The 72,089-nt window shown below is 47.3% G+C and overlaps 1 protein-coding gene across 1 annotated transcript; it reads right to left on the bottom strand.

Moving 5' to 3' along the window:
• Positions 1-20,426: 20,426 nt before the first annotated feature.
• Positions 20,427-67,849, bottom strand: LOC102787931 (uncharacterized). Its single transcript, XM_087844584.1, has 7 exons — positions 67,755-67,849; positions 64,848-65,057; positions 52,631-52,675; positions 51,524-51,646; positions 35,203-35,289; positions 21,356-21,451; positions 20,427-20,594 (listed from the first exon to the last, which is right to left on the bottom strand). The coding sequence occupies exons 1-7, from the start codon at positions 67,833-67,835 to the stop codon at positions 20,427-20,429; spliced, it is 810 nt and encodes a 269-aa protein (XP_087700710.1). The 5' UTR covers positions 67,836-67,849.
• Positions 67,850-72,089: the final 4,240 nt, after the last annotated feature.

Below are 72,089 nucleotides of genomic sequence, written 5' to 3'. Positions count from 1 at the left end.
AACCAAAAACCCAAGTTCAGACTCCAGATCAGCGGTCTCCAACCTTTTTTGCGCCACGGACCGGTTTATGCCCGACAATATTTTCATGGACCGGCCTTTAAGGTGTCGCGGATAAATACAACAAAATAAAACTAGTACTGGTACCGAAAAAAATTAGATTTATTCATAACACACGTGAAAAGACCCAGGAAAACCGAGTTAACGATAAAAACGATAACAAAATAACGCTGAAAACCAATAAAAACCCTGAAAACTACACATTTCACACCTGAGCCTCAACTCTCGCGCCCGGTACCAAACGACTCACGGACCGGTACCGCTCCGAGGCCCGGGGGTTGGGGACGCTGCTCCAGAACACAAAGTGTTTATAGAGGTGCTCACACCTGCTGACGATCAGCTGATCAGTGCTTTGATTATCAGCACCGAGCAGTGATGAAACATCATGTCTATGATCATGATCACAGACATGATGTGTGTCATGTGAGACATGTTATTGACCCCGAGCCGCCCTGGAGGTGTATTATATGAGCCTCACCGAGGGTCATTGAATACTCGGATACTTCCTGAGGATAAACTTTGGAAGTATAAACCCAGAACATGAGTATTCCCGCTCTTTTTATTTTCAACCTCCGATGGCGGCGATTTGGCACCAGAGAGCCGATGCAGAGACTAACCCTCTCTGCTCTCGGGACACCTGAGTCACAGGTGTGGATAAAAAAGCCGCTGATGTTTGTCAGGTGAGCGCAGAAACACGAGCACAGCCCGTCCGGAGCTGTTAACGCGGCTCGCCGGTGCCACTCACTTCCTGTCACCACCTCGGTTGTCTAATTACTCCTCCACCCCTCTCCCGCTGACGGGCAGCTAATATTCGCAGCCCCCCCTGTGATGTTGTTACCGGCCGAGTGACAGGCCTGACGACGGCGGCGAGCAGATACGAAGGGGATGGGCCACACGCCGCCTTCACGGCCCACCGATCGGGCTCTCCCCGCCTGCTCCTCGCCCGTGTGGCGGTGCATTATTAATGGCGGTGTGGTTAGACCTGGAGGAGTGCGGCGTTATTTGTAGTGGCAGTAATAAGCGGCGGGCGTGAAGATTCGGCGGGAAGAGGACGGCGGCGGTTAGAGGTTCATTACAGGCTCAGAGAGGAGCTGTCAGCGCTCGCTAATGAAATGCTTGATTTGTTTGTTTTCCCTCCCGACGCTCCTCAAATGTCACATCCGGCCCGGCGCCGGCGCCACATTAGCGGGGCTAATTATGTCTGCAACTGTCAGCTAGCCGCGGCTAACGAAAGTGACAGCGAGGAGCGGCGGCGCTGAAGGCTGCTAATAACTCAGGAGGCTAACGATGGCCGACACCGGCCCACTTGGAAGCCGAGGAGAAGAAAGGACGCCGTCGACATCAAATCGAGTTATCTCGCTGCTGGGAGGTGGAGGAGGGGGAGGCAATCTCATCTCTAATGCTGGGTTATTGGCAGCGGCGAGCAGCGCTTTGTTCCCGCCGTCTGAGCGCCTGCCTCCTCTGGCTCGCTCCGCCGCCGCTGCTAATGATGAAGAGTGGCCTGGCGAGGCAGAGGAAGATTACTCCCCCGAGAGCCCGCCGCCCTGATTTATGACATATTTATCTACATGCTGTCACTCGGAGTCGGCCTCAGGAATTATGTGGCTATAATTGTCAATCACGGTGGAGAGCGAGCGCCGCGCGAGGGCCGCGGGTGGAGGGGCGTGTATCCGCCCTGTCGTTGTTGCCCCGCGGCGTGCTGACGGAGGGCAGACCGAGAGATCACGCCTCTCAGCTTTAGGATCACGTTTTTATTTTCTAATTGGATTTAATTCGTTTCAGTTTTTGTGTTTTTAATAAGTAGAAATGTTTTTGTTTGTATCGCAGCCTCCAGTTCAACTTTTACCAAAATAAAAGCTCACAAAACTGTTTCCTTTGTTCTAAAGTCACTTTTTTATTTTCACATCTGGTTTGAGTTTTTAGTTTCAGTTTGCTGTAATAACCTCGGTGCAGACGTAGAGAGGACAAACTCGTGACCGTTCACGACACAGTCGGCTGGTTTGTGGCGCTGATGTCGGAGCCGCGTCTGCGCTCATGCGTCTCAGTAATCACGTGGTCGTGATTTAAAGAAAAGAGACGTCCTGACTGGACCGATCTGTGGCATATCCGTGTATCCATGGATACTATAGTACACCCTGAACGCCCGCACTGGTCACGTGTTCGCACCGTGTTTAACACCGCGTGATGCCCGTTTCCGTGGTGATGCCCCACAGATGTTTCCCTCCTGCAGTAATTCCTTCATTTTCTCGTTTCCTGCTCTGACACTCCTCCATCAATAAATTGGAGGCGGAGATGCTCGTCAGCCAGCGGTCTCATCGCCTCTGCCTCGCCGTGATAACCGTCCCCGTCTCGGCTGAGGCGTTTAGAGAGCTGCAGATAAGCGGCGAGCTTTGGTGGGTTTCCCTGTGCCGCCCGCAGACGCCGCCTGCTGCTTTATTTCCTTCAGATAAAGAAATAAACGACCTCGGGGGGCGTTTGGCTTCGACAGGTTGAGAAGAGGTGACGGGCGTCGGAGACAGTGATGGAGACTTTGCACACGGGCTCCATTGTTCATTAGCAGTCAGACTGATTTACCAGCGGCGAGGAGGCGTGACGAAGGACGCTCGGTTTGTCTTCATTTAGTCCGACTGACCCGACAGGCTTAGTGACGCAGTGCCGCTCCGTGATCCGCCGATGCTGTGATGAACCTCCAACACATCCAATAACCAGCGACGCTGATCGTGAAGCTCGCTGCTGTAAGTGAAGCACGTCTTTGTGTGCAGGGAGGAGAGCGAAGCTCCCGGTGTCTCGATAACAATCCCACGCTCTGACTTCTGCCTGCATCAGTGAGACTTGACCCCTGACCCCGGCTTGGTCACATGCAGACAGTGGCGGTCCTAGCCTGTTTGGCTATCCCCACAAATCCCCAACCCGAGGATCACCACAACAGACCCTAACACACCTACACCTCAGTTCACAGATTCACTTTGTCTTTATTTCTGGGATTTCACACAACCCAGGATTCAGATCATGAATCCATGATGGGCTTGATTTACATCATTATGAATGAAATGTGCTCTATTTGGAAGCCCCTCCCCTTTTCACGGGTTGTGTGAGACTTCAAATCATCAAACTGTAAATTTTAAATTGTTATTGATCCTTTACCCCGAGTCCTAAAGTGTAGATTTATTTTCTTACTCTTCTATTTATTGTTTGTTTACTTGCGCTGCTGTAACTGGAGCCTCGTCGTCTCTCTATAAACTGGACTGTATGTAGCGGAGATGACAATAAAGTTTACTTTGACTTCAGCAGCGAGCAGGCGCACCGAGGAAAAACATCGGTGCAAATTATAAGTCTGTATCATGATGTCTGGTGTTTTCATGTTTGTTTGTTTTGTTTTTATTTTGTTTTATTTTCCCCGCCCTCTCCTCTCTGTGCAGCAAGCAGCAGGCGCACCTCTCAAACGGAGGTGCCCTTACTCCCAGCAAATGGGCGATAGAAAACCGATCGGTGCCTGTGACATTCCCAGTATGCGCTGGCTGATGTCGGGGCAGCATGAGTACGAGCAATTTTTTATTTTACTTTTTTTGCCGATGCCCGTGATGCCGCCCCCCACCACGATGCCGCCCCGGGCAACCGCCCGTATCTAAAGGCTGCAGAAGAGTCTAACACGGCTCCCCGGTCCTCGCCGCAGCCTTGTCCTGATCATTACTGAGAGTTAATAACCGCTGCTTAACGGCGCCAAACGGATCCGCCTCATCGGCCGTGAAGCTGCTCGTTTATAAATCAAGTGCCGGATAATTTAGCGCGGAGCAGAGTCGAGCCGGGCTGAAGCGATGATAATCAGCGCAGAGGGAAACGAGGCTGCTGCGGCAGCCAAAGAGCTCGACGCCGTCAGGACTCTCCACCCATCTGCACACATCCGCCCGGAGACCAACAGAGCAGGGGCGGATCTAGAGAAATTTTCTTAGGGTGGCAAAATCAAAGCCCCCCCCCCCCCCAAACACTCATGCAGGTGGTTACATATGGTTAAATGATTCAAATGCAGTAAGTATACACGTTTTTCATATAAATATAGTCTATAACTTAATTATTGTCTGTAGCCCACATGATTACACACTTTAGTTACATAAACATGTGAGTTTTGATGCTATGTACTGTACAGCCTGTATGATAAATAAATATGTAGCCCAATAAGTATAAACTCCAGAAAGCTACACAACATGGGGCGCTTCATTTACAAACACAAGTCTGACTGAAGTTTCACTGTTTTTGTTAGAAAACAGTCACATTGTTACAGCTTAAATTACACAAAATGTCAGAAATCTGCACTGAACAAAAATTAAACCTAATTTTTCATGATTTGTTGGATTAACCCTCTGAGGTCTGAAATACAACCGGACATTTTTGACTCCTTTTGAGTTCACGTTTGTATTTCACCCTCAGATTGTTTCAGTTATTTTTTCTTTTCAGCTCAACTGAATTTATTTTTTTTACTTTCTTTTTATTGTTTTTCTTACAGGGGGGTAGGGGGGTAACAACAAAACAAAACAACAACAAACAGATAAATACAACAGGTAGGATAACAAACATGTTGGGTCTCCTTGTTTCTACAGTTTGATCATTTCTCATCATCAGTGTGTCTTTATTCTGTTGGGTTTATGTACTCAGTCCATTTCTCCCACTTTGTATGGTGTTGATCTTCCTGAGTCCTTATTCTGTAGCTCAGTTGTTCCATAGTTTGTATTTCATCTATAATTTTGATCCATTCGTCCTGTGATGGTGGCTCTATCTTCTTCCATTTTCTTGTAATTTTACAGGCAAAAAACAACCAAATTCATCTCAACTGACTTTATTTGTTTTCACTGACAAACTGCATCAGTGTTACTGATCTGAAATCACACAAAGAACTTTAGATCCTGGTAGTATTTTTACTGTAAAAACACAGACATGTTGAGTAAATGTTTATAACTTGAAATGTAAATATAAAATGTACATTTTGTAAACATAAACAACTATTTATCTAAAAATGCAGCCAACACACCTGCTGTTTTTTCATTTTCTACAACCATTTAAAAATATTACTAAAACTAAAACGAGAGAACAATCAGATGCTCCACAAATGATGTGTCAGTAAAACCAGTTTGTCCACCAAAACACAGAAGAGCACAGGGACTAACCTGCAGCCTGACAACAGCAGGTGTATCACTCCGCTTACTACTCAGTGACAGTGTTTACAAATGTGCCCTTCATCAGTCACTGACACACAACACGACTACACAACAGAACAACTACACAACAGAACAACTACACAACAGAACAACTACACAACACACTAAGTAAACACTAAACGTCACAAATCTCCCACATCGAACCTCCCTCTCTGTCTCTCTCTCTCTCTCTCCCTCTCTCTCTCTCTCTCTCTCTCTCTCTCTCTCTCTCTCTCCCTCTCTCTCTCTCTCGGTGTCTCTCTCTCCCTCTCTCTCTCTCCCTCTCTCGCTCTCTCTCTCTCGCTCTCTCTCTCTCTCTCACTTACTCTCTCTCTCTCACTCTCTCACTCTCTCTCGTTCTCTCACTCTCTCTCTCTCACTCTCTCTCTCTCTCTCACTTACTCTCTCTCTCTCACTCTCTCTCTCTCTCTCTCACGCTCTCTCTCTCTCTCTCGCTTGCTCTCTTTCTCTCCCTCTCTCACTCTCTCTCTCTCTCCCTCTCTCTCTCTCTCTCTCACTTGCTCTCTCTCTCTCTCTCTCTCGCTCTCTCTCTCTCTCGCTCTCTCTCTCTCTCTCGCTCTCTCTCTCTCTCTCTCTCGCTTGCTCTCTTTCTCTCCCTCTCTCACTCTCTCTCTCTCTCCCTCTCTCTCTCTCTCTCTCACTTGCTCTCTCTCTCTCTCTCTCTCGCTCTCTCTCTCTCTCGCTCTCTCTCTCTCTCTCGCTCTCTCTCTCTCTCTCTTCTCTCTCTCTCTCGCTCTCTCTCTCTCTCTCTCGCTCTCTGTCTCTCGCTCTCTCTCTCTCTCTCCCTCTCTCTCTCACTCTCTCGCTCCCTCTCTCTCTCTCTCTCTCTCTCTCTCTCTCAGTGTCTCTCTCTCTCTCTCCCTCTCTCTCTCACTCGCTCTCTCTCGCTCTCCCCGCTCACTCTCTCTCTCTGTCTCCCTTTGTCTCCCTCTCTCTCTCTCTCTCTCCCTCTCTCGCTCTCTCTCTCTCTCGCTCTCTCCCTCTCTCGCTCTCTCTCTCTCTCTCTCTCTCTCTCTCTCGCTCTCTCTCTCTCTCCCTCTCTCTCTCTCTCTCACTTGCTCTCTCCCTCTCTCTCTCTCTCCCCCTCTCTCTCTCTCTCTCTCTCTCTCTCTCTCTCTCTCTCTCGCTCTCTCTCTCTCTCTCTCTCCTGTTACCGTGACTCCCAAACTTTTCCCTCTTCCTAAACAAATCCCACATGTTGACTTTTTTTAAATTGGTCACATGGTGCATTTCTCCACCAATAGGAAAGAGGTGCTTTTTCCTTTCTTTCCTGTTTTCTGTCCGTAGAAAACTTAAAACACACAAACGTGACGACTGTTCAGAACAAAGCGAGGCTGATATTTATCATAACTCTGATTTACTGCCTGTAATTAAAATAAAAACTTTCAGTGTGGCTGAAACAGACTCAGCGCGGCTGCAGCTTGTTGCTGTGTCAGCTGACATCAGTCATGTGATTTGGAGGTGCAGCGTGTCCGTGGACCACAGAGGGTAATAACACTCACCTTCCTCCATTTCCACCTGTGTAACATCCACCCACCTGTGTAACATCCACCCACCTGTGTAACATCCCCATGGTGTTGTTCACAATGTGCTCTGGCACCCTTTGCTCTGGGGGGGGGACGACACTCTGCAATATATTCAGTGTTAGCATTTATATTCACTGCTGACTGTAACTACGCTCAAACTGTTAATGCTGTCTTATTTTAATAAACAACACTGTCACATGGCAAGGGATCATTTTAGGGTGGCACTTGCCACCCCATGCCACCCTTCTAGATCCGCCCCTGCAACAGAGCCTCAAACACACCTTTAAACCAGGTTAAATACACCATCACCATGTCTCTGCATCCCAGCAGCTCTCAGATACAACCTTAAACATGGCTGATGAAGCATTCACCCTGAAATAAACCTGAGCGCCCTGGCTCCACCTGTGAGGCCTCCACCGTGACCCACAGTATTTCTGTTTCTTCGTGTGTAAATTAGGTTAACTACTCGTTAACGCGAGCATCTGATCAGCCAATCAAACAACAACAAATCAACATATTTAATCACGTAGAGGTGATGAAGACGAGCTGCTTCATCATGACTGAACATTGTAATGATGAAGAAAGGGGAAGTAAGCGGCTTTTAGATACGGGCAACACGGGCGGTTGCCCGGGGCGGCATCGTGGTGGGGGGGGGCGGCATCACGGCCAGCGCATACTGGGAATGTCACAGGCACCGATCGGTTTTCTATCGCCCATTTGCTACGAGTAAGGACGCCCTCCGTTTGCGAGGTGCACCTGCTGCTTGCGGCGCAGGGAGGAGAGGGCGGGGCGGCGGGGGTTCACTGGCTGGCTGAAGCAGCGTCTAATAACCAACTCACAAAATGAAACAAAATAAAAACAAAACAACAAACACAAAAACACCAGACATCATGATACAGACTTATAATCTGCACCGATGTTTTTTTGAAATTCTGTACGGGAAAAGTGAGCGAGAGCCCTCGGTGCGCCTGCTCGCTGCTGAAGTCAAAGTAAACTTTATTGTCATCTCCGCTACAGACAGTCCAGTTTATAGAGAGACGAGACGACGAGGCTCCAGTTACAGCAGTGCAAGTAAACAAACAATAAATAGAAGAGTAAGAAAATAAATATACACTTTAGGACTCGGGGTAAAGGATCAATAACAATTTAAATGATGATTGATGATTTAAAGTCTCACACACAACCCGTCGAAAGGGGAGGGGCTTCCAAATAGAGCACATTTCATTCATAATGATGTAAATCCAAGCCCATCATGGATTCATGATTTGAATCCTGGGTTGTGTGAAATCCCAGAAATAAAGACAAAGTGATTCTGTGAACTGAGGTGTTGGTCTGTTAGGTTATGTTGTGGTGAACCTCGGGTTGGGGGATTTGTGTTCATACTGGAGTGCAAAATTAAAACCAAGATGGACAAGAAAAGTTCAAAGCCATCAGGTCCTCAGTTTAGAAAAAAGAGAAAAGAAGAGGAGGAGAAACGAGCAACAGATGCAGGTAAGCAGATGTGTGATTGGATAATGGCAGGTCATCCTGAACCAATCAGAGTCAGAATACTTTATTAATCTCTAAGGAAATTATGTGTGTTACAGTTGCTCCAAGAAGAAATGGTAAAAATAGCAACAGTAACAGACTAAACTCCAAACAATACATTATGTTACAGATTTTAATATTAATGAGTCATTGTTGATTTGTCCTGTTCTCATTGTGTGACGAATTATGATGACTGTTTGCATACTATGCATACTCTCTCTCTTCATATGTGTGTTTCTCTGGTTCCACCAACAGTTTTGTGTTAATGTACAATCCTTAATATGTTTTATATGTGTGTTTGTGTGTGTGTGTGTGTGTGTGTGTGTGTGGAGGAGGGGGGGGGTTAGCCGTCTCTGAGCTCACAGAGCAAGCAGCAGCTGTCGCTGAGGTCAGAGGTCAGAGGAGAATGTACACGCTGCTTTGGGCGGAACAGGAAGTCAAATAACCGCTAGAAGAGCGCTTGCTGGGCGTGAGCGAGGTCGGCGTGTTCGCAGGAACCGGGTGATATCTGTCTCGATTAACTGACTTCTGTGTGAAACCAATGACGTGAAAACATGAAAATCAAAGCAAGTGACAGGAAGTGTGGAAGAGAAGCCGCGGCGCCGGCGGGACGAGCAGGTGACGGCGCTTTAATGAAATCAGTAAGTGTTTAAACGCGGCGCCAGAGGCTCGCCGTATCAGCTCTGCATCTCCCTGCAGCAGGACGCTGCACACGGATCCTCGCTAATCTTCTTAGCGATTGTTTCCCTTTATCTCCGTTATCAGCCTCTAACATCAACCCGATAAGACTCTGGTTGGAGAAAACATGAGAGCGCTTCTTTCTTATAAACGCCACATTTCATGAAAGGCCACGTTTGCTTCCTGTTTGAGTCCCAGTTATTATTTTTAACTGAGCTCGGTTAGCTTAGCATGAAGAAAGAGGGGGAAACGGCTAGCTGCTGCTAACGCTGCCTGATCAACATGTGAAATCTCCTTTATTTAATCTCTGCAAAGCCAAAGCGGAACGAGCTGCGAGCGCGCTATAATGACCATGCACACACGCAGAGCCCTCATTGGTCAGCGTGGCCGTCACGCTGCTCAGACGCAGTTGGGCCTCCTGATGCGTGCACATCTGTGCAGGCAGGGGTCTGTGCATCATCATAACTCTGAATTTTAAATGTTTCTGATGCAGGATTGGTTTCAAACAAATATTTTCAAAATAAAGTGTTTGCTGTGACGATGGTGGTTTCTAGAATCCGAACGCTCTTTGAATGATTCCATTAAAATGTTCCTGTTTGTTTTCTTTGCCTGACATAAAACTTTCCACAGTTATGAAAGAGCGATGTTGAAATGCCCCAGGCTACTGCCGATTGGTCAGATGCGATGATGTCACCGTCTGTTTTTGACTGTTGCTTGTTTTTCTTTATCTGCATCTAATACGAGCTCAGAGCCTAAAGTCAGACTCTCTGAGTGCGGCCGCAGAGACAAAGTCTGTCCAGCACTGTGCATTTATCTCTGCATGCAGATTTAAGCAGCGAGACGATAAGCTCATTAAATATCATCAAAGTGTTTATGTGGAGTCAATTTTCTGAAAGCACAAAATGAGCAGATCTACAAAAGCGAAGCTGTTCGTGGGGAAGGAGCCAACAAAGACTGAGGGTAACGAGGCACAGCTGAAATAATCAAGACAAAAACAAAGAAGCGAAGTGAAAACACCAAAGTAAACTTTAAAATATCTGAAGGTTTTTAGGATATCACTTCTGTGCTTGATGACGATGGATCACCGTGATGTTGCAGCGTGACTCTGAAAAGAGGAAAATATTCATAGTCGAAGGTGAAATTTGGCTTCATTAAATGCTAAAGTTGGAGTAAGCGAGGCCTCGGCTGCCTGCTCTCTGTTTGTTTTCCTGTTTTGCAGCTCCACAGATGAACTTATTGAATCAAGTGTTTGGATGTTCCTGAGTGAGCAGATCAGAAGCTGTTTGTCTTCCTCTGGATGAGGAAATGTGGGAGCGAGCGCTGCGGCGCCGCGGCGACCTGAACGTGTAGAGATTCTGTTTCTCGTTAGCTCGGCGTGATATCGCTGTAAACTGGTTGAGGGGCTGAAGCGGTCGTGAAGTCAGTGTCTCGGGCTGAGCATCGTGTTGTGTAAAATCGAACATTTCATCAGCTCCACACGCCGTTTCTCTCTTTTGTTTCTGGTTTCCTGCGGTCGATTTATTTCTGTTTACAGGTTTTATTGTGAAGGGAATTTGCACCGAGTTGTTTTTCCTTTTGTACTTCCTGGAAAAACAGGATCCGTTTGCTCTCGCTCTCTCTTCATCCTCGTGTTTTCCTCCTCCTCGGGGCCGTCCTGGGACTGTTTATTGTCTGGGTGAATATTTCATGGCCTTCGCCTCTCATCCGCATGTTTCACGCTGCTGCTCAGCAACCGCATGAATAAATGAGGAGAGACAGCGGGAGAGGCCGGCTGTCTGAAAGCATGTTTTCCTCAGCAGGTGAATCCATATCGGAGTCTGCCGAGGGCTTCGGCGTCTGTAGTTGTGGGCAAAGTTCAGATGGACAGGTTGCATGAAGATCCCAGCAGCCCAGACGGGAACGACTTGGGGGATAAAGGTCACCGCGCCGACAGCAAGTGTTTCAGCACTACCTGCTCGGGGGGGGGAGGTGTGTGAGGTCACTGCAGGAAGCAGTCTGCTGATTACACACAAAAGATGAAGTTTAATGCAATGAAAAAGCCTGTAAACCTGCCTCACAGTGAGAGCGTCGCTGCTTCTTTCAGCAGGATTCACACATGAAGGCAGCGCGTCCAGCGTAGCTGCTCAAACATCAGTGGAAGAACGCCGTGCTGATGTCTGCACTGATCAACCTGCAGAGTGACGAGTGATGCAGCGGCTTTAATGAAACTTCTTTGCAGAACTCAAAACACCAGTTTCTACGTTCACACGTCGCCTAAGAGATGACGGACCGAACGGTCCTGCTGGGTTTAGGAGAGCGGCATCTTCATTCTCCCCGATACCTGAGTGCTGAAGACGACCTACAGGTTTGGATGCTTCAGAGATCGAGTGCTAACTCACATGACGGCACAGGGCTAGCCATCTTTAATATCGATCAGTCAGGTTTGTAAAACATCGAAGCGCACAGACTCAGAATCCACAAAGACAACAAACTGCTGGGAGAAAGACCGACACACATGTGAGCATCGTCTGTCAACACTGGAGGTAGACGTGCAGGTCACGGGTCCGTCTGTACCACGACCCAACATTTGAACTTTGGTCATTTATTTAGACGTCAGGTGGACGTGTATGAACACAAACACACAACTGCACCTGCTCACATATAAAACACACAATACTGTGAACAACACCCACGATCATCTCCACACATAACAGCTTTCAGTGTGACCTGAATTCAGCGTGTGGGTGGAGGATGAAGATGGAGCTGCCAGGCAGGAGGAGAGGAAGACCTCAGAGGAGGTTCATGGATGGAAGGGTTGGAGTGACAGAGGATAGGAGGAGATGATCCAAGTCTGGCTTTGGAAAACCTCAACATTCCCAGAGAAGGGAAGCTGGAGGTGGATGGAGAGAAACGAGAGGCTTCAGTGATTTCAGGGAAGTTGAGAGACGCAAAATAAAGTCCAAATGCATCTGGACATAAAGTTTCATGACGTCGTTACATCCTCCTCCTCGCTGCTGCGGTTGACTTTCATCGGCTTCGGTCAGGTAGGGTCGCAGTCTGACGTTCGCTCCTTCATTATCCGATGTTGTCGAACGCAGCAAACTTCCAGGCTCACCTGGTTTCGTGTGTTTTGTGCAAAGATGTTGAGCTGATTGTGAGCAGCAACAGAAGCCCAAATAAAGGCTTTAACCCTTTAAAGCCGGTCGGAGCAGCACGCTCTGTTTTGCGTAACTATTTTTAAATCCCGGTAGCTCTGCAACCACGTGAGCTAGCACAATCATTTTTTTTGCATATGAAACCGGAGGAGTTGTACTTACATCTTATGCCATCAGCTTGTCCTCGGTCACAGTTTCCTTCCACATATAACTTTGCAAAAACTGCATAAAAAGCACTTGCAGCAACAAAAACATAATATTCCAGAAACACTTTTGCCGATCCGATCAGCTGTTTGTAACACTTCCTACGTCCATCAGCACGATCTATCACATGTCCACCATGACCTGCCCGAAACAGGAAGTGACGTCATTTTCGTGGAAATGTAGTTTTTTACCATCAGGGCCTCATGAGCCTATACTGGTGTTTTTAAAAGTTATGTTTGACTTTATGACTTTCTGTGTGGTTTCTGGGATGCTTAGGACTCATATTGCACTGCTGGAAATAGTTTATTTTGATGCATATGCTGCTTTTTTGCAAATTTGCATTATAATATTTATTTTCGTTTTTCCTGCAGTGTATAAAAATTGGTGTATTTCAAAAATAAAACTATGAAGACACTCAAAATAAATTTCCTGTGGTGGGAAACTATTTTGTGCAACTTTTTTGTATTTACAGTTTTGAGGGATAAGCCTCTTAAATTTCTCTAACTAGAAATATATGTTAAAAAAACAAAAACAATTTTCAATTTTATTGTAGTTTATTGCACTTTTTTGCAATTTATGTAATTTCTATGCACTTAATGCAGACATATTATTAAAATCTGGGCTGTAATGGTTGTATTGATGTATAGCAACTTGAAATGCTCCCACAAATGGCTCCACAGCATGTAAACATATAATATAAGGTCTGGCGGACTTGGTTCTATGGTAGGTCTTAAAGGCTTTAAAATTCCCTCTCATCACTGCAACGCCGGCTTTCCTGCAGCTGTTTCTGCCTCACGTGGACGTCGGGTCGATACCGCTTCATATTTTATATTTCGGATGCACCTCTGCAGCCTGGACCTCAGTCGTTTTGCTTCCCTCCCAGGTTCAAGTTTTCACAACACTCTAAAGGCCGCGCGGCCAATACGCCCATTAATATTTAGACTTCCTGCCTTCCTCAGTGATGATGAAAAAGAAGAAGAGCACCAGCTGCACCTGCTGACAGCCTCAGAGGAATAAACCAGTCCACACTGGGAGCGTGTGCTTCCTCACTGTGGATGGACAGACGTTGTAAACATAATAATAAACTGGAGAAGTTCAAGTTCCAGTTTGAAAGCAGCTGCTGTAGAAATGTAGCTGACCGAGAACGAGAGTGGAGACTGCAGCACGTCCGGCCTTCCTGCCTCTCACGCCATGAACTTGTCTTTGAAGCAGTTGTCTTGACGTGTGCAGCCACTCGAACTCTTCGAGACGCAGACGGTGGCGTGCTGGCGGCCTGCTGGCTTTACGACCTCAGACAAACCTTCAGCGTCTGCCACCACGGTTTGGAGACACGCTGCCTCCCACCAGGATTGCACAGGTTGCTCAACTTTCATGAGCTCTGAGGAATTGTTTCTTTCATTTCTCTCCATTTATTCACTCACATCTTATCAATGAGAGAACAAAGACTTTCAATCAGTATCGATTATTAGTAATGAGGCTGGAGAAGCTCCATCAGCCTCTGCAGAAGAAGAGAAGCTGCGACTGCTCGACGCTGCAGACCTGAAGAAGCATCACACAGGTGAACCAACCCGTCCCAGAAGGAGGCGAGAGGTGGAGCCAACGAACGAAGCTTGAACACATGCAGACGTTTGAGCTGATTAAACACCTGAGACAGGTGAGCTGCTGCAGGTCGCTGGTCATCCTGAGAGTCCTGCAGCATTGTGTGTCTGTTCTCCAGTGAACTTATTATTAACATCAGTATTTAAAACCATCTGTGAATACAGGAGTTACATGTAGTTGTTATTATCGTTGTTATTACACATTAATAAACGGCTGACAGTCGTGAGCGTGTGCAGTCTGTGGCTGAGCGAGCGGCTGCAGACGGCGTTATCCTGGGATTTCACCTCCTCAGCAGCCAGACCTCCGTGACGTTCCTAACCTCGTGTCAGCAGCTCCCCCCTCCTCTGCCGGCCTCGGCTCAACTCAAGTCTCATCCGAGGAGCTTACGACTGTAATTAAATCATTAAATTCTCGTCTGTGCTCCACAGAGCCGGCCAGATTGACTTTCACCAACCTCATTTTCTATTTGAACACCAAATAATGATTTTCTGCCAGTCTAATTACGAAGCTCAACGTCTGATCAAGCCGGCATCCGGCGGGGGAATTATCGCACGGGCCCGGCATTAGAGCTCATTACCAACCTGAGTGCAGAATTATTACATCTTGTAATTGGATGGGGATATTTATCAGCCGAGGGCCGGCCTGACCGCCGCTCTGCAATCACATGCTCCACTGAGTTTCCTGCAAAACAAAGCAAAGCTGATCTTTAACCGCAGTCCGCCGCCGCTCTCACGATGCTGACCTCCTCGCTCGTCCTCTGAGTTTGTGAGTTTTCGTGTCGCTGCAGGTTTGTAATCAGCCCGTTATCCCCCTCAAAGTGAAATCTCCACGCGTCATCAGTACAGACAAGTTCTTCCCTCATCTGACCATAAACACCTTCTCCAGGTGTGTGAAAGCTAAACGTCTAAAGCTAGCTGACAGTTAGCTCCAGGACAGTCAGCAAACCCACCTGCTCACCTGGATTCTGTCAGAGCAGCTTTGCATGACTCACAGTTAAAATAATCCTTCTTTATCTGACACTTCTCAGCTCATTCTTTCCTGAGTCACCTGTCAGCTGCTGCCAGGTGCAACAAATCTTCGTCTTCTTCTTCAGCAGCTGGCAGCAGCATCAGACACGAGACTCTGGACTGTGTCAGGTCTGAACCTTCAGCCCGCCGCCGCATCAGGTCCAGCACCAACCTCGAGATGAGGAGGAGGACGAGCTGCATGGAGGAGGGTGGCTTCGATCCCACACCTGCTGAGAAACTATAAGATCAGATTTTAACCGATCTCACCGCAGATGCTCCTAACGTGATCACGCCACGGTGAAAGAGCAGCGTGGAAGGACAAATGGGAGCGCTGGGAGACTGGGACGTGTCAGGATGCAACACCGAGGACGATGGATGAAGATTTTCTGTGTGTTTCTTTTAATGAATCGCTGGCGTCCTCTCGTCCTGCGCTGTTTTGCTAACAGCTGCTGGCTCGTGTTTAATCCCGTGTGACCTTCTTAAAGAGGAACAGACTTGAACACGTGACGTCTCTGCTGCCTTTACGCTGCATCACTGTTTCTGTGGCGTCTTCCTTTGCCCCTGTGTCCCACCTGTGTCCCACCTGTGTCCCACCTGTGTCCCACCTGTGTCCCACCTGTGCCGCCACATCTTTGTCTTTATCAATATTATTGCTTTTAATTATTCCTCAGTGCCACTCCACACTGTCCCAGTCTGATTCCCACAGTGGAAACGAGGAAGCCAAATGAATGGACCAAGCCATCTGCTGGGTGGGGGGTGGCACGCTTCTTCCTATTGGCTGCCCCTCAAAGACAGGAAGTCTGAACCTCAGGTGGGTGGGGCAGTTAATTACGTTCTAATTTCTATCATGATTTTGTCTTTCAATTATTAATAAAATGGATTAACTGGGATCGTTTTTGTATTTTTACTTCACCATTAAGCTCTGGTTTGGTCTCCTCTTCACCTGCAACCCCTTGTGACCCCCTGTGACCCCTGTGACCCCCTGTGACCCCTGTGACCCCCTGTGACCCCTGTGACCCCCTGTGACCCCCTGTGACCCCGTATGAACCCTCCAAAAATGTGTCACATTCATGAATGAACGATTAGCCACAATAACTGTGATGCATAGTTACATGTAGTTGTTATTATCGTTGTTATTACACATTAATAAACGGCTGACAGTCGTGAGCGTGTGCAGCAGTCAGGACGTCTGTGGCTGAGCGAGCGGGCTGCAGACGGCGTTATCCTCGGATGGACTTCACCTCCTCGGGCAGCAGCTCACCCCCTCCTCTGCCGGCCTCGGCCAAATACATAGAAGTAGGCTCTCTATGACATCATACAGATCAAAAAGCAGAAAAAACTGTGATAAACTGAGGGTTCAGTTTGGCTCAGAGATGTTTATACACTGAGCTCATTGTTAGAAACATGTTTAACATGAAAAGACACCACGTGACAGGAAATGCACGACAGGAAGTGTTTTGGTCGCACAGTTCGGTGTCACGGTGACTGCCTCGACTGGAAGCCAGATTTCTGCAGCTTTAATGGATTTGGAGTAAATGCAGTTTCTCACATGATCATTGGATCATTTTACTGAAGCTTCTTAACTCTTTGTTTGATTTGGAGCTGCTTGTACGTCTTCAGAGTCGGTGAGTGTTGAGGGCAGAGACGATCTGCTTGTATCAGGTGCCCCTCCCTGAGTTTGGCTCCGTGACGCCGTGACGCCCCCGCCTCCCGGCTGCTTCTCTGCTGCATGTTTACAGACGGAGCTTCGGTGCATTAATCACGACAACAGCAGAGCAAACAGAGCGTTAAGCTGAGAGGCCGAGCGCTAATGGAGCCGTTCACTTCCCACCGTCGTCTCCTATCAGCGTTTACGGCTCCGTGGAGGACGCCACCTGGATTTGGGAACCATTAGAGTTCTGTGATGGGAACCAGCTCCAGGGCAACGCTGTCGGGACTGTTACACCTGCTGTGGCCACTATGTGGTGTTAGAGAGCACCTGGTAATGTTGCTGTATGTCCGTGTTTTTGCTGAACACATGCACACAGTAGACATCTCCGTCCCTGACGTACGGCTGAGGTCAGAAGGTCACTGCAGGCGTGACCGACTTCAACGAATGAATTGTGTGAATTTGTCTCATCACCAAATACACTTAAATCTGTCATCAGTGATCGTGGTGCAGCACGAGTGGGAGGAGTCAACACACAGAACAAAGTAAAAGTCGCAGCAGAAACAAAGTGCAAAACATGATGTTTCTGCTGCCAACAGGTGGCGCCGTGCCTGCAGCTACCAGACAGCGTACGTGCGTGGACACAGATTAAATCTGTAGGTTTGCTAAAACAGAACATCTGGAGGGACAAACATGGCCGACAATGGGGACTTCCTGTTGGGGTCGCATCTTTGACGATGTGACGAAGTTTAACTTTCGCTCTATGATGAAGATTTGCTGGGACGCCAGTTTTCAGCATCAGGCGTCCGATTCGTCTCCAGGTGGCCGTGGAGCTGTGAGCACCGCTGCTCTGTGTGGAAAGTTATTCTGAAAGTGTCATTTTCTCCTGCGGCGCCCGATGCTGCGTCTCTGCCAGCTGGCTTCCTCCCGTCACAGCGAGCAGCAATGGCGGCCGGCCTCTTTAATCAGGGCCGCAGCTCATTAAGCTCCTGGCTCCCTGCAGGCCTGCTGGGGCTCGTTACAGCAGGAAACACGATTCCAGCAGCCGCTGACTGACAGCAGCCGGGCGCAGCTCGCTGACGGAGGCGAGAATGCCACCGATGACGGAGACGAGCCGTGAGGCAGCGAGCTGCAGAGAGGACTCGCCTGCAGCCGCTCTGCTGAGGTGACACGTTAACGTTGATAATCAGAGACAAATATGTTAAATATGTTTCTGTTCGCTCTGCGAGGATCTGCAGAGAAAACTGGATCCTCGCCTGAGTTTAACCTCCTGTCCTGACGGGCTGCAGGCGGCGAGTCTTTGATGTGGACGCTTAGCTCATTAGGCCTCATTTCCGACTGAACGTCATGGCAACAGCCACTGTGGGCCCAACAATGAGCCGACGGCGAGTTAACGGCTCTGCTTCTATTATCGGGCCCGAGGTCGTCGCCACAGCGCAGACGTGTTCTCTCACCCGGCTTTGAGAGAAGCGTGGGAAAAGACAGGGGTCAGAGGTCAGAGGTCGTGTCTCAGAGGAGGGACATGAGTGTCTGTGTCACTTTCTCTTTTCTCTCAGCAACATCTGGATGGAGCACATAAATCAGACGTCTGCGCGGAGCCACACCCACTCTGTAAAACGGGTCACATGTTAGGGGTCAAATATGTTTGACACTCGCGATGGCGCTCCTGGGAAACCTCAGTTCCACGCGTGGCTCTCTCCGTGGTTCACCGGAGTCCCGACGCCTTTGTCTCTGTGACCTTTCAGGCTGATGATGTCACTGACTTGGTTAGATGGTGGCGTGAGGCTGTTTGACATCAGTCAGTGACCTGAGTGATTAATCACAGTGATGTCATGATGTCATGATTTCATACTGACTCCCGCACGCAGGAGGTTTGGAGCACTTTTTAATGGTTTTTTTCAGCTTGCAGCCAATCAGAAGCCTAAAAATAAAAACGGGGGCACAGCGCTGTCAGTGCAGCGGGGGCGTGAGGAGGATGGAGGGTAGCAATGACGTCACAGTGCGAAGTATGTCAGCTGTCGATAAACCGAACGTGCACAAGACAGGCTGAAATATCGGATGGTGCACGTGTCCATCGCCGTGTCGTCCTCTTTGTTTTAAATCTGAACATAACTGCGATGACACCAGCAGCAGCGACACTACGATGAAATGGTTTTTTCAGCTTGCAGCCAATCAGAAGCCTAAAAATACAGCTGACATCATCAAAGGAGACAGCGGTGCACGCTTCATGCTGAGCACGCGGCGGTGTGGTGGAAGCCATCAGCACACAACCTCTAAAATAACTGCTCATCCTTTCAAAGCAGCTCATTGCACATTTCCTTATATGGTCATCTGTTCCAAGCTCCAGGCCCCGCCCCTTAGCAGGGTTCCAGAAGCTGGTCAATCAGAAGATTTTTTGGGGGGGGGGTATTACTAAAAGTAAAGACATGTAAAAATGTTGAAGTCCAAGCGTGACGACATTAAATCTGATCTTCATCGTCATCGTGGTGAACGTCACACCCCTGAGGTGTTCCTGTGACGCATCACGTGATCCTCTCACTGCTCGCCTAGCCCCGCCCCTTGTTTAGTCACAGCTAATTTCACTCCGAGTGTTTGTTATCAGTGTCGAGCGTGGCCTCCGCCCGCCCGCTCACTTACTGCTTATCGCTTACGCAAACGCCGCCTTATTAAAGCAGATAATGACTTTAACGCCATGAGCCGGCCAATGGAGCGGAAGCTAATGAAGACATTTATGAGGGTGAAAGAGAGTGAGAGGGTGAGGCGTGTCTGACTGAGCTAACGGCTTCCTTTAAACGACTTCTGTCCCGGTCCGTCGGCGCCACGTTCACGATGGCCCTCCACCAGCAAACCGCCACAGCGTTAGCGATGCACAGCCAACCAGTTTATAAGATCAAAGGAAGGAGGGTGCTGCAGAGAAGCTCTCTGTGCTGAGAGCAAATCGATGAACAGAGTTCAAACAGGTCATATCAAGACATTTTTATTGGCTGAAAACACACAGGTGCTCTCCAGCTCTGCTCCAGGTAAAAGCCACCTGTCGGGACTAACCGTGGTCACGCGATGCGGGTGTTTCGAGCACAGTCTGGAAGCATCTGCACTTCCTGACACGTCAGTACTGAGCATGCCTAGTTCCTGTAATTCTACACCTCTGGATTATTTTGCCTTTGGTTCCTTTAAAGGAGGGTGGGGAACTCCACCTTGCAGGTTTTAGATCCCAACCTCGGTCAGCACACCTGAATCGCACGATTAGTTTATTACCTCTGGAGAACTCAGGTCATTTAGCCACATGCAGGACGCCGGCCCTCGAGGCCTGGAGTTCCCCAGCCCTGCTTTAAAGCAGGAAAAGCCAAAGTGATTCAACACGGTGGGAACATACATCCTGGTGAAACTCCATTAATCCCTGAGATGTGTGAATAAGAAGATTTTCTACATGAAGAGAAAGAAATGTGTAACATTAGAGCGTTTCTGTGGCTCGCTGCTCAGATTGAATATTTCTGTTGATTCACAGAAAACTGTTTTTATTTTTCTATAAAAACACATGATTACAGTCGAGAGTGAAAGAAACGTAATTCTTTATCTGTTCTTCATCACGTGAGGCAGGTCTTCATCAGCAAACGTTCATGTCGTCCTTGGATCTTTGCAAGGCCGATTTTGGCCCGCGGGCCTTATGTTTGACACCTCTGCTTGATGAACCTTGGCTTTAAAATGAGGCCCGCCTTGTGTTCAGGTCTGAGTCTGCTCTAGCTCACATCCACCTCCTGCGGCCATCTTTGCCATCTGTGGCTCCAAGCCCAGAAACCCTGCGTGGACCAAACGGGGACAGAGCGGGTCACCGGGTTTCAGGCAGGGCGATCAACTTTAAACATGGAAGTCCAAGGCGTCGTGGGAGGAGGACTGAGGCGGCGTCCTGAACTCCAGGTTGAGCTGTCCCTGACTGCGAGAGCGAGACAGCAGGAAGGACGGCAGAGCGTAACGCTGCGTCCGCTGACGGCGAACACACCTCCCGCCTGAAAAGAACAAAACACACGACTGAGGTCAAACTTTGACCGAAGCACAGATCTAAACCCTCCTGTTCTACCGTCTCTGTGATCCAGCAGCAGACGGATCCATCTGCAACCACAAACACCGAGCTTTGACTGGCTCCGCCCACAGAAGAAACTCTCTGTGAGGGAAAATGCACCGACGCCGACCGCTCGCCCACACGGAGAGCGTGAAACAGCCTCCACCTCTGCGACCGGCACAGGCGCTGCAGTCGCTCTCAGATTAGCAAAGGTCTGAAAAAATCTTTGCTAATGACACTGAAACAATAATTACTGACTCCACAGACTGTAGGTCATGCTTTTATTGTGAAATACAGATTTGCTTCCTTTGGCGTTATAGAGTTTCCATCTTTATTTTTTAAATGAAAAGAACGACAAAACGCGGTGACTACAGAGAACAGGAGAGAAAACTTCACTAATGAGTAACAGTTAATAATAATAATCCAGAAGCTTCTGTTCTCTGATGACTTTAAAGCTTTTTAGACATTAAATATAAAAAATTAAATTATAACAAAAAGTTATTTCAAAAACCAAACTGCATTCGATTTCTTCACGTCAGTGTATGGGCCGCATGTTTGGGTGATGTGGGCCACTTGCGGCCCCTGAGCCACGAGTTTGCCTGGTACAGAGTAACTTCACTGGCACAGATGGGCTTCCGTAGCCCATGCAGCATGGTTCTGGTAATGAAAACATAAAAAAGTGATTCTTATAATAATTGTTGGACAGACCTGACTGACACTCGGGTTTCTCGAAGATGTCGGCGCTGCCGCTCCAGTACTGGACGGCCGTCTTCCCGTGGTAATCTCTGATGTTGGTTTTAGCATCTGATTAAGACAAAACACGACAGTTTCCTCTGGATTAAAATCATATCGTGTTGGCGTTGTGTATGAATTCTGTTTGAGTCGATGGAGTCAGACTGACAGAGTGAACATTCAGAGGTCATCTTTGCAGGGTTCAAGGAGACGCCAGAAACATATCGAGAGGTACATCTCCATCAGTGAATCTTAAGCTCAGGTTTAAATTCACAGGAGGACACTTCAGACAGTCGCGCAGACACAGGAAAGGATGTCAACCTGTATCCCTGCATTTCCTGTCAAGTGAAATGTTCTGTTTAAGCCTTTGTCTTCATATTTACAGCTCGGGGGCGCGGCGGTTTGGCCTGATCTCTAATGAAAGACATCTCAGTTTATTATTGGCTTTTATGTGACAGACTGACAGGAAGCTGTCTGTGTGCTGACGCTGCCCAGCAGGAGATAAAAACTGCTTATTCTGGGGTCATCATTCAGCATTTGTTTCATCAACTAAAAGACAGAAACATGCATCTCTGACAGGAACGGCGCGGATAGTAAAGGTTTGTTTTTCCTTCAGTATCTGGATCACTAGGAAATGAGCTGTGCAATTCTCTGACAAAGTTTTTCACTTTTAAATGTGACTTCCTCACAGCTCAGAGTCTGTGGGACCCTACAACCACAAAATGGACGGATGGACAGAAGAAGCGAGGGATAGATGGAGGGATGGATGGATGGATGGTTGGATGAATGTTTGGATGGATGTTTGGATGGATGTTTGGATGGATGGATGATGGATGGTTGGATGGTGGATGGAGGGAAGATGGCATGGATGGATGGACGGATGGACAGATGGATGATGGTTGGAGGGATGGATGGATGGTGGATGGGGGGATGGATGGATAGACAGATGGATGGATGGATGGATGGATGGATGGATAGAAAGATGGATGTTTGGATGAATGGGGGATGGTGGATGGAGGGATGGATGGATAGACAGATGGATGATGGATGGATGAATGGACTGATGGATGGACGGATGGACAGATGGTAGATGGATGGTTGAATGGATAGACGGATGGATGGATGGATGATGGATGGATGGATGGATGGACTGATGGATAGACAGCTGGATGGATGGATGGATGGATGGACGGACGGATTGATAGACTGATGGATGATGGATGGATGGATGGATGGATGGACGGACGGACGGATTGATAGACTGATGGATGATGGATGGATGGATGGATGGATGGACGGATCAATAGACAGATGGATGATGGATGGACAGATGGATGGATGGATGGACGGATGGATAGACAGATGGATGGATGGTGGATGGGGGGATGGATGGATAGAAAGATGGATGGATGGATAGACAGATGGATGGATGGTGGATGGATGGATGGATGGATAGAAAGATGGATGGATGGATAGACAGATGGATGGATGGATGGATGGATAGACAGATGGATGATGGATGGATGGATGGATGGATGGACGGATGGATGGACAGATGGATGGATGGATGGACGGATGGATAGACAGATGGATGGATGGACGGATGGATAGACAGATGGATGGATGGATGGATGGATAGACAGATGGATGGATGGATGGATAGACAGATGGATGTTTGGATGGATGGATGGATGGATGGATGGTGGATGGAGGGATGGATGGATAGACAGATGGATGATGGATGGATGAATGGACTGATGGATGGATGGATGGATAGACAGATGGATGTTTGGATGGATGGATGGATGGATGGATGGATAGAAAGATGGATGGATGGATGGATGGATAGACAGATGGATGGATGGATGGATAGACAGATGGATGTTTGGATGGATGGATAGACAGATGGATGGATGGATGGATAGACAGATGGATGTTTGGATGGATGGATGGATGGATAGACAGATGGATGTTTGGATGGATGGATGGATGGATGGATGGATGGATGGATAGAAAGATGGATGGATGGATGGATGGATAGACAGATGGATGGATGGATGGATAGACAGATGGATGTTTGGATGGATGGATGGATGGTGGATGGAGGGATGGATGGATAGACAGATGGATGATGGATGGATGAATGGACTGATGGATGGACGGATGGACAGATGGTAGATGGATGGTTGAATGGATAGACAGATGGATGGATGGATGGATGATGGATGGATGGATGGATGGATGGATGGATGGATGGATGGACAGATGGATGATGGATGGTTGAATGGATAGACAGATAGAGAAGAGTAAAGTCTCTGGCTGAAGGTCTTTAGTGAAACTTTTTTAAACATGATTTTTCTGAAAGGTGTCTCCAGGAGGAACCAGTTTGGATCTCTGTGATCTCCAGAGATAGGAGACCTCGGGAAGGCGGTGGGTGATCATTGGAGATTAATAATAACAATAATGGATTGCATTTATATAGCGCTTTTCTAGGCACCCAAAGCGCTTTACAATTCCACTATTCATTCACTCTCACATTCACACACGCTGTCAGTCATCCTTAAACAGAGAACTGACAGTTCGCTGTGTTCGGGTCTTAAGCTTTCACACGTCGCGCACATCTATCACTCTGTTTCCATCGTGACTCTTTAGTCGGAAGTGTTTTTAAAATTGGATTTTGAACAGGGATGAAAACATAAATCTTCCCAGGGCTCAGAGTGGAACATTTCATATGTTTAACATCATGTTTCACCCCTCTGGTGTCGCTGAAGCAGAGGCTGGGCAGGCTTCAGCACCAGGATACCAAACATCAGGTGATGAATGCCCTGTGTGTCGTGTTTGCACCAACGCTCTCCTGCAGGCTTTTTGCTGTGGGATGAATATTCCTGCTGAACTTTACTGTTTGATGCCACATTTAAAACTTGGGGAAGTTCAATCAGGACACATGCGGCTCACGGTGATATCCATTTTGTGGAGGCTGGAGGCTGAACGCAGCAGCTAATGGTTACCGCTGGTAACCGACTCTGGTCATTACAGACTGTTTAACTCCCACCGTCGCTCCACCCACCGGCCTCAGAAGGAGAAACCAAAGCTCGCCTCCACGGCAGCGAGGAGGCCTTTTCCTGAAACCATATCTGCACTCGGAGCACCAGCTGAGTCCGGCTGCTGTAATTTCCCTGGTTTCCAGCTGCTTTCTGGTGTGATTTTCACGAGCTCTCACTGACGTCCTGCACAGTTTGGCTTCTGTATCGTCTCAGGAGTCTGTGAACTCTGCATGCTAAAATCGAAAACATGCAAACTCATCGTCTCATCTTCCCTGGCACAGAAACAACAAAGTCCTTAAGGAATCTGGGAGAAGGCTGGAGACCCGTTTATATCCGAGCCACCGGCGTGGGTCAGAAGCTGCAGCGGGTGGAGCTTCACGTGAATAGAGTTTGAACTGAAACCGTTTGATTGGCAGCTCAGATCTGCTGATTTCCTGCTGTGTTTTATTTTGGCGGGTTCTCCTCCGTGGCCATATGGAAACATGCTTCGCGTCTGACCCTGTGGACCGTACATGTCCATTTGCACGCTCTGACTCACAGCATATGGCAGTCTGCGGCTACAGGGGTTCAAACCGCTGCTCTGCAGGGATCGTCACAAGTCCATCATGAAGCGCCTGGCGGCTGAAGCGCAGGTGTGCCTCATTAGCTCATTAGCGAACTGCCCGCCTCGCCTCTTCCTGAGGAGGAGGGTGGAGGTGAGTATTTGGACTTGACTTGTCAGTCTGAGCGCTGGGTGGGTCTTTTGTCTGGCAGAGGTGATCTGCATCAGTGCTTCTTCACCTCTGCCAGCCTGTGAGGCGTGCAGGAGAACAATCCCTCGCTGTTTGATTCGTGGTGTGAATGTCAATTTGAAAACTTCACACGAAGAAAAATCCTCACATGAATCCTGCGTCAGTGGAAAAACAGTCCGGACACGAAGCTGCAGCTTAAGGACGTTGTGATCTTTGGTCTGACTGTTAGCCGCTGCTCTAACTTCTGCTGTTTTAACTTTAATCTGCACATAAACCGACAGACAGTTTTAAAAAGTCTGCATGCAGAGCTGTGCTGCAGTAACGATCTGGGAAAATGAAGCTGAGATGAGATCAGTCTTAGTAAATGTGTAATTTTCATGCTGCTTTTTAATATTCCAAACGATGAACAACGTCTCCTTGTCAGCATCAAGCTCGTCTTCATCAAATATCAGAGACAAGAATGGCGCGGCTGCAGAGTGCAGTGCGACTGTGGCCTTCATCAGTTATTAAAATAATAATGAATTACATTAATGACACTGAACACTGTGATGAAGAGAGGTGGTGAAGGCAGACTCACTCTCAGTGTTGATCAGGGTCTGAACGACGTCCTGGTGTCCGTGAATGGAGGCCAGGTGAAGAGCTGTGTAACCCTGTGAAGATTATCAGCTGTTACCTCATCACTCACAGCAGCAAACACTGAAGCAGCTTCTCGTTAGCTCAGTCATAGAAGCTATATCACTGTGTAATTGTACACGAGGACTTCACGGACTACCTGAAACAAACACTAACCTACCACATTTACTCTAAACTACCACAAACAAACACTAAACTACCACATTTACTCTAAACTACCACAAACAAACACTAAACTACCACATTTACTCTAAACTACCACAAACAAACACTAAAGTACCACATTTACGCTAAACTACCACAAAGACCCCAAACTACCGTAAAAACCCCACTCAACTACCACAAACAAAGGCTAAACGACCACATAGACCCTAAACTACCACAAAGAAGCACTAAATTACCCGAAACAAACACTAACCTACCACATTTATTCTAAACTACCACACAGACCCCAAACTACCAAAAAACCCCACTCAACTACCACAAAGAAGCACTAAATTACCACAGAGACTCAAAACTAACAACACAGACCCCAGACTACCAGAAAAAACACACTGAACTACCACAAAGACCTTAAACTACTACTTTTACTCTAAACTACCACTGACAAACACCCAGAGACACCAACCATGCGTCCCCCCCTCCCCCCAGACAGACTAATTGGTGGATGGATGGATGGATGGATGTTCAGGTGGATGGATGGATGGATGGATGGATGTTCAGGTGGATGGATGGATGGATGGTTGGATGGATGGATGGATGGATGTTCAGGTGGATGGATGAATGGTTGGATGGACGGATGGATGAATGGATGGTTGGATGGATGGATGGATGGATGGATGGATGGTTGGATGGATAGATGGATGGGTGGATGGATGGATAGATGGATGGATGGATGGATGGATGGATAGATGGAGGGATGGATGGATGGAGGGATGGATGGATGGATGGATGGTTGGATGGAGGGATGGATGGATGGATAGATGGAGGGATGGATGGATGGAGGGATGGATGGATGGATGGATGGATGGTTGGATGGAGGGATGGATGGATGGATGGATGGATGGATGGATGATGGATGGATGGATGGATGGATGGATGGATGTAGGGATGGTGGATGGATGTAGGGATGGTGGATGGATGGATGAAGGGATGGAGGGATGGTTGGTTGGATGGATGGATGATGGATGGATGGATGGATGGATGGATGGATGTAGGGATGGTGGATGGATGTAGGGATGGTGGATGGATGGATGAAGGGATGGAGGGATGGTTGGTTGGATGGATGGATGTAGGGATGGATGGATGGATGGATGAATGGATGGATGGATGGTTGGATGGATAGATGGATGGATGGATGATGGATGGATGGATGTAGGGATGGTGGATGGATGTAGGGATGGTGGATGGATGGATGAAGGGATGGAGGGATGGTTGGTTGGATGGATGGATGTAGGGATGGTGGATGGATGGTTGGTTGGATGGATGGATGGAGGGATGGTGGATGGATGGATGGATGGTTGGATGAATAGATGGATGGATGGTTGGTTGGACAGATGGATGGATGGATGGATGGTTGGTTGGACAGATGGAGGAATGGATGGATGGATAGATGGATGTAGGGATGGTTGGATGGATAGATGGATGGTTGGTTGGATGGATGGATGTAGGGATGGTGGATGGATGGATGGATGGTTGGTTGGATGGATGGATGGAGGGATGGTGGATGGATGGATGGATGGATGGTTGGATGAATAGATGGATGGATGGATGGTTGGTTGGACAGATGGATGGATGGATGGATGGTTGGTTGGACAGATGGAGGAATGGATGGATGGATAGATGGATGTAGGGATGGTTGGATGGATAGATGGATGTTTGGTTGGATGGATGGATGTAGGGATGGTGGATGGATGGATGGTTGGTTGGATGGATGGATAGATGGATGGTTGGTTGGATGGATGGATTTAGGGATGGTGGATGGATGGTTGGATGGATGGAGGGATGGTGGATGGATGGATGGATGGTTGGTTGGATGGATGGATGGATGGTTGGTTGGATGGATAGATGGATGTAGGGATGGTTGGATGGATAGATGGATGGTTGGTTGGATGGATGGATGTAGGGATGGTGGATGGATGGTTGGATGGATGGAGGGATGGTGGATGCGCTGTCTTTGTGTTCAGGCTGTGTTTGAGCTGTTTACCTGTTACCATGGTTACTTTTCTACGCACTCACATCAATGCGTGAGCACTTCCTGCCATCAGCAATAACAGCAGCTATTGTTCTCGGTTTCTTTGGAGTCAAGAAGAATGTGTGAGCGTGTCAGTCTGAGCGCTCTGATCACTGACAGATGCTTGTCCACGCCGCTTCCTCTGAGCAGCGAGTGTGTAAAGAGGATGTGAGCATCATTTGTACACTTTAACACAACGAATCCCAGAGGAGGAGCTGCTGTCAGTGCCATAGACAAACAGACGCCCTCTTTGCTGTCACGCCGCCATCTAACGTGCGGTCTGTGACAGCAGACAGTCGGTGTTCATTACAAGGACGGGTCTGTAGTTAACGGGCCGTAAACGGGCCCGGAGAACACAGAGATGCCTCGTCGTCACACTCCTGCCATCCTGTCAGCGCCCTCGCCGCGAGGCGCACGCTTTCCCAGTATCACCTCTAATGATCAGAAGAGGCTCTCTCAGTTTGACTGCTGGATCGTGCGCTTCTTTGAACAAACAACAGATAAACACTTATGCGTCACTTTCAGGAAGGCAGGAAGACGGAAACACGCCATCTGACATTTTGCTGAAAGGTTGAGCTGCTTTTATGTGTTCAGGTGCACTTTGAGCTTCATATCGCAGGTAAAGGCCACCTCAGCAGGAGGTCCTGAGAGCCAAGGAACATCAAGGTGAGGCCTCAGCCTGATCTAAGAAGAGCCAGCGACACCCCAGAGCTGCTCTACGCTTCACTCTCATTAAATACAACCTGCTAAATCACCTCAGCGCGTACGCTAACCCGTTAACTAACCAGCGTCTGTGAGAGCAGACATCTGCTCTGAGCTGATATCTGTGAACAGATCACAGTGAAACACTGCTCTGATGGTGATATCTGTAGCTTAGCCACAGTCAGGCAGCTCTTACTGTGACTAACCCGACCCCCACCAGCTGTTATCCAGCAGTTACTGGCTGTTATCAGTGGTGTTGTTCATCTACAATTATCTACAATGACCTGCCGATAAGTCAGAATTTAACACTCAGTTTATCTCAGACAGCGACAGGCCTGCTCCACCCTCTGCACTTTACACATATATAATAACTGCTGTGGAGGTTTAGCTTCATCAAAGGATGTATGGATGATCCCATTGGCCCATTCACAGCTCGTTTCTATAAATCTATAAATATGGTTTGATAGAGTTGTATGTGTAGACAGTAGTAAGTATGATTACAGTAATGTCCACAGAGACCAGTTTGGAGACGCTCATTCGCCATGTTTCCTCGCTCTTCCGCGTTGTCATGGAAATGTCAAGCGTAGAGACCCGCTACGACTGAAACAGTCACAACTGAGTTATTCCTAAAGTCAGTTTTAGACGTCGGCTCTTATCGATATAATTCCAGGTCTGCACATCGATAACAGAAGTTTGACGTGTTGCAGTCTTTGAATGATGGAGACGTCAGAGAAGAGTCTGGGGTAAATAAGGTGATGAAACAACTGCTGATTGATCTGAACTCATAATTGAGTCTGACAGACACAGCGACCTAAAGTCCACAGAAATCCCTGTTTGATGTTTCTGTAATGCCCTAACCCACCAGCAGGAAAAGACCCAACGCTAGAACATAATAATATACATTATTATTAAGAAGCCACTTTATTCATTAAATGCAGTTTTAGTGGTTTAACGTTCTGCTTGATTTCTCAGAGACGTCCGTGTGTTGACATTATGTTTGATATACATTATGTTTATTTATAAACAGCTTTGGGACTGATTTCTCAAATATTTGTGTTTCCTTGTGTTCTTATGCTCTAATGAATGGATGGATGGATGGATGGATGGATGGATGGATGAATGGTTGAATGAATAGACAGATGGATGGATGGATAGACAGATGGATCGATGGATGGATGAATGGTTGAATGAATAGACAGATGGATGGATGGATGGATAGACAGTGGATGGATGGATAGACGGATGGATGGATGGATAGACGGATGGATGGATGGATGGATGGATGGATGAATGGTTGAATGGTTGAATGGATAGACAGATGGATGGTTTTTTAAGATTAGGCTTAAAACTTTCCTTTTTGCTAAAGCATATAGTTAGGGCTGGACCAGGTGACCCTGAATCCTCCCTTAGTTATGCTGCAATAGATGTAGGCTGCCGGGGATTCCCATGATGCATTGAGTTTTTCCTTTCCAGTCACCTTTCTCACTCACTATGTATTAACAGACCTCTCTGTATTGAATCATATCTGTTATTAACCTCTGTCTCTCTTCCACAGCATGTCTTTTATCCTGTCTTCCTTCTCTCACCCCAACCAATCACAGCAGATGGCCCCGCCCCTCCCTGAGCCTGGTTCTGCCGGAGGTTTCTTCCTGTTAAAAGGGAGTTTTTCCTTCCCACTGTTGCCAAAGTGCTGCTCATAGGGGGTCATATGATTGTTGGGCTTTTCTCTGTATCTATGAAGCGCCTTGAGGCGACATTTGTTGTGATTTGGCGCTATATAAATAAAATTGAATGGATGGAAGGATGGATGGATGGATGGATGAATGGATAGACAGATGGATCATCATTAGACTTATGCTCTAATGACAAACATGGATTTATAATAACAGGTCAGAGTAAATGTCAGTGGACCTGTTTGTGCCACACTTCTGTGAACATGGAGCCAGTTATTTATCATAACAGCCATAAAAGACACAAACACGCCCAAACTAAGACATCAAAAGAAATCTGAGCTCTTCTGACTGAAACAAGCTCCGAGCCTTGCTCCTGTCTCTTTAAGGCCTACTTTCTTCTGATTGACCGACATCTGGAAGCCTGCCGAAGGGCAGCACCCGGGTCTCGTGAGCTGCCTGCGCAGGTGGACCTGCACTTGCTGTAGCAGACAGACAAAAACTTCCTTATTTACCCCAGAAAACTTCAGATAGACTCAAAATATCCAGAAGGAGACACAAAGTCTCAGAACACCTTCAAAAACGACGTGAACAGAGAGAGCGCAGACGGCGAGCTGCTGGGCCGCGCCAGGTTTCATAGGAAGCGGGATTAAAGAAGCACGCTTCCACACGCTGCTGTTTCCTGTCAGAGTTACTGCATCGCAGCAGCAGCAGAGAACGGACACTGCAGACGCTCGAGTGAGAATGATATGAGAGTGAGCTGTCGGGTGGAGATGCCAGAAGGTGTTTCGTGCGGTGTGCTGCTCTGTGGACGCAAAGGTGCACCTAAACACGACTTACCCCCTTCAGAGAGCGGCGAGCGGCATGAGGAGGTCAGAGAAACACAGAGTTAAATTCAGGAGATCAAAGACGGTAGCGCTCCGGGCGCTCCGACTGAAGCTGCATCGACTTAAAGAGCGAGACGGCTGATCTGTAGGACCGCTCGTCTCTGTGGAGATCTCAGAAACATACTTACATGCTGGTGAGGAGGATGAGCCCAGAGTGGGATGAAGAGGCGGGAAAGAAAAACAGAGAAACAGGGCGATGATGTCACTGAGGAGGAAGATGTTTAGACTTCACAAACACTTTTTTACACGTGAACATCGTCAGCCTCTTCACCACAGGTGGAGAACTCCAGGCCTCGAGGCGTCCTGCAGGTTTAGACGTGTCCTTGATCCATCACAGCTGATCTAAACGACCTCCTCAACATGTCCTGAAGTTCTCCAGAAGCCTGATAATGAAGTAATCATTTGATTCAGGTGTGTTGACCCTGGGTGAGATCTAAAACCTGCTTTTCCCCGAGCTCACCACAGCGCCATGTTTTTTTCATGAACTGCAGAGCAGCTTTTAAGATCCAGGTGATTCATAGAAGTCCACCATCCTCTGCTTGGCCACTTTAGGAAGCCTGCCGAGGGGCAGCCCGGTCTAACAACGCGTTTATGCTACAGCTGCCCTGTAATAACATAACAGTCTCTACATCATCTCCAATAACTACAGCAGCAGTAAGGCCTTTAATCATATTTTAGTGACAAAATGTGAAGCTGATTATTTTATTATTCTTTCACTAAGATGCCAGATTACAGCTCACGTACTTGGATTCCTGAACAGAAAGACGAGCTTCAGCTGCTGGGAGGTCGTTACTGAGGCCTGCAAACATCCAGGAACACCTCAGAGTGAGCACAAAGATCTGGGCTGTTCAGTCAGCATCTTTGTGGCAGCTGCATCCACAGCAGAGATCGTGGGCAGGTTAGTGAAAATCAACATGAACAAGAAGGTCGAGTGGACGTCCTGCAGCGGAAGTGACCGATCGTGCGCTCAAACACAACAATCGTCACAGCTGCGCGGGGACAATCTGACCAGGAGAGATGTGGAGCTAACGGACTCAAAGATTGAAGTTTCTTTGGAAGTAAAAAAAAAAGCTTTGATGACGTTTCTTGGTAATCTTTCTATCATGGACAACCCCTGTCACCTCATGCACGCCTCCATGATGGACCATCGGAGCGAACGCAGCAAAAGACTCAGAACTGACCGCCACAGGAAATCCAATAAGACTGTTTCACTCTTCCTCACTCTGTAGGTGATTTTCCTGAGACTATCACCAATGTTATTCTGTTCCCTCTCAGACCCAATATCACCCAACAGTACTTATTGAATATGTGTTTCATCCCCATCACACGCTGCTGCTCCCTTTGTTCTACTGCTCATTACTGTCAGTTTCTAGACTCGCCTGCACTGATAGTTCAGTTATTTATTCTCCAGGATAGAGTTATATATATTACTGTACACTACTATTCTTATTGTATATCTTATTCATCTGTTCCTCTGTCTGTCCTGCTGCTCTGAGCGTGTACATGACAAAAGAGTTCCCCTCGGGATAAATAAAGTCATTATTATTATCTGTTAGCTGCTCTGTGCTCTTGTTTGTGTGACCAGAAGGGGGGCACACACCTCTGCAGGAAGCATGTGAAAATCCCCTGCATGCAACAACATTTTAATACTGGTGATTGTATAATCTCTTCTAAGGCAGGCCCCCCCAGCTGCCCCCCTGTAGAGCCACCCCTGGTGACCTGCTGCTTTGTCCCACATTTACGTCTAATATGAAAATTCAACATATTTAACAAGGAAACAGCTTTTTTTCCTATTCACAAACATCTTCCTGACGTTTGGGGCTTGATTTATAAATGACGGGGCTTTGCTGTTTCCTCCACAGTTAATTAACCACGCGCTCTCATCCACGACAGAAGCACGCAGAGGTGTCCTCACAAGAAATCCGTTTGAATGAATAAAAGCTGTTTTATTTTCATTTAATTCATGAAATGAATAATAATTGTATTTCAGTGTCGGCGCACAGTTTAGATCGGCCTTGTTTCCTCCTCTCGGAGCGTTCACGCGGCTGCGGGAGCATCCATCAGCCTCCAGATCGTTACCTGAAGCGCGAGCGCTCCTCGGCTCGCGATGCTGTGCTATGGATTATTGATTTTTGATTTGCTGGCCGCTCGAGCTGAGGGCCTTTTTATCAGAGCCATTACCTTCTTAGCGACCAGAGACAAAAGTTAATTATGTGATTATGGAGCCAATAAGTGACGTGTCTGCTCCGCTTTGCGCTGCTGCGGCTGAAACATGATCTCCTGTGTGCACGTGATCGGCGGCGGGCGGATTAACGCTCACACAGGCAGATGCTAAATTGAATTCTCCGGACACACGGCTGTCTGGGAAGCCATTAAGTAATCTCAACATTGGCCCTCTTGAATCAATCCGCCGCGCGCACAGAGCGGCGGCGGCGTGCGCACGCTCTCTTTCATCGACTGTGAAGGAAAAGAAACAAACACGCGCCGCGAGCATTTACGTGGGAATGAAGTGGGAATAACCTGCTGACACAAACATTATTATTCCCCCTCTCGTTGCTCCGTCTGTGGCCGTGCAGTTTATAACTCGTCTAGTTAAATGACGGCTTTAACTCTTCTGATGCGGAGGATTGTGATTGGCTCCTGTGGTTTGGAGGACTCTGCTCTTCAACTGCCCTCAAAGTAATCGAGTATTTTTCAGTTCAGCTTTGGGACTTATTCTAAAGTTTTCAGCTTCACATGAGGATGTTTAGTGTCCATCCCGTCCGTGCAGATCCAGTAAAACCTGCAGGAAGCGAGTGGACACGCCCACAGACACGCCCTCTGCAGAGGGAGCCTGGTGAGGTCACAGGGTTACTGTGACCTCTCCGTCGTGGTTCAGCCAGACTGCTCCGGGTCACGTCTCTGCTCCATCACCCAGATGTCAGGCCCGGCGGAGTCAGTGAAGGGGTGGAGGCTCTTTGCTTCATCAGGTGGTGATCTCCAGCTCGCAGTGGGACAGTCTGCGGCTAAGCCTCTCCACCCCCCACCCCCCTCCTGGTCCTCAGCTGGATCGTCCTCCCCCCCTCGCCTGTGACCACCACAGTGATGAGCTTCCTGTGGCTGGGCTCAGCCTTGGCAGAGGGAGAGACCACACCTCCCCAAATCTGATTCTTCCCGCGGTTTCTTCCTGTTAAAGGGAGTTTTTCCTTCCCGCTGTCACCAAGTGCTTGCTCGCAGGGGGTCATGTGATTGGTGGTTTTCTGTATTATTGTCGGGTCTTTACCTTGTAATATAAAGCAAGGCTGTCAGCGAGTGCAGATTACATTTAGGCTGTGAAGTAGGGACTTCCTGTTTTTATAGCTGAGCAGCAGCTCAGGTGTCAGGAGGTTATCATCATCTACGTCTGTGTTGTTTTAGCAGATCTGCAGATTTGTTTTCTTATTGAAGAATCACTTTTCAAATCTGCGACTGGTGTTTTGAGATGAATAAAACTCTTAAAAACTGCTGTAAAAACTGACCTTAGGGCTTAAATTAAACAAGTTAAAGAGCGAGCGTTCCTCGGTGAGCTGCAGCAGGAGCAGGAGGAGGGTGACGGCTGAAAAACGCCAGCCTGTTTGCCACTCAGCAGGTTAACGCTCTGAACTTCACACACGACGCAGTAATTGGAGGGGAAAGGCCTCGTGGGGCGTCCACATAACCTGGAGGTGAAGGGAGGGCGCAAGTGATTTAACTGGATGGTCATAAAGCCCCTGCAGGCTCGGCAGGAAGGAGAGAGCAGCTGCAGCGAGGCGCGGATACGTGAGAGAAGCAGAGGCTTTTATTTTGGCGGTTCAGGCTGATGTATTATTGGCAGACTGACACTGATTCTCCTGTACACGTGCGCTGTTTATAAACAACAACAACATCAGTCCTGAGCGCTGCACACACACCAAACACACACTCACTGATCTGACGTTGACATCGGCTCCAGAGTGAAGCATCATGTCCACGGCGTCCTCACGGCCGTGCCTGGCCGCCCAGTGAAGCGCCGTCTGAAAACACACACACACACACACGTCTGGTTTATGATCTTCGTGGGGACATCCCATTGACATAATGCTTTCCCTAGCCGCTTACCCTAACCCGTACCCTAAACCTAACCTTATCCTAATTGTAAGCCTGACACTAAAACCACATTTTGAGTCTCAGAAAAGTCTTCAGACTCACTTTGTCCCCATAATGACTGTTTGTCCTAGGGATGGGTATTGATAAGATTTTCACGATTCGATTCTTTTTAAAAAAGGAGAACACTAAGGTCGATTAGCTTAGAACTTTGTTTTATATCTTCTCTTTGAACAAGAGAGAAATTTAGGAGTAACATGGCCTTACAAACCCAACAGTGAGATCTTAAGAGATCCACAGCCTACGGCTCTTCAATGGGGTGTAACAGGGTCCCCAGGAAAAAATTGTAAATGTAAAATAATAAAATAAATATTCTTCTGTAGCAATTACACAAGAATATCCAGTAATGTCTCAACAAGAACCGGTTTTCGATACCCATCCCTAGTTTGTCCCCACAAGTATTGTGGCATGACAATTTTCTGTGCTCACAAAACTATCTAAACATGTACACACGCACACACACACACACACACACACACACACACACACACTGTGAAAGTCTGATGATTTTCACTTTGAGCAAGCTCTTCTATTTCCACAGAGGGCGAGAGAGGAACAGAGAGAGAGAGAGAGAGAGAGGAACAGAGAGAGAGAGGAAGAGAGAGAGAGAGAGGAACAGAGAGAGAGAGAGAGAGAGAGGAACAGAGAGAGAGAGGAACAGAGAGAGAGAGAGGAACAGAGAGAGAGAGAGGAACAGAGAGAGAGAGGAACAGAGAGAGAGAGAGGAACAGAGAGAGAGAGAGGAACAGAGAGAGAGAGAGAGAGAGAGGAACAGAGAGAGAGAGGAACAGAGAGAGAGAGAGGAACAGAGAGAGAGAGAGAGAGAGAGGAACAGAGAGAGAGAGGAACAGAGAGAGAGAGAGGAACAGAGAGAGAGAGAGGAACAGAGAGAGAGAGAGAGAGAGGAACAGAGAGAGAGAGAGAGGAGCAGAGAGAGAGAGAGAGAGAGGAACAGAGGGCGAGAGAGGAACAGAGAGAGAGAGGAACAGAGAGAGAGAGGAACAGAGAGAGAGAGAGGAACAGAGAGAGAGAGAGAGGAACAGAGAGAGAGAGAGGAACAGAGAGAGAGAGAGAGAGAGAGGAACAGAGGGCGAGAGAGGAACAGAGAGAGAGAGGAACAGAGAGAGAGAGGAACAGAGAGAGAGAGAGGAACAGAGAGAGAGAGAGGAACAGAGAGAGAGAGAGGAACAGAGAGAGAGAGAGAGAGAGAGGAACAGAGGGCGAGAGAGGAACAGAGAGAGAGAGAGAGAGAGGAACAGAGAGAGAGAGAGAGGAGCAGAGAGAGAGAGAGAGAGAGAGGAACAGAGGGCGAGAGAGGAACAGAGAGAGAGAGGAACAGAGGGCGAGAGAGGAACAGAGGGCGAGAGAGGAACAGAGAGAGAGAGAGGAACAGAGAGAGAGAGAGAGAGAGAGGAACAGAGAGAGAGAGGAACAGAGAGAGAGAGAGGAACAGAGAGAGAGAGAGGAACAGAGAAAGAGAGAGAGGAGCAGAGAGAGAGAGAGAGAGAGAGGAACAGAGGGCGAGAGAGGAACAGAGAGAGAGAGAGAGAGAGGAACAGAGAGAGAGAGAGAGGAGCAGAGAGAGAGAGAGAGAGAGAGAGACAGAGGGCGAGAGAGGAACAGAGAGAGAGAGGAACAGAGGGCGAGAGAGGAACAGAGGGCGAGAGAGGAACAGAGAGAGAGAGAGGAACAGAGAGAGAGAGAGAGAGAGGAACAGAGAGAGAGAGAGAGGAACAGAGAAAGAGAGAGAGAGGAACAGAGAGAGAGAGAGAGAGAGGAACAGAGAGAGAGAGAGAGGAGCAGAGAGAGAGAGAGAGAGAGAGGAAAAGAGGGCGAGAGAGGAACAGAGAGAGAGAGGAACAGAGGGCGAGAGAGGAACAGAGGGCGAGAGAGGAACAGAGAGAGAGAGAGGAACAGAGAGAGAGAGAGAGAGGAACAGAGAGAGAGAGGAACAGAGAGAGAGAGAGGAGCAGAGAGAGAGAGAGAGGAACAGAGGGCGAGAGAGGAACAGAGGGCAAGAGAGGAACAGAGAGAGAGAGAGGAACAGAGAGAGAGAGAGGAACAGAGAGAGAGAGAGAGGGGAACAGAGAGAGAGAGGAACAGAGAGAGAGAGAGAGGAACAGAGAGAGAGAGAGAGGGAGAGAGAGAGAGGAACAGAGAGAGAGAGGAACAGAGAGAGAGAGAGAGGAGCAGAGAGAGAGAGAGAGAGAGAGGAACAGAGGGCGAGAGAGGAACAGAGAGAGAGAGAGAGAGAGGAACAGAGAGAGAGAGAGAGGAGCAGAGAGAGAGAGAGAGAGAGAGGAACAGAGGGCGAGAGAGGAACAGAGAGAGAGAGGAACAGAGGGCGAGAGAGGAACAGAGGGCGAGAGAGGAACAGAGAGAGAGAGAGGAACAGAGAGAGAGAGAGAGAGAGGAACAGAGAGAGAGAGAGAGGAACAGAGAAAGAGAGAGAGAGGAACAGAGAGAGAGAGAGAGAGAGGAACAGAGAGAGAGAGAGAGGAGCAGAGAGAGAGAGAGAGGAACAGAGAGAGAGAGGAACAGAGAGAGAGAGAGAGGGGAACAGAGAGAGAGAGGAACAGAGAGAGAGAGAGAGGAACAGAGAGAGAGAGAGAGGGAGAGAGAGAGAGGAACAGAGAGAGAGAGAGAGAGAGGAACAGAGAGAGAGAGAGAGAGAGGAAAAGAGAGAGAGAGGAACAGAGAGAGAGAGAGAGAGAGAGAGGAACAGAGGGCGAGAGAGGAACAGAGGGAAAGAGAGGAACAGAGAGAGAGAGAGGAACAGAGAGAGAGAGAGGAACAGAGAGAGAGAGAGAGGGGAACAGAGAGAGAGAGGAACAGAGAGAGAGAGAGAGGAACAGAGAGAGAGAGAGAGGGAGAGAGAGAGAGGAACAGAGAGAGAGAGGAACAGAGAGAGAGAGAGAGGAGCAGAGGGCGAGAGGAAATGAGGGCGAGAGAGGAACAGAGAGAGAGAGAGAGGAACAGAGAGAGAGAGGAACAGAGAGAGAGAGAGAGGGGAACAGAGAGAGAGAGAGAGGAACAGAGAGAGAGAGGAACAGAGGGCGAGAGAGGAACGGAGAGAGAGAGAGAGGAACAGAGAGAGAGAGGAACAGAGAGAGAGAGAGAGGAGCAGAGAGAGAGAGAGAGAGAGAGGAACAGAGGGCGAGAGGAAATGAGGGCGAGAGAGGAACAGAGAGAGAGAGAGAGGGAGAGAGAGAGAGGAACAGAGAGAGCGAGGAACAGAGGGCGAGAGAGGAACAGAGGGCGAGAGAGGAACAGAGAGAGAGAGAGGAACAGAGAGAGAGAGAGAGAGGAGCAGAGAGAGAGAGAGAGAGAGGAACAGAGAGAGAGAGAGAGAGAGAGGAAAAGAGAGAGAGAGGAACAGAGAGAGAGAGGAACAGAGAGAGAGAGAGGAGCAGAGAGAGAGAGAGAGAGAGAGGAACAGAGGGCGAGAGAGGAACAGAGAGAGAGAGAGGAACAGAGAGAGAGAGAGAGTAACAGAGAGAGAGAGGAACAGAGAGAGAGAGAGAGGAACAGAGAGAGAGAGAGAGAGAGAGGAACAGAGGGCGAGAGAGGAACAGAGAGAGAGAGAGGAACAGAGAGAGAGAGAGAGTAACAGAGAGAGAGAGGAACAGAGAGAGAGAGAGAGGAACAGAGAGAGAGAGAGAGGAACAGAGAGAGAGAGGAACAGAGAGAGAGAGAGGAACAGAGAGAGAGAGGAGCAGAGAGAGAGAGAGAGAGAGGAACAGAGAGAGAGAGAGAGAGAGGAACAGAGAGAGAGAGAGAGAGAGAGGAAAAGAGAGAGAGAGGAACAGAGAGAGAGAGGAACAGAGAGAGAGAGAGGAGCAGAGAGAGAGAGAGAGAGAGAGGAACAGAGAGAGAGAGAGAGGAACAGAGAGAGAGAGAGAGGAACAGAGAGAGAGAGGAACAGAGAGAGAGAGAGGAACAGAGAGAGAGAGGAGCAGAGAGAGAGAGAGAGAGGAACAGAGAGAGAGAGAGAGAGAGGAACAGAGAGAGAGAGAGAGAGAGAGGAAAAGAGAGAGAGAGGAACAGAGAGAGAGAGGAACAGAGAGAGAGAGAGGAGCAGAGAGAGAGAGAGAGAGAGAGGAACAGAGGGCGAGAGAGGAACAGAGAGAGAGAGAGGAACAGAGAGAGAGAGAGAGTAACAGAGAGAGAGAGGAACAGAGAGAGAGAGAGAGGAACAGAGAGAGAGAGAGAGGAACAGAGAGAGAGAGGAACAGAGAGAGAGAGAGAGGAACAGAGAGAGAGAGAGAGAGAGAGGAACAGAGAGAGAGAGGAACAGAGAGAGAGAGGAACAGAGGGCGAGAGAGGAACGGAGAGAGAGAGAGAGGAGCAGAGAGAGAGAGAGAGAGAGAGGAACAGAGGGCGAGAGAGGAACAGAGAGAGAGAGAGGAACAGAGAGAGAGAGAGTAACAGAGAGAGAGAGGAACAGAGAGAGAGAGGAACAGAGAGAGAGAGAGAGGAACAGAGAGAGAGAGAGTAACAGAGAGAGAGAGAGTAACAGAGAGAGAGAGGAACAGAGAGAGAGAGAGGAACAGAGAGAGAGGAGCAGAGAGAGAGAGGAACAGAGAGAGAGAGAGAGGAACAGAGAGAGAGAGAGTAACAGAGAGAGAGAGAGTAACAGAGAGAGAGAGGAACAGAGAGAGAGAGGAACAGAGAGAGAGAGAGAGGAACAGAGAGAGAGAGAGTAACAGAGAGAGAGAGAGTAACAGAGAGAGAGAGGAACAGAGAGAGAGAGAGGAACAGAGAGAGAGGAACAGAGAGAGAGAGAGAGGAACAGAGAGAGAGAGAGGAACAGAGAGAGAGAGAGTAACAGAGAGAGAGAGGAACAGAGAGAGAGAGAGGAACAGAGAGAGAGGAGCAGAGAGAGAGAGGAACAGAGAGAGAGGAACAGAGAGAGAGAGAGGAAAAGAGAGAGAGAGAGAGAGGAACAGAGAGAGAGAGAGAGAGGAACAGAGAGAGAGAGAGAGAGAGAGGAAAAGAGAGAGAGAGGAACAGAGAGAGAGAGGAACAGAGAGAGAGAGAGGAGCAGAGAGAGAGAGAGAGAGAGAGGAACAGAGGGCGAGAGAGGAACAGAGAGAGAGAGAGGAACAGAGAGAGAGAGAGAGTAACAGAGAGAGAGAGGAACAGAGAGAGAGAGGAACAGAGAGAGAGGAACAGAGAGAGAGAGAGGAAAAGAGAGAGAGGAACAGAGAGAGAGGAGCAGAGAGAGAGAGAGAGGAACAGAGAGAGAGAGAGTAACAGAGAGAGAGAGAGTAACAGAGAGAGAGAGGAACAGAGAGAGAGAGAGGAACAGAGAGAGAGAGAGTAACAGAGAGAGAGAGGAACAGAGAGAGAGAGAGGAACAGAGAGAGAGAGAGTAACAGAGAGAGAGAGGAACAGAGAGAGAGAGAGGAACAGAGAGAGAGAGTAACAGAGAGAGAGAGGAACAGAGAGAGAGGAACAGAGAGAGAGAGAGGAACAGAGAGAGAGAGAGGAAAAGAGAGAGAGGAACAGAGAGAGAGGAGCAGAGAGAGAGAGGAACAGAGAGAGAGGAACAGAGAGAGAGAGAGGAAAAGAGAGAGAGAGGAACAGAGAGAGAGAGGAACAGAGAGAGAGAGAGAGGAACAGAGAGAGAGAGAGAGGAACAGAGAGAGAGAGGAACAGAGAGAGAGAGAGAGGAACAGAGAGAGAGAGGAAGAGAGAGAGAGAGAGAGAGAGGAACAGAGAGAGAGAGGAACAGAGAGAGAGAGGAACAGAGGGCGAGAGAGGAACGGAGAGAGAGAGAGAGGAGCAGAGAGAGAGAGAGAGAGAGAGGAACAGAGGGCGAGAGAGGAACAGAGAGAGAGAGGAACAGAGGGCGAGAGAGGAACAGAGAGAGAGAGAGGAACAGAGAGAGAGAGAGTAACAGAGAGAGAGAGGAACAGAGAGAGAGAGGAACAGAGAGAGAGAGAGGAACAGAGAGAGAGAGAGGAAAAGAGAGAGAGGAACAGAGAGAGAGGAGCAGAGAGAGAGAGAGAGGAACAGAGAGAGAGAGAGTAACAGAGAGAGAGAGAGTAACAGAGAGAGAGAGGAACAGAGAGAGAGAGGAACAGAGAGAGAGAGAGGAACAGAGAGAGAGAGAGTAACAGAGAGAGAGAGGAACAGAGAGAGAGAGGAACAGAGAGAGAGAGAGGAACAGAGAGAGAGAGAGGAAAAGAGAGAGAGGAACAGAGAGAGAGGAGCAGAGAGAGAGAGGAACAGAGAGAGAGGAACAGGAGCAGGTGAGACACGTGTTAGTCAAATGGTTGTTTACCAGAAGTATCACCGTATCATAGGTCCTCATGTATCTCATATCTAGTGTTTCTTTTTAGGTTTGCTATTTTTCAATCTCTATATTTAATAAGTTTTGCAGCTTGTTTGCACAACAAGGCTCAATAATTATATAAACGTCTCTGAATCTAAACAGTGGACTTTGGTAGAATTAAACAATAAGTGTCGTGCAGGTCTATGATGACTTTTAGTGCTGCTATCATCTAGTTCTGATTCTGGTCCTGTCTTGATTAAATCCTAAATAGTCCTGATTTTGAACTGATGTAGTCCAGTTTTAATTCTGGATCAGTTCTGGGTCTGGTTTAGTCCTAGTTTTTTAATTAAACCCACATGCATACTACCCTGTAGGGCTAGGCCCCGGGTGTATCAAATGTCTGCCTCCGCCTCTGGTCCTCACCCACAGAGGGGACGTGTGGATATCTGCTGAGGACATTGGTAGAAACCTCAGACTGAGAGCAGAAAGTCCTGCTTTGAAGTGAATTCATGGTTAATTAGTTTAAACAGATTTGGCTGCGAGCTGCATGCAGACACACAAACTGCTGTGAGATAATGTGAGCTTTAATTTAACCCAACAGGACTTAACTCTCTGCTAAAGAGCCACATTCAAGGACGGTTATCCCATTGCCATTGTGTGTTGTATTAGAACGTGCCGCTAATTGTGTTTCTTAATGTGCTCTAATCAATCTGAATAAGCGGCCTGTGTGAAGGACACGAGGATACGAGTGCATTCACAGCGAGCGACAAACATTTAGAAACATTTGTATTTAAATCTGCTCAGTGAGCGAGCTCACATTAACTCTGACTGTGGGTGATGGTTTCATCCTGCTCAGATAAGCTGACACGTTCCCCTCCCACAGGGTCAAAAATCCGTCACAGCTGCAGCAACACTGGTGCAGTTTTACAGAGCTGTAAAGTCTCCAGCAGGAAGTCAGAGTGAAGTCACCGTTTTTCCGTCCATCCATCTGTCTGTGTGTCTGTCAGCCCACCATCCATCCATCCATCCATCCATCCATCCATCCATCCATCCATCCATCCATCAATGCATCTGTCCATCCACCCATCTGTCTATCCATTCAATCATTCATCCATCGATCCATCGATCCATCTGTCTATCCATCCATCCATCCATCCATCCGCTCATCTGTCTATCCATTCAACCATTCATCCATCCATCCATCCATCCATTCATCTGTCTATCCATTCATCCATCCATCCATCCATCCACCCATCCATCCACCCATCTGTCTATCCATTCAACCATCCATCCATCCATCCGCTCATCTGTCTATCCATTCAACCATTCAGCCATCCATCCATCCACCCATCCATCTGTCTATCCATCCATCCATCCATCTGTCTATCCATCCATCCATCCATCCATCTGCCTATCCATTCAACCATTCATCCATCCATCATCTGTCTATCCATTCAACCATTCATCCATCCATCCATCCGTCCATCCATTCAACCATTCAACCATCCATCCATCCATCCATCTGTCTATCCATTCAACCATTCATCCATCCATCTGTCTATCCATTCAACCATTCATCCATCCATCCATCCGTCCATCTGTCTATCCATTCAACCATTCAACCATCCATCCATCCATCCATCTGTCTATCCATTCAACCATTCATCCATCCATCCATCAGTCCATCTGTCTATCCATTCAACCATGCATCCATCCATCCATCCATCTGTCTATCCATTCAACCATTCATCCATCCATCTGTCTATCCATTCAACCATTCATCCATCCATCCATCCGTCCATCTGTCTATCCATTCAACCATTCAACCATCCATCCATCCATCCGTCTATCCATTCAACCATTTATCCATCCATCTATTCCTCCATCCATCTGTCTATCCATCCATCCATCCATTCATCTGTCTATCCATTCAACCATTCATCCATCCGTCCATCCGTCCATCTGTCTATCCATTCAACCATTCAACCATCCATCCATCCATCCATTCATCTCTCTATCCATTCAACCATTCATCCATCCATCTATTCCTCCATCTGTCTATCCATCCATCCATCTATCCATCCATCTGTCTATCCATTCAACCATTCATCCATCCATCCATCCATCCATTCAACCATTCATCCATCCATCCATCCATCTGCCTATCCATTCAACCATTCATCCATGGTAAATGGTAAAATGGTAAATGGACTAGTTCTTATATAGCGCTTTTCTACTCTTTCTGAGCACTGTGGATGTACACAACTTTTTACATTCACCCATTCACACCCATTTGCACAAGCACATTTTTCTAAGTGCTTTCTAAGGTAACATTCACACACACATTCATACTCCGATGGATGCATCGGAGAGCAATTTGGGGTTAGTATCTTGCCCAAGGATATTTGGCATGCAGACTGGGGAAGCCAGGGATCGAACCACCAACCTTCCGATCAGTAGATGACCTGCTCTACCACCTGAGCTACAGCCACCCCGCAATCCATCCTCCTCCAATCCTCCATCCATCTGTCTATCCATTCAACCATTCATCCATCCATCTGTCTATCCGTTCAACCATCCATCCATCCATCCATCCATCTGCCTATCCATTCAACCATTCATCCATCAATCTGTCTATCCATTCAACCATTCATCCATCTATCTGTCTATCCATTCAACCATTCATCCATCTATCTGTCTATCCATTCAACCATTCATCCATTCATCCATCCATCTATTCCTCCATCCATCTGTCTATCCATCCATTCATCTATCCATCCATCTGTCTATCCATTCAACCATTCATCCATCAATCTGTCTATCCATTCAACCATTCATCCATCAATCTGTCTATCCATTCAACCATTCATCCATCTATCTGTCTATCCATTCAACCATTCATCCATTCATCCATCCATCTATTCCTCCATCCATCTGTCTATCCATCCATTCATCTATCCATCCATCTGTCTATCCATTCAACCATTCATCCATCCATCCATCCATTCAACCATTCATCCATCCATCCATCCATCCATCTGCCTATCCATTCAACCATCCATCCATCCATCTGCCTATCCATTCAACCATTCATCCATCCATCCATCCATTCAACCATTCATCCATCCATCCATCCATCCATCTGCCTATCCATTCAACCATCCATCCATCCATCTGTCTATCCGTTCAGCCATCCATCCATCCGTCTGTCCATCCGCCCATCTGTCTATCCATTCAACATTCATCCATCCATCCATCCATCTGTCTATCTGTTCAGCCATCCATCCATCCATCCGTCCGTCCATCCGCCCATCTGTCTATCCATTTAACCATTCACCCGTCCATCAATCCATCTGTCCATCCGTCCATCCACCCATCTGTTTATCCATTCAACCATTCACCAGTCCATCCATCCGTCCATCCATCCATCCATCCATCCATCCATCCATCCATCCATCTGTCTATCCATCCATCCATCTGTCTATCCATTCATCCATCCATCCATCCATCTGTCAGTCTGTCCGTCCATCCATCCATCTTTTCCGGTATGGGAGTGGGTACACTCTGGATGGGTCACCAGTCCATCAGAGAGAAAGACTTCCTGCACATGTCTGAACTTGCTCATGATGACCTTTGACAGAACAGCAGTATCTGATACTCTGGGAATAAGACAATAAGAGCTCTACAATAACCATCAAAGTGGACTGACTCTTCTTCTCCACATTTTTAAGTTTACATTGTTTAGTTCTATTTTTAAGCACTGGGTGCTGCCCCTCAGCAGGCTTCCAGAACCTAGCTAATCTTAAGATAGCTGGTTGAAGGGGAGAAGCTAAACAGCTAGTTTCAGAGAGAGGGTGCACTGAGGGGCTGCACTGAGGCACAGTGTTGTCAGATATAGAGGGATTATTTTGAATCGTGAATCATGGAAAGCTACTCTGGTGAAGTCCAGGAATAAAAATGTGGAGCTGAAAGCAGCAGATCCACTTTTCAGAGTATTTTATTTTTCTTTGTGTGTGAAGTTCTCATTGGCTGTGCTAACACTACGGCACAAACACTGCACAGAGACACAAAGATGGACTTACAAACTGTGTGTCCGAGTGAGTGGAAGAGGAGAAAACAGAAAACGTTAAACTTAGAGGGAGAATGAAGGGCTTGTTTCAAATATCAGACTGTAATCCTACATGGAGCAAGGAAAAATATTAAAGTGAATGTAGGAGGAATAGTGGTCATTTTCTGGTTTTTTTAATGGAGTTTCTTGCCCTTCTTTAACTACTTGCAGTGGATTTTGATGTCTGTGGATATTTAATCCCACACAACTCATCAGTCCTCCGGAGGGAGGATCGGAGCTCGTTTTGCTTTAATACAGCAAACATTTATGCGGATTTATGACTCATTCTGATGGATGTTAAAGTCGTCCTGAAGCGAGTCCTTGGTAAGATGCTGCGTTTCCTCCTCACACTGCTTCATCAGAAGCTCCTCCTCCTGGTCCTGTTATTTGGACCCCCTCCCTCGTGGTGCTGCTCTAAACTGGATTAAACAGCCTGAACATCGTTTTCTGCTGTTTTCCGCCCATTTAATTATGCCGCACTGATGTTCCTCATTCAGCCAACAACCGTGAGCGTGAAAACCGAGCGGGGCGCCGCCATCACAGGAACAGGAGGGGAAAAACCTGTCAGTGTCCACAGGATGCTTCATGGAGGTTTATTTTGGCGGCGTGCCCGTGTTGGCGGCGAGGTGCAGACTGACCACTGAGCCCAGAGTTTTCATTAAAAGGTGCTAACTGAAGCCGGCCTCACCCGCCGGCCTCCTCCAACACTCGACCAGATTGTTCATGCTTCCACCTCAGCCTCACACAGGCAGGTGTGCAAGACTGCAGAGGACACATTTATTCATTTCCTCGAGTCAATCAGAGGCAAAACTTACTTTTCCAAACTCAAACATCGAATGCTTTTCTTCTCAGAGCAGATTATTCTGCAGCGATGCTCTGACGAGCCGAAGGCCTCGTGTTATGAAAAGAGTCAAACTGATCCGGACGAGTAGAAAGCACTGATGCATCTGAATAACGATCAGCTTGAATTAGAGTCCAGAATCTGTTAGTTTGGATCTGGATCGTGCACAGTGCAGGGATTTTCTGTTCCTTTAAATGGTTAACGAGCCAACTAGAACACGGGCCAACTCAACGAGCCACAAAAGCTCCGTGTTACACATTTGCAAACATGACAGACACCTGTCCGCCTCAGCGGGACACTCGGGCCTCCGAGAGACGCTCACAGCCGTTTCCTCGCACAGATCCGGGGGTAGCGCCGACAGTGACCCGGCACAAACCGCCGACTGCCTGCCAACAGTCGGGCTCGGTGTGCCGAGCATCTGTCGGCCCTTTGGAGGTAGAGGAGCGACGCGCGGGATGAGTTAGCGCCGCTCGCCTGGAAGCAGCAGGCAAAAAGCACATCAGAAAGGCGTCAGCTTCACTCCCGTTTTGATCAAGCGAGGCATGAAAAGGAGAGCAACGCTGTCAAGTGGCGAGAGGGCTACGCCATTAATGTTGTTATTTCTGCACAGGGAGGTCTGTGCAGCTAATGGAGGGGGGGGGGGCACATTAGGCGAGGCCATATGGAGGGGTCCGTTTGCCGGAGCTCTTGAATAGGCAGCTTAGAGCTGTGTGAAATTCTGCTTGTGTAGAGTTTTCAAAGACAGCCTGCAACAGCTCTGCCATATGTGGCGCTCTGAAAAGCCGGCTCTTTATTGGCTGTGGAGGCACACTTTGACTTAACAATGAATGTGAGGAACATATGCTGGGACGGGGTCTCAAAGAGCTGCAGGAGAAGAAAGGAAACCACAGATCGATGCAGGAGCGCCGCTCACAAACAAGGACAATCTCGCCGTTCCCGAGATCCTCCGCTCAGCACCGTGAAATCAAACCGCCACCAAATAAAAGTACAGAGGCTCCGGCGAATGGCTGTGGAGAAATTATCAGTCCCTCCCATCTGCTGGGAGCCGAGCCGCCTCCCTTCAGGCTCGCTGTCTGCTCAGATATTAATTACCATGTAATTACAATATCATTACACACGCCCGCTGTCTGGCTGCTGGGCCGCTCCAATCGCACGCAGGCCTAATGAGCGTGGACCCGCCATCCCGATGCGGCGTCCAAGGCGCGCGGCGGACGGCCACTCGCGCCGGCGTGTTTGAGCCCCCCGAAATCTCCAGACCCTGAGACACAAAACAGCACAACGAGCGACCACAGACAGGAGGACGCACGTGCGATAAGGCCGAGTTGTTGCTGCGTTTCCTCATTTTATCAGTTTGATAAAATCTCTGACTTTTTAATTTTTTTCCATATTTGTGTCCGTTTCTGTCTCTTTGTCGTTGTTTTGTGTTTCTTTGTATTTGTGCTTCTTAGCTTTTAAGTTTAGTCTCCGTGCGGTGGTTCGGCGTCTCTGTGCACGCCGTGTTCGGTAATCCGTCCATGTTGCTGTGATTAACCTGATGGCAGGCTGTCAGAGCTGTCAGCCTCTTTGAAGAGAGGGCTGCACGGCTCGCAGCGCTGCATTTCTGCAGGTGCTTCAAACAAACAGCAGAAGATTGGACGTCTGAGTGAGGCCTGTTTACATGAACTGAATTTTACATTAACCCCGCCCTCTGCTCGCGTGAACGTCCGACTCGTTTAAACTCGCCGTGGTGATGGGAGACAGGAGGTGAGGGAGCTGCTCTCTGTGATATGGGCGCTCGGCTAATTGAGGCAGAAGGCAGAGGTGTTCTGTTGTGTTCAGATGATTCATGTTAACGAAGCCAAACTCACCCCCTTCATGTACGGCAGGTTTGCATCACAGGAGGCCGTCAGCGGCAGAGAAAGAGAAACACAGAGCCGATGAATTCACAGTGAAACAGACAGCAGGACTGAAAACAGGAGGGAGAAAAGCTGCTGTAGCTAAACTACTGTCCAAACTAACGTGGAACAAACCGTCGATTCAGGTTGATTCATTGGTCATGACCTTTCACTCATTCAAGAGTCGAAGTGCTGCTATATTTATTACTGCACTGCAGTGGTTTGTATCATATCTATCTAATAGACTCCAGTTTGTGCATGTAAATGGAGAGTCCTCTTCACACACTGAGGTTAATTATGGAGTTCCACAGGGTTCAGTGCTAGGACCAATTCTGTTTACATTATACATGCTTCCCCTAGGCAGCATCATTAGAAGACATAGCATACATTTACACTGCTATGCAGATGACACCCAGCTCTATCTGTCCATGAAGCCAGATAACACACACCAATTAGTTAAACTGCAGGAATGTCTTAAAGACATAAAGACCTGGATGGCCGCAAACTTTCTGCTTCTTCATTCAGATAAAGCCAATAAAACCTGTCAGTCACTATGTGTTTACACACCTCTCTGCATTCAATCATTAGTTATTATTAATCTCTGGCTGCACAGCGTGCCTTTGTCCTCCTCCCTTCACTGCTGGTTTTGGTGGTGAGAAGTTTTATTTTAAAGGTGAACCTTCTCTGTTTCAGTTTGCATTACACTTTTTCTATTTTCAGCACAGCTCAAAAACAAAATGACAATTCATGCAAACAAGTGGGTGCAATAACAGGCAGGTGTTCTGCAGCAACCCCTCCCCAGGGCACATTTTTCCCTAGCAACTGGAGGTTACCGTGTGGTCGCTGACCGGTCTCTGGACCTAAATCCACGTATGATGGTCCCACCCAAGCCTCTGTGCTGGATGGATGTTTGACCCGTGGTTCCACATGCTAGCTTCATTTTGTTATCATTTGTGCTTTTATATGAATTTACTTTATTTTGGAGCATTTCTCCACCGTTCAGAGCTTTTTACCTGACCTTGTGGATGCAGGCAGTCTGCTATAAAACATTTTGTACTAGAATTAAAGAGTTTGTAGGTACAAACGTGTTTCGCCTGCATAAAGAGAGTTGATGTAAGTGTGAATATAACCACAGTATGTTAAAGACTTCATGGATCAGGTTTCATTGAACAAAATCATTTTTTCTGAGTAAAAATCTACAGTGTGACTCCTTGGTTAGCTTAAGTGAAGCTGTTATAAGCTCAGATTTACTCATGAACATGATTACAGCTCTTCTCACACGTCAGCGTTTACTCAGGACGGCCCTGACAGTAACCATGAAGCCTCCGTCCTCGGTCTTCTGTTTATCTGATCCTCGTCCTCGCCTGCTGCCCGACTCTCAGCAGCTTCTTATCCAAACTAATAGGATCATTACCCCCCCTCCATTCATTCAGCTGCACTCCCCTTTCTTTCTTTTCAATAAGCAGATTACTAATGTCTTTGTTGCTCTTTGAACATTTAATTTCCTTAAGCCAATTGTTTCGTGAAAGCGTCCGGCTCTGAAGCCATTTATCGACGTTTGCTGGTGGAGGGCTCAGGTGGAGGCTGCAGCATGGACCTAGAGCAACACTTATTATTAAATGAACCAATTATTACTGTCTGCAAAAGTAAGGCCACGCCTACTTCCTGCTTCCAGTAGAGAGCTTCAGATTAAAGGCACTTCCTGTCCAAAACAACAGAACAAAGTTAGGAGGCAGACTGGGAGCTTTGAAAGTTTGGGTCCAGAGGTCAGTTCATGGTCTTAGCAGGAAGCTGCCTGTGAGGACTCACTGCTGCCTCTGCTGGACGTCAGAGGACCTGCAGGTTTTGATGTTTAATTGTTGGTTTTCACTTGTTTTTGGTTAGATGTAGTAAAAGAAAACTCAGACAGACAGAGACCAGTCGGTGATTCTCTGGAAACCTCCGGTCGCTGGAGAAAACCGTGTCACCAGATTGGTGGCTGCTGCTGTCACCAGATGAAATCAGCCACAAAGACGGTGCTGCACCAACGTAAACGGTTGTGTTTTTACACTGCAACCAAAACATTTCCAAAGGTGCAGTTCTTATTGTGAAGGCAACCATACTGTACTTCTCTTCATTATGTGGTGAGTCGATCTTCTGTTCTTCGACTGCAGCTAGTCCAGAATGCTGCTGCACGTCTTAACTGCCACTCGTAGATGCGAGCACATCACCCAGTTTTATATTCACTTCATTGGCTGCCCGTGCATTTTAGGATCATTTTGAGCTGCTTTTATTTGTTTTTAAATGTCTGTCCAATGCTGCCCCTCTGCTCCTCTGTTTTTAAATCACGTCTTAAAACATATTTATTTACTTTGGCTTTCAGCACAGCAGGACTTGTTGATGTCTCTTAATATGTTTCTTATTAATTACATTATTTTTAATTTTAAGATATACTACATGTAATTTAAACTGTTTTCTCTTTGTTTTATATTTGTAGCACCCCTAACCCTTATAAATAAAGATGCTATGCTATACTTCGAGCAGACAAGTCAGCCTCTTCTATGCAGGGCAGCAGGCTTTCAGTGCAGCATGGTAAACCTCTCTGTGACGGGTTCCACCCACTGACACCCACCAGCTGGTTGGTGAATGCACATATTTCCATGGGAGACCGGCCCGTGTGACCTTTCTGTGCTCTAACCCTCCGTGAAGCTCTTTGAGCTGCACGTGTGAAACAAATAATTCAGATGAAAATATGACCCGGACAAGTTTTACTTACGGTGATGAAATCCTGACGTGGTGAGAAAAGAGGAAAGGAAAAAGGAAAGAGTTCAAGTGTTTAGAGGATGAATCAGAATAGCGGCGTGCTCACTATCTGCGCCTATAAGTCCTACTGCACGCGCTCCAGCTAATATTCAAGCATCGCTGTGTGTAACAAACACTGATGGCTTTAACCCAGCAGCTACTAATCACTAAATGACACCTTCTGCGTCAGAGCACCGCACAGACTAGACCTGAGGCAGACCTTCTTTAGCACGAGCCCGGGCTCCTGAGCAAGCAGCCGGCGCTGGGTGGCCACGTTCCCCACGGCACAGCTCTTCAACCACTCCTTCTCCAGAGGATCCAGAGAAACCCTGTGGAACAGAGACTGGGGGAGGAAGGGGAGGGAGAGGAAAGGAGAGGAAGGTGACCTCCATCTGCATTTAAACTGTAACCGAACACCAATGAAGAAGCGATGAAGCCCCGCCCCCTGACATTTGAACTGTTGAGGTGAACACGTTTTCCTTTCAAACTTTCAGTTTGATACTAAAAACTGATTTTGTAACATTTCCTCTGGTGTCTCGATTTTCTGTCATAAACTGGCGTCCTCGTCGTCCTCTAGCCAAGGCGGGCGGGGATCCTGACGCCATTAGTGGTGTTTATTGGCCAGCAGGGTGCTGCGAAGCACCACCCAGGCCTTTAATCAGAGGCCTGCCGGGCTGTCCTCACTGTTTACCTGATAGCTCCGTGTTAATTACACAGCCTGGGCGGGCACAGAGGGAGGCCGTCCTTCAGCTTGATGGCACGCCGTGGCGGCGAGCGACACGGCTAACGGCTCGCAGTCAACCCTGATGCAGCGGGAAGAAAACACGTCCAGCTCAGTGCACGTTTAAAACTTGTTTCCAGCACAGAGACGTGTTTTCAGTCAGCTGCAGAGGAAATGCTCAGCTCGGTGTAGGCGTGCGAAGGTCTGAGACTCAGAAACCAACCGAGAGCTGCACTCATGAACACCAGACAGTAGTTTAGTCAGACTTGGTTTGGAGCTCGTGTTGGACTGAGAGGCTGGACTTTACCTCGGTCAAGTTTATAACGGGTGTCGCAGCAGACGCTGGTTAATCCAAGCCGGAGCCAAACTGACACCACAAACATCGATCAGACTCAGCGATCTGGACATGAATCAATAACGAAACTGTCGCTCTGCAAACTTACAGCCCAGTAACAGGCGGACACTTCCTGCTGGGTCCAGTCAGACAGCAGCAGGAGGCCATCACAACCAATGAGCAGCCGGCGCTGTGTCATTATGGGATATCACCATGGGAACGGCATCGGGGGGAGGGTCTGTTTTCACACACACAGGCTCTTTGTGTCTCACCATGACGGAGGACGTCGTGACGCTCCTCGTGTCGTCCTCCTCGCTCTGCCAAACAACAACACAAACTCGTCAACATTCACAGGAAACTTTTAGCACTGAAATCAGACAGAATCTGAGTTCTCAGCACAAAATATCTCTGCTGCTTTGACACACAGCGCTCCCTCGATTATCGCGGGAGTTACGTTCTAAAAATTACCAGCGATAGGTGAAGTCCACGAAGTAGCCAACTTTATTTTTTACAACTATTATAGACGTTTTAAGGCCCCTCACCACACACTTTATACACTTTCTCACACAGGCATGAACATTTTCACACTTTTCTCTATTGTTTAAACTCTCAACGTTTAAACCTTCGTAGAAAAATAAGTCCAGTGTTACAGAAGGAAACCAAAGATCAAAGCAGCTGCAGAGGATTCAACAGTAACGAATCATTAAGGAATCAATGGAGACAAAGCAAGAAGAATAAGACGAGTAAAGTTTGACTTATCTGACTGTTTTGTTTCCTTAATGCACCTTATAATCCAAAAAATATGGTAACTTCTGCCTTTAGCACAGACCTTCCCAAAGTGTGGGGCCCGCACAGCCATTGCAGGGGGGGGCACAGAGCCATTGCAGGGGGGGGGGGCGCGGTAAGAAAAGGGGAAAAATTAAAAACAATGCTTGGACACTGCTAGCACGGGGCGCCCACAGAAACGCAAAGCAGGAGATGAAGCATCGCTGAATATGTTTCCAAACCAACTTCATTTTATTGACGTTGCGTGACAAACTCTGTATTCCTCGTCCACACGTAAACGCAAAAGAAGGAGTTTTAAAAAATCTCAGTTTTCGGCGATTCGAAACGCCGTTTACGTGGACGAAACAGCTGCGTGTTCAAAAACACCTGTGTAGGTGCGGACGCAGCGTAAAAGAGTTAGTAGTTTATTTTCTTATTACCTGTAATTTAATGCAGATTACTTGTATTTGCTTAATTGTTTACTAAATGTTTGAGGTGTGAAATAAACCACAATGGAGCAAAATATGGGCGTGTGTGGTTGGAGGATGTGTTTGTGCGCGCGTGTGCGCCGGGGGGGGGGGGGGGGGGCAGCATTTTTCTTATAAAACAAAGGGGGGCCCAGCAAAAAAAGTTTGGGAACCACTGCTTTAGCATGTCCAGAAGTCCAATTGTTTGTGCGATGGTTAGCATCTTCCTACCGCAGGAGCCTCTGACGGTGCGAAACGTTTCGTCGACAGTGTTTGTTTGGGAGAAAACTTGCAGTGCAGCACTTCAGAGTCACACTGTAGAGATCGAAGATGTAAACTTGACAAGCTGAACACATTCTGTACTGTACAGGAGACACGAGATTGATTGACCATGGTCTAGGCCACAAAAAGTGAACCGCGTTATAGCGAGGGACCACTGTATTTTAAAACTTTATAACATTATTAATTGTTCTGAAACATCCTTCATGGCGTTTGGCAGCGTGTGAGCACAAACCCGATCAGTGAAATCTGAGCGATGCTGTAGGACGACGGGTGACTCCACGCCGGATTTTGTTTTTCTTGGAAAAGTATCCAGTTTTTTCTTCACATTTGTTTTACATGTTTCTGAATGTCATAAAATATTAGAGTTTTTTATTTTTAGATTAAAATATTACTTTTTTTTCAAATATTACATAACTCTCCTAAATTAGTTTACTTTTCAAAAAAAATGCAGCCACATTTTTTCCTGATGCTGAATGATTTTTGATTGGTGTTTGTTTCCTGAGTGGACCTGCAGCCTGCGTTCACAGGACATGCATTCATAATTATCTCTGGGATCATTTGTGATGTGTTTGCTGTGTGAACATCATGTAAGGCTCCAGCAGACTGACAGTGATGCTCCCTGAAGGAGCGCTAAAGGCTAAAATCTAACGAATCCATTAAATCCCTAAAAAGACGGTTACGGCTCTCAAAGGCTCGATAAAACACACTTCAGAGGACTCTGAGAGGATGAGGCAGCTTTCATCTCTCAACCTGACATATTTATTTACAGTCTGTGGTGAGCTTGGCAGATTGGAGGGGTCTCCTCTCGGCGTGTTAACGAGCGCCGTTCGTTTATTCTTTCATTTCTTCCCTGAATAAATCCCTTTCATGTTCGCTGTTTCAGTCATTGTGTCGCTCGCAGTCCTCTTCACTTCTCCAGTCGCTCTTTGTGTCATCGAGAGAAAATATAATGTACAGTTGACTCCCCAGACTCCACCGATAACGCTTTCTGTTAGGATAGAAACCGAGTCGAGGAGTGAAAACCCGTCAAGCCTACATCCATTGTGTCAAACCTCTGGAAACGTAGCTACACTGATGTCTGCAGCTGTCGGCGACTGTAAGGGTTTCGGCGGGGCCGTCTCGATTTTTCATCCACAAACGACTGGTTTGTGGATGGTTTAGACTGGTATTGGACTAGTTCTAGACTGGTATTGGACTAGTTTTAGACTGGTGTTGGACTAATTTTAGACTAGTTTTAGACTGGTATTTAGACTACTTCTAGACTGGTATTTGACTAGTTCTAGACTGGTATTGGACTAGTTCTAGACTGGTATTGGACTAGTTTTAGACTGGTATTGGACTAATTTTAGACTAGTTTTAGACTGGTATTTAGACTACTTCTAGACTGGTATTTGACTAGTTTTAAACTGGTATTTAGACTAGTTTTAGACTGGTACTGGACTAGTTTTAGACTGGTATTTAGACTACTTCTAGACTGGTATTTAGACTAGTTTTAGACTGGTATTGGACTAGTTCTAGACTGGTTTTGGACAAGTTTTAGACTGGTATTTAGACTGGTATTGGACTAGTTCTAGACTGGTATTTAGACTACTTCTAGACTGGTATTTGACTAGACTGGCATTGTCTAAATACCAGTCTAAAGATAGTCTGAATACCAGTCTAGAAGTAGTCTATAATTTAGACTGGTTTACACTGGTATTGGATTGGTTCTAGACTGGTATTGGACTAGTTTTAGACTGGTATTTAGACTACTTCTAGACTGGTATTTAGACTAGTTTTAGACTGGTATTGGACTAGACTGGCATTGTCTAAATACCAGTCTAAAAATAGTCTGAATACCAGTCTAGAAGTAGTCTAAATACCAATCTAGGAGTAGTCTATAATTTAGACTGGTTTACACTGGTATTGGACTAGTTCTAGACTGGTATTGGACTAGTTTTAGACTGATATTGGACTAATTTAGACTAGTTTTAGACTGGTATTGGACTAGTTTTAGACTGGTATTTAGACTACTTCTAGACTGGTATTTAGACTACTTCTAGACTGGTATTTAGACTAGTTTTAGACTGGTATTGGACTAGTTTTAGACTGCTATTTAGACTACTTCTAGACTGGTATTTAGACTACTTCTAGACTGGTATTTAGACTAGTTTTAGACTGGTATTGGACTAGTTCTAGACTGGTTTTGGACAAGTTTTAGACTGGTATTGGACTAGTTCTAGACTGGTATTTAGACTACTTCTAGACTGGTATTTGACTAGACTGGCATTGTCTAAATACCAGTCTAAAAATAGTCTGAATACCAGTCTAGAAGTAGTCTATAATTTAGACTGGTTTACACTGGTATTGGACTAGTTCTAGACTGGTATTGGACTAATTTTAGACTAGTTCTAGACTGGCATTGGACTAGTTTTAGACTGGTATTGGACTAATTTTAGACTAGTTTTAGACTGGTATTGGACTAGTTTTAGACTGGTATTTAGACTATTTGTAGACTGGTATTGGACTAGTTTTAGACTGGTATTTAGACTACTTCTAGACTGGTATTTGACTAGTTTTAGACTGGTATTGGACTAGTTTTAGACTGGTATTTAGACCATTTTTAGACGGGTATTGGACTACTTCTAGACTGGTATTCAGACAATGCCAGTCTAGTCAAATACCAGTCTAGAAGTAGTCTAAATACCAATCTAGAAGTAGTCTAAATACCAGTCTAAAACTAGTCCAATACCAGTCTAAAACTAGTCCAATACCAGTCTAAAAATAGTCTAAATACCAGTCTAGAAGTAGTCTATAATTTAGACTGGTTTACACTGGTATTGGACTAGTTCTAGACTGGTATTGGACTGGTTTTAGACTGGTATTGGACTAATTTTAGACTAGTTTTAGACTGGTATTGGACTAGTTTTAGACTGGTATTTAGACTACTTCTAGATTGGTATTTAGACTACTTCTAGACTGGTATTTGACTAGTTTCAGACTGGTATTTAGACTAGTTTTAGACTGGTATTGGACTAGTTTTAGACTGGTATTTAGACTACTTCTAGACTGGTATTTGACTAGTTTTAGACTGGTATTTAGACTAGTTTTAGACTGGTATTGGACTAGTTTTAGACTGGTATTTAGACCATTTTTAGACGGGTATTGGACTACTTCTAGACTGGTATTCAGACAATGCCAGTCTAGTCAAATACCAGTCTAGAAGTAGTCTAAATACCAGTCAGACTGGTATTTAGACTGGTATTTAGACCATTTTTAGACTGGTATTGGACTTGTTTTAGACTGGTATTTAGACTAGTTATAGACTGGTATTGGACTAGTTCTAGACTGGTATTGGACTAATTTTAGACTGGTACTTAGACTGGTATTGGCCTAGTTTTAGACTGACTCACTAAAATTTAGACTGGTTTAGACTGGTATTGAACTAGTTCTAGACTGGTATTGGACTAGTTTTAGAGTGGTATTTAGACTAGTTTTAGACTGGTATTGGACCAGTTTTAAACTGGTATTGTTCTAGTTCTAGACTGGTATTTAGACCAGTTTTAGACTGGTATTGGACTTTGTTTGGACAGTGTCCAGTTTCAGGACTTCTTGTTCATTGAAGACAGTTCTTCAGACGCCTCTCTGACAGTGAGGGTTAGAATCTGAGATGAACGTCTGCATGTTCTTCTGAGAAAACTGCTCCACATTCAGTGAAAACAAACACAGAGGCACAAAGGATTATGGGTAATAATGGAAAAAACAGCCCTCTGAGCTCTGCAGGAGGACGTCCTATGATGGACGTTTACTGTGTGGAACAGAGTGCTGGTTTGTTGGTAAGGAGGAGCGTGAATCCCTGGAGAGGAGGAGGACGCTCTTCATCTTCCTCATTAGTGGTCCAACTCACACTCACAGAGGAGTCTCAGTAAACGACTGTGGGACAAGCAGAAGCTGTTTCAGGTATTTTCATGTAGTTTAAAGTCATCATATCTGCAGTCAGTGAAACAAAAGCTGCTTCGTGCCAGTGTTACATTGTAAGACGCAGCTTTTAAAAAGGTTTGAATTGATCAGGATAAAATAACCGTACATAAAATAATGAAACAGTGTGAAGTACTTCCACCTGGCCTCAAGCAGCTTTGGTGCGGGGGGGGGGGGGGGGGGGGGGGGGCATCGTGTGCACAGAGCAGCTTCCCTGTGGTATCAGGGTTGGATGTGTAATAATAGCGTGGATGTGGTGATGTGAGGTGAGATGACAGATTTTCAAACTACATGTAATTAAGCCATGGAAACATCTGCGCAGAATTACATAGTGCCTCTGCAAAGCTGGAGACACTCGTGCCGTCATCCTGTCAAGACAAAAAAATCTGGAGAGTGACCTTTCCCCCCTCCCTCATCATCCTCACCCTCCGCTGCTCCCGTCCTGAAGCCTTCTCCTCCACAAGAAGCAACAAGATAATTAAATCAAGTCATTTGGTGTCAAGGAGATATGAATAAGGGCCCGTTAGCCAGCAGTTAGCATAACAAAAGCCTTCCTCAGCCACTTCCACTGCTCCGTCTATTCAGGCTGTCAAAACACGGCCGCCTGGCTCTTCCTTCTCCTCCTTCTCCTCCTCAGATCCCCTGAGGAGGAAAGCCTCCCACTTCTCATCACTATTCAGGAGCGGCCTCTTTGTATGCCAATCGCCCTTCCTAATTGGTGGCGTTTACAAGCCGCTCCATCAAACCACAGAGCAGTGAAGTCCTGCAGAGTGGGCAACCGCTTAAAAAAGGCGAGGAGGAGGAGGTGAAGGCTGAGGAGTCCCAGTGTCAAAGGCCGCTCAGAGAAATAATCTCAGAACTAAAGACACAGAGCTTAAAGTCACTGTTACATAAAAAAGGAAAGGAAGAAAGAAAAAGGCTGCAGAGATAAAAATGATAGGACAATATGAATTTATACACGGAAAATAAAAATGACAGACGAACCAGGAAAAGAAGTTTGCTATTGAAACATTATCCATTAAAAAAAGAAAGAAAAAACAAATAAAAACTACAGAGTGGATCAAAATAAAAGTTTTATACTAAATATGTTTTATAAAGAAAACAAGTTTTTATCAAGTCTGTCAAAAAACATGAGCTAACCCTCAGAGGGCGCTACGGCTACGTCAGGACGCCCAGCTTGGTTTGAGCTCTTTCTCCTGGCTAATGTTAGTCATCAACCCCTCTATGATAATACACACCAATAACTGTTGTTAAGTCATCCACCATTATTGTAATAAGGTTATTAAAGACAACCATTTTTTATCATTAAAGGATAAACATGAACTCAAACACACAAATTACTGATGAAAGCGGACTTATCTCAGTCCCAGTGATACATAATGAGGTAAAACTGCAATGCAACCAAGTGGTGGGCAGTCTGCAGCCATCAATGATTTATTATGAGGAGGAGGCAGGACGCCGTGGGGGCGGGGTTTCCCCTATAATTATACGGCGAGCCCCGCAGCCACGGCTCGGCGAGTCCGTCTGGAAATTAAAAGCGCCTAAACAGTCCAGCGAGACGGATAGAAGCGCATTAGCGACTCTGATGAAGTGCTGTCCACTGACGCAGAACTGAGCTTTATTACTTAAAGTGCTCCTGACTCCTTAATCCCGCCTCTGTGTGAAGCTTAAACGCGAGGTGTTCATCTCAGGAGGGTCTTCAGCCTCACTCACACTTTTATTACCTGTTAAATCAGGTGTGCGTGAGGGAAGCTGCTTCGGTAATGAACATCCTTCAGCTCAGGGACAAACTGGATTATTGAGGTGTTGTTACATGTGACTTGGTGTGGGCGGGGCATAATTACACCTGGGCTCAATGTGGCTTTACGTGTTTGCAACTTTTCCTGTTCATATCTGAGCAGCATCTCCAGCAGTCTGACTGATTTGTCCACTGACTCCACATCTGTGGTTTCCCGTCATTGTTTTACGCATCTTATTCAGATAATCAGCTTCCTGCGTGACAGAGGAGCTCCGGTTCGTCCTTTTTTCCGTGTCAGAGCTTCTCCTCTGTGACGGGTTTGGCTCGTGTCTTCATCTTTAACTGCAGGCATTCACATCAGAGCGCGGGGAGAGCAGCGCTGTCTCCATCACCGTTTGTCTCAGTGTTGATCACAGACTCCCCTCAGACTCATCGCAACAACAAAAAGACATTACAAGGCTTTGTGTGCATGCGAGGGAAAAACTGAGTTTTAACCTTAGTGCAATGCATGCTGGGAAGCTGGAGATCTAAAGACCCGTGAGGGTTAAAAATGTTGCTGTGATATATTTATATTATGATTTTTGTTGCAATAAATTTATTGTACAATTTTTATTGCTTTCAATTTACTTTTTAAACTTTCATTTAATATGAATCTGGTTATTCTGTACGTGTTCGGGGAAACTAGGAGCAGCACTTGGCTCCTCTACTACCTGTTTTTATCATTTTGTTTTTAATTTTATAGGAATGTCAGGTTTTCTATTCTTCACCAAAACAGAGTTTGATAAGAAAATGTATTCTTCTGTTTAATGAGCTTAATATTAGACAAAGTGTTTCTCTTTTTAAGAATAAAATAAGTCTATATTATAAAATGATATTCTATTGTAATTCTATAAGCTGCCAGAAATTGTTTAGCTGTTATTTTTTAATTAGGGGTGCAACGATACACAAAATTCACGGTTCGGTTTTGGTGTCACGGTTCGATATTTTTTCGATACAAAAAAAATGTTAATGCCTTTTTAATTTGTCATTTATTAAAATTATAAATTATATTTTAACTCAAACGTACAGTTTTTAAATGTAATGTTGCTGAAACAACAAAGTAATAATTGCAGTTAATAATACAACAGCTTCTTGCCATTTTTTGTTTCTTTTTATCGCTGTGTAACTGATTTCAATTGAAAGCCTGCGTGCGCTAGTACCTCTTGCCACGAGTTCCCAGAATTCTTTGCGGCTTTACCCCTGAATGACGTCACATTTTCAATCTCTATTAGAGTAGCAGGTGTGTAGCATCGCTAACTAGCTAGCAACAAGCCTCCAACACAGTGCGTATGCTAGCGGCTAAGCTAACTATTGAGTTAACAACAGAGTGATTTTAGAACTATAAGATGATGAGCTGTGTGTCTTTTTATAACAGTGACATGGTTGTATTTACCTTAATTAAACGAGTCGTCAGTCGCGGTAAACCAGCAAAAAACTGGAGCAGCCGGGCTACGTAAAAAGTGTAGGGGGGCGTGTTTGCGGTCACGTCCAGCGGGTATGTGGGCGGGAGCGTTACACAGTCGCTCCACCTCAAGTCACTACTGCGCAGACTTTTGTCGTGTCCAAATTCATGGGCTGCTTCCTCCTGAGGCCGCATTTGTAGACCGATTACGTCACAGCGACGCGCCGAAGGCTGTCCAAATTCGTAGACTCCTCCGAATGCAGCCGACAAATGCGTCCTCCTTTTCCCCGAATTTGAAGGATGGGTCGGGTGTGTCCTTCGTGGCCCACCATATCCCAGAATTCATAGCGCGGCCCAGCCAAACTCCAGTTTCCAACAATGGCGGCTGCTACTAAGTTTTAAAATTACTCTTATTAATCTTTCTGGGTCACAAAATAAACTTTTAACATATTTTCAGGCGAGAAAGTAGCTGTGTAAACATCAAATATCTGCTCGTTTATCAAGATATCGCATATTTGCAAAAGTGCTTCGACGTTTTCGGAGACGTCTGTTACCCACCAGCTCGATAGCTCGCCGGGAGCTCGAGGGTCACTGAAGCCGCCGAGAACGGCACAACTCCCGGCACATCATTTTCACATCACCGCGGACTTTCGCTGCTCGGGTTAAACGTAATATATAAGTCACTTAGACAACCTAAAAATGTTACTGTTGGGCTTTTTTCAGTGTTTTGTTTGTTCGTGAGTAAATCGGTTTGACTGAGATTAAAGTTATTAGATTAGATTAAATAAAACTTTATTAATCCCCCGGGTGGGTTCCTCCTTGGTTTTCACACAGCTGACTAAACGTCAAACAGAAAACTGATTAAACAGAAGTGTGAGACGGTCGAGAGTTTCCTCCAGTGTCCTGTTATATTTTAGACAGCAAGGAGCAGACGGCCGAGTTTATTAAACTCCACCGAGACAGCGGTGACGCTAATCAGAAGGCTAGACCGTCACATTTCACAGCCGTTTACTTCCGGCCTACCCGACCTTCTGAGGACCCGGCCCACGTAGACTGCGAAGGCCGGGTCCTCAGGAGGATGCAGCCCATGAATTTGGACACGACCTTTGGCTTCATTTTTGCACAATGGGAGGAGGCGGGGTCGCGTCGTCCATGTTTTCTACAGTCATTGGTCACAACCAGGAGGTACCAACTGGTTTCAAAACACCAAGGTGGCAGCGCTGAAAACACTCATCTCGAGGCGTAAATGTGGGCGGTCTCGCTGCAGCTACGTCCGTCTTTTTCAATATGGTCTGTCCCAAAAGGCCTTCCTGTTCTTTTCACAATAAAGTCCTTGACATACTAGTTTTTCCCTGTTAAAGAATGGCTAACATATGGCACCAGCTCAATAGAAAATGTAATTCCACTTGTCAAAACATGCATTGGTTGCATAAAGTTATGGCAAAAGACACAAAAGTATACTTTTTATTCATGGTTTAACAGCATAAAGTTCTTCCTTTAGAAATGTCTGCATACAAGAAGAAAGTGCATCCAAAGCTTTTATTTTCACACAGCTCTGATGTCGATGTGAGCGCACACACTTCACGTAACGTTCACTCATTTAATCCCCGATCCACAAACTCGGTCTCACGGACGTATCGGGCCTGGAGCACGAGCTAAAGAACAGCGAACAGTATGTTTATGTTCTGTGGGTGGGAGGGGCCTCCTGGAGCTCCTTCAGGCCCGTTCCTGCTCCAAAGCGCCGCTGTGGGCTGGGATGATGCTGTTTGTGGGTCTCCTGTAATTCGGCGCTAACCTGTGAGCGCGCTGAGCTCTGCTTCCTGTGATGAAATATCTCGCACACATTAACATATTAATTGAGAATTTCCCGCCGCCGTGTTGTTCCGATGGATGGATTCAAAGCAGGCGCCGAGTCAGAGGAGGAATTTAATGAGAGCGATAACGACTGCGGCGTTTTGGAGAAAAAGCTCTCATCTCACCCCGGGAACCCCGCCTTATGTAATCTGCCCTCTCATTCAGCGCTGCCGCAGCGTGATTGTTCGAGAAATGAAAAGACATTTTGGAGCGGGCGGCGCCATCTGTTGTGTCGCGTGGCCCTCGTTGTCAGAGCCTCGCAGGGGTCATCGGAGGTCAAGAGAATTATGATTACGCCGTAGCTTCTTTCGGCGGGGTAGATGTGGAGCCTGCCACCAGCGTGATGATACCTCTGCAGAGGGCGGGAGTCCGTTCAGTCCACTAGGTTCATCACGACAAGATGGGGTCAGCTTTTCCTCGCCAGCGTCCGAATGTAAGCGCGAGAGGCTGAACGCGAGGGCGCGAACACGTGTGATTACTCAGATCTAAAAGGTGGGACGGCAAAGGTGAAACAGATTTGATCGCATTAAAAACGTAGACGGAGCCTCGCTCAGGCTGAGCTCACCTGACGTCACCTGAGCACTTCCTGTTTCTCCTCATTCAACCTCATCCTTTAGTTTAAGGTCAACGAACTTCACAACACCCATTAATAAATGATAAACCCAATTAAGGGTAATTAAACACAATAGTTTCTATCAGTGCGTTACACTTTATTACCACCCTGATAAACGTGGAGAAGTGGGCGGGTCTTCCTGTTTCACTCACGGTTTAGTTTTGGTTCTGTTGACATCACAGTCTGGGTAGCCACACACCAGACTCCATTCAAAAATTCAAACATTTACTGCAGTGTTGTCTGACTCTTACTGAAGGTTTGTTCTGAACAAACAGTGACCATGTGATGTCACCTAGGGCGTACCTGCATCGTGCAGCTCCATCGTTACAGGAAGAAGCTGCACTAACATGCAGACCCTCCCTCTGTCCTCATCGTGGAACAAACTGCACTGTAAGAAACACTATGGGCTGGACATGGATGTTATAGCTGATGTGTACCTGCCCACAGCGCTCAGCGTTTCTGTGCTCAGTCCACGATGGACAAACAATAAGTTAATCATGGAAGCGTGATTCTTCTTCATGCCTAAAGCCACAGAAATCACCTGTAAATCAACTATTTACAGCAAATATTTCCTATTTTTTTGTGCTTTTATTTTGGCGTTCCGTGTTCGGAGCAAGGAGTGATGTCACATAATGTGAGTTTCTGTGTGCAGAGACACAGATTTGTGTAACATTATTGTCAGACTCACAAACAGTGTTGCCAACTTAGCGACTTTGTCGCTATATTTAGCGAGTTTTCAGACCCCCTAGCGACTTTTTTTCTAAAAAAAAGTCGCTAAAAAAAGACGTGAAAGCGCATATCGCTTTTACTCTCAACAAGCAGCGGGTGCTGTAACGCAGTCAGTTCTTCTTTTACTCTTATGCTGTTTTGTGGATCAGGTTTAAAACTACTTATAAACACACACACACAGTAACTCCACCAGAGTGCCTATTTCGGGTCACTTTTGCCGGTCCAAGCCCGGATTAAGGAGCAGGGTTGGAATTGTGACATTAAAAAAACAATAATTGCTAAAAGAAATTTAATTTGTAGTTCTAAATAAACTCTAAATGCATTTAGGATGTTTTTTACTCACTTTATGTCTCTTCCACGATGTTATTTCTCTCTCCAACAACATAGGTTACAATTACATTAGCATGACCAATTATGCAAATTAGGTGATGACGTCATTTAGCGACTTCTAGCGACTTTTAGGACAGCCAATAGCGATTTTCCTTACTGAGGAGTTGGCAACACTGCTCACAAACACCCAGCAGAGCTCGTGCAGGTGCAGCTGTCGGGCTGGTGTAATCCCAACAGCTGCTCGCCATTTCCGATTTCCTGCTTCGGAAACAAAAGTCTGCGTGAGCGCCCCGGCTCTTCGTCTTTCACTCACCCTCCTGAACACGTTGGACTCGCTGGCCAAAGATACCGAGTCGCTCTTCAGAGACAGCAGGTCGCAGCAGGTCACGTCTCCTCCGTCGCCGCTGGAGGTCGGCGGGTCTGAGGGTCCGCCCGCTTTCTGCAGCGATGCTTCTTCGACCGCAGTCCCAGGTTTAAAACATCCGTCAGGCCGGCGGCCTCGAACCGCCATCTCTGTGTTTCTCTGTGGACCAACAAGCACTCGTTGGATCAGCTGGAGCATTAGATGAGCGCACGTTTACTGATAAACAAAATGTCTGAACGCCACGCTGGCCGAGGCGCCCATCGCTACTATGTCTACACGATTCTCCAGGTTTGGCGGTGAAGCCTGGCGTGTTACAGTCGCGCAGGGGCTCGTTTCAGACGTTACCAGTAAAGACTGAACAGCATCAAAGCTGCAAAGGCAGAACGTCGACTGAGTTATAAACTTTTCTCACCAATGAAGAAGAAATCTCAGAGCTTCCACACGACAATCAGATTGTTGCTCATTTTACGTGGTCGTATGTTTGTGTGGACATGTGATCAGGTTCGTCATGTGCTGTGGAAAGAGGCTGAAAACACTTTTACAGCACACAGAGTACACGTAAAAGTACTGCAGTCTCTGGAACAACGTGTACTTTAATAATCAGAGAAAAAGTACTCAGTGTACATTTCAAGTGATGAAGTTGGCCAATCATCAGAAAGATATCTTAAAAGGGGAGGAGCTTGTGTCAGTCACAGAAGGAGTTGAGTATAAAACAAATAAGGATTATTTTAAGCTGTGAGTCATGCACAGCTGCTGTAACAGCAGTCTGTTTTTAACTTTATTGGCTTTGATTTGATCTGAGTTTCTCAGCTTGGACTCCCAGACTAAACGTGTCCAACCAGACAGGAAGGGCCTAAGCTTTCAAAATAAGAGCGCGGGATAGTCAAACAGCAGCCTGAGGGTGGGTGAGCTGCTTCAGTGAACTCTGCACACGTGTTCTCATGGCTTTCCTGCCTTCAGTGACGAAGCTCAAGAAGCTGGGCCCCGCTGCAGGTTCGGGCACACCTGAGATCTCTCGCTGCATATTAACTCTGTCAGCGGCGGCCTGCGGGGCGTCGTTCACCGCGTGCTCGCTCTGCGGTTTGGCTGTAATTCCATTTGTCGCGTCGTCCTCGGTCGGAGCTTCCCCTTCGGGACAGATCGGATCTGATTTAAACGTAAATCGGCGACTTCTCCAATAATCTGCGTTTCTTTATTTGTCTGCAGACGCGGTGAAGGCGAACGCTCGCAGAGGATGGAGGGTTAACCCCCCCGTTCCAGGCGCCGTGTGGAGCGAATCCCCTGGTGAACGCTCAGGCCTGTAAATTGTTTATCAGACACTAATGCAGGAGCCTAATCCTATTTGCATTCATATTAGTTCCCCGTATCTGAGGGAATGACTTATTTCAATCCTTCAGAGGGTAAATAACTTTATGCATGATATCAGTATCGTCATAATTCACATCAGTAAAGTCAATTTGCTTTAAGTGGTCCTCCGCTGTGAGCTGCAGAGCTGCAGAGGAAACTTATTTGGAGGCGCTTTGGATCAGTGAGCGCGCTCACACGAGGGTGGGTAATGCAAACCTCTCAGAGGAGCGCCCACCCCCCCTCTGCAGGTTCAAGTATCTCCTGCTTCCATTTCCTGTTTCCTGTGGCCAGCAGACTTTTCTTAGACTCGTTTTCACAGCAAGTGTTTACATCCTTTCTTGATTTGTGACATCATCAAGACTCTGTACAGAGTCATGAAAAAGAAAAAAAGATGAAAAAGGTAATGAGCAGGAAGACAGGACACAGGCGGAGACGATGTGGGCGGGGCAGAAAATCACAAAAACAGGAAGTAAGACGAGACACGGTGAGAAACTAGCCTAAAACAGGAAATGACGCTAGCGCTGTGTCCACGATGGCAGCGATTTGTTTGTTACTTAGAAGCTGAGAGCTGGTTGGACGATCCAGGCTCCGGTTGCCTAGGTGACCGTCTAATATATTTATTACCAGGTTATTATTATTATTATCAGTCAAAGGTACTCTTCACTCGCATTGGTAGTCGCTTCAGTCACCTGGAAGCAGCTAGCACTAGCATGTTCTTCACTTCCTGTGGTCTCACGTGTATACAGAGCCACTGACAACCGCCTGGCGACCTCTGGTTGCTAAGGAAAACAAGCTGGATGCTGAGTGGTTGCTGGAAGAGTAAAATGAAGGAAACCTTGTGAAATTTGTATGGAAGACGTCGACTGGTCCGCACACGCTCGTCAGCTGCGCTCTGAGCGTGTGCGGCCTGTCATTGCACGCTGACGCATTTATTTACTGATGATGTGACTGACTGGATGCGTGATGCGGGACGAGATGTGACGGCCTGCAGACATGCAGACGCTTCTCGGTGTCTCGTGTCAGGAGGGGCAACGAGCTTCACTGATAAAATACTGATTATTGTTTGCATGTGGAAAACGACACGAGTGGAGTCGCTGACGACGGTGGCGAGGAACAGCACGAAGACGAGTCTGTCACGATCTGAAAAGCAGGACGTTTGAGATAAAAGAGCGCAATGAAAATACGAACATTTAAAATAGTTCACGGTGAACAAAATCATTACTGAAAACGCCTAAAATCCACACGAGCGGCTACGCGGCGCATAATTACCGCTCTAAACGCACAGACGCGGCGCACGGGAACATGAAAACGAGGAAAAGTGGTTTTGAAGACGCAGAAAAAGGTGTCAGGCTGATGAAGAGAGACTGTCAGGAGGGCCGGGCTTTGAACTTGATCAGAGGCGCCGTTTACAGAAAGAACAAAGCAGCAAATGTGGAGAAGAAGAGCGACCTGCGAGCGCTGCCAACAGAGATGAAGCCATGAATAAAGATGAGCCGTCTCTGGACTCACCTGCTCTGTCTCAGTGACGACCGGCGACGGCACGCTACCGCCTGACTCCCTGGCTTCGTCCTGATTGGCTACCTCCATCATTAGGTTGGAGTCTGGGTCTGGAGGCAAAGCTGCATGTAAACAGATGGAGGCCAAACGTGAAGACAAGCCCACCTTTATCTGATGGTCTGTGTTTTTCTCAGAGGTTGCTATAGTTACATCGAGACGTTACTTATCAGCAGAAACTCAGGAGGTGAAATCTACGAAGGAACGTCAGCATCAACGTTCACATGAATCATGTTTCTGACTTTGAGAACAGAGTTGAAATTTTACGATTACAGACGCTCGTGTAGACGAGTCAGTGAGACAAGCTGATCGTCCGTCCTGTGATACAACAGCCGACCTCTTACTGCTCCATGACCATCGATGACCTCACATCTGTCCAGATGTTTCTGCCAGCTTTTCCATGTTTGTGTGTTTTTCCTGCTGACCACATGTTCAGCATCAAAGAACGATCTCCACGAGCCGCGGCTGTGCTGAAACTTCAGCTGTTATTTCAACTTTATTCTCAAAATAGAGTAAAAATAAAATTCCTTAATGTGCTGATCCTCAGAGTTCAAGTTCAAGATCGTCCCTCCCCCCAAATGACGTGTGTGTCTGTGTGTGTCTGTGTGTGTGTGTCTGTGTGTGTGTGTCTGTGTGTGTGTGTCTGTGTGTGTGTGTGTGTGTGTCTGTGTGTGTCTGTGTGTGTGTGTCTGTGTGTGTCTGTGTGTGTGTGTGTGTGTCTGTGTGTGTGTGTGTCTGTGTGTCTGTGTGTGTCTGTGTGTGTGTGTGTGTCTGTGTGTGTCTGTGTGTGTGTGTGTCTGTGTGTGTCTGTGTGTGTGTGTGTGTGTCTGTGTGTGTGTGTGTCTGTGTGTCTGTGTGTGTGTGTCTATGTGTGTGTGTCTGTGTGTGTGTCTGTGTGTGTATATGTGTGTGTGTCTGTGTCTGTGTGTCTGTGTGTGTGTGTCTGCTAGGTATTTCCTGTGCTTATCTTAAACAGGATCTATTAGCTGCTCTCACATGTGCAGAGAGGTGTAGGTGTGATCACACCTCCATCACTTCCTGTTGTGGTGCGTTGGTGCACTCTGACTGACTGCTGCAGCCTCTCAGGTTCTCATGTTCTTGTGACAGAGGGAAGCTCCGCCTCCAAACAGACCAGCTTCATTGGGAGCAGCGGGAGTAACGCAGGCCGAGCGGCCGCGGCGTGTTCCCAATAATCTGTCGGTCCCGGTCACAGCGTGAGGCAGCGGCACAGCGGCACAGCGGCGAGCTGCTGGCTGCAGAGTGACGATGCCGACCACAAACCACAGTCCTCTGCTTGTTTGCCCCTGCGTTTCCTTTCCCAGGCTCAGTCCTGCGCTCAGCGTGCATCACAAACACGCTGCAGAGCCGCCATCTTACAGCCGTCCCACGCTGCCGAGGCTGGCAAACGTTTTCCAGAGTGAGACAAAGTCCCAGGTAGCATCTGCACCGCCATATTACAGCGTCAGCTCTGCTGCGTTCCCATTGGATGGTCGCCGCTGCGATGGTCCTCAGAGGCAGCTCCTCTAGGAGGAGCGCTCCTAGCTTCAGCGATCGCTTCTTCTCTGTTTACTCCGCCTTCAGTCGTGCTCCGTCACTCGCGCTGTAACGATGCCTGCTGACGCCGCGGTTCCCTCAAAGAAGGAGCGTTTAAACGAGCCTCCGACACACCATCACCTGGCTGCTGCTCAGCCTGCTCTCTCTGCTGACAGGTGCGCTTTGGCATTGCGTCTGTGGTCACATGATGACCAGAGTTCATTCAGAACCTAAACCTGGTTTTAACTGATGCTTCTGTCCAGCTATCCTCACACAACAGTTCGTGACCTCTCACCTCCAACCTCCTGCTCCTGGCCTCCCGCCTCTTGGTCATCAGCTGCTGCACACTGCTTCACTTCCTGGACCTCTGGCTGGTCCTGAGGTGGATCTGGATCATGTTCCTCCTGCTCGTCGTCCTCTGGGAGGTGACCTGGGTCTGTGCTCCAGCAGAGAGCTGCTTCATCGGGACTCTGGTGGACTCTCGGGTTCTCGGCTGGAGCTTCTGTCACGGAGGGACAAGGCTGCTGAGGCGGCTGCATCGTGTTTGTAGTTTTACCTGAAAGAAGATGTGAAACACCTGATTACACTTAAACAGAACCAGCTCACAGCACGTAGTCTTCTGATGCCGTTTCCAATCACGATCCTGATCAGATCTGATCAAATGCACGTGTCTGCATGTTTTACCTGTTTGACTGACAGCTCATGGAGAGCGTTTCACATACAAACATCACGTGTCTGATATTTGTCTGCCTCTCATTTGCTACATGGTGACATTCACACGTCACAGATGGACGTCGTCCTCGTGCTGTGTATTTTCTGCTGTTTGAGAATGTTTTGCTGGTTTTATGCTGATGTGATCAGAGAAATGATATGAAATCATTCGTCCAACAGAGGCTCCAGCAGACAGCGAGGGAAGATCTCCAAGATCTGCATAAATTTATCCTTTCTTGGTTTTTCCAGCCAAGACTAGAAGTCCAGAGACGACGGTCAGCTGCAGGTTCTTAAACATGTCGCTGGGTAACATCAGCGTGCTATGAACCTCAGGCAAATTCAGAGGGGAAGCGAGGACCAGGGGAACTCTACGAGGCCGAGAAAAAGAACAAAGGCAAACAGAAACCTACATGGGGAACCTTCAAAATAAAACAGGAAGTTGACTGAATGAGAGGCCGTGTGTGTGATTCATGCAGGCAGGAGTTTGAATGTAAAGGTTCAGTGTCACAGAGAACTGAAACCAGCACCTCAGACAAACAACAGGCTCACTTTGAGTCGTTGCAAACTGAAAACCATCCCTCAGATCAACTGAAAGAATTTCAGCGCTCATAAAGCCTACACATTCTCATAAAGCCTACACATTCAGAATCAGCCAAAGCCAAAAAATAAACTTTAAGTTAAACCACCAACGCAGCATCTCCCACAGAGCTGATGTTAAACTGCACGAAGAAGCAGGAACCCATCCTCAAATCTCCCCAGGAAGCAAACAAACATGGCCAACGACACAGAGAATGATGAGGTGAGAGAGGAAGAGGAGGAGGAGTCAGGAATGGATGCCTCCCATTGGTGTCCTGGGCTCGGCAGGCTGGAGAGATTTTGTATCTCATCTGGCCTGCGAATGCCTCGGGACCCCACGAGGACCTGCGAAGCGTGGCTGGAGTAACTGCTCGGCCTTCTGCCTCCACAGCCTGACTCTGGAGAGCAGCAGGTAATGGGTGGATGAGACAGGTGTAGTTTAGCCAATACAGTCAGCAGCACCACCTGTATGATCTGTCTGATGCTGAATAATGAGCCGTAAACTCATCACAATACTCCCCACCAAAGTCCCTCACACCTGTCCTCTCTCACACCTGTCCCCTCTCACACCTGTCCCCTCTCACACCTGTACACCCTCACACCTGTCCTCTCACACCTGTACCCTCTCACACCTGTCCCCTCTCACACCTGTACACCCTCACACCTGTCCTCTCACACCTGTCCCCTCTCACACCTGTACCCCCTCACACCTGTCCCCTCACAGCTGTTCTTTTTCACACCTGTCCCCTCTCAGACCTGTCCCCCTCACACCTGTCCCCTCACACCTGTTCTCTCTCACACCTGTCCCCCCTCACACCTGTCCTCTCACACCCGTCCCCTCTCACACCTGTCCTCTCTCACATATTTTCTCTCTCACACCTGTCCTCTTACACCTGTCCCCCCTCACACCTGTCCTCTCACACCTGTCCCCTCTCACACTTCCCCCCTCACACCTATCCCCTCACACTTGTCCTTTTTCATACCTGTCCCCTCTCACACCTGTCCCCCCTCACACCTGTCCCCTCACACCTGTCCCCTCTCACACCTGTCCCCTCACACCTGTCCCCTCTCACACCTGTACCCCCTCACACCTGTCCCCTCACACCTGTCCCCCCTCACACCTGTCCTCTCACACCCGTCCCCTCTCACACCTGTCCTCTCTCACATATTTTCTCTCTCACACCTGTCCTCTCACACCTGTCCCCCTCACACCTGTCCTCTCACACCTGTCCCCTCTGACACTTTCCCCCTCACACCTGTCCCCTCACACCTGTCCCCTCACACCTGTCCTTTTTCATACCTGTCCCCTCTCACACCTGTCCCCCCTCACACCTGTTGTCTCTCTCACCTGCCCCCCCTCACACCTGTTCTCTCTCACACCTGTCCCCTCACAGCTGTTCTTTTTCACACCTGACCTCTCTCACACCTGTTCTCTCTCACACCTGTCCTCTCACACCTGTCCCCTCTCAC

This window comes from Neolamprologus brichardi, chromosome 7 (assembly GCF_056152115.1).
Source record: "Neolamprologus brichardi isolate AB-2024 chromosome 7, ASM5615211v1, whole genome shotgun sequence".
Taxonomy (NCBI): domain Eukaryota; kingdom Metazoa; phylum Chordata; class Actinopteri; order Cichliformes; family Cichlidae; genus Neolamprologus; species Neolamprologus brichardi.
Note: the sequence above shows the minus strand (reverse complement) of the source record. Positions and strands in the feature narration are given on the sequence as shown.

Excerpts from the sequence above, each read along its gene's own strand:
- LOC102787931 (XM_087844584.1), bottom strand. The coding sequence starts at position 67,835 with ATGATGGAGGTAGCCAATCAGGACGAAGCCAGGGAGTCAGGCGGTAGC. Across the intron at positions 65,058-67,754 it reads TCGTCACTGAGACAGAGCAG|AGAAACACAGAGATGGCGGT; the intron begins GTGAGTCCAGAG and ends GTTGGTCCACAG. Across the intron at positions 51,647-52,630 it reads TCACGACGTCCTCCGTCATG|TCTCTGTTCCACAGGGTTTC; the intron begins GTGAGACACAAA and ends TTCCTCCCCCAG.